Here is a 60,948-nt window from a genome sequence, read left to right on the forward strand (position 1 = left end):
ATGGGCCTACCCCTTTCTATGCGGACCATTTCGCCGTTCACAGTCAGCTTGAAGTGCCGGGAGATGTACATACCTCTCGTCAAAGTGCAGCTTGCACACAGCCACGTTTTTTTGAAGTGGCTTGTCAGCGCCCGGGATCACTCTCCGCCACTGCGCAGAGCTTTGTTCTTACTAATGCCGAATAACCTGACTTGTAGCCTGTAGTGCACCCCGGGACGAAGCAATGACTTTATTTTCGCGCCATGAGAGTGCATACAGAAGCATTGGTGTGAGAGTGCCACGAAATAAAAAAAAAACGAGGACGAATACGCCCGACCAACCTGTCGGAAACGTGCGAACAACGCATAAACGACTGCACGCGCCCCCACGCGGCTCCTCCTCAGAGGCTTCAGATCGCTCCGTAGGCGCTGCTTGCCGCTCATCACACTTCCCTATTCTAGCCACTGTACCACAAGTTTCGTTACGTTTCTGTTCCGGATTTGGTGTATTCCCGTGCGCTCCTAAAGCAAGCCTACCTATTCCACGTTGCTTAATTTCTAATCTTGCTTGAACTTCTGATCTCATGCACAAGACCGCATTGCCGAACGTCAGCCCAGGAACCATGACCCCTTTCCATATTCCTCTCACAACATCATACCCATTGTAATTCCACAGTGCCCTATTTTTCATCACTGCTGCATTCCTGTTACTTTTAGTCGTCACGTATATTTCGTGTTCCCTCATGTACTCGGTCCCATTGCTCATCCATACGCCCAGATATTAGTATTTATCTGTTATCTCTAGCGTGACCTCCTGTATTCTAAGCTCACTACCTTCGTTGTCATTGAAAATCACGACTGCTGATTTTTCCTTACTGAATCTAAAATCTAACCTATCTCCCTCATTACCGCAGATGTCTGTCAATCTCTCCAAATCTTCCTTGTTGTTGGCCATTAGCACTATATCATCTGCGTACATTAATGCTGGTAGTACCTGATCAATAAGTTTTCCTTGTTTGAATAAAGAGAGGTTGAATCCCAGTACACTTCCCTCTAATTTTGCCTCTAATCCTTGTACGTACATCATGAATAATAAGGATGACAGGGGGCACCCCTGCCTAAGCCCCCGTTTTACATCTGCAGGCTTGGATACCTGTTTTTCCCACTTTATAACTACCTTGTTACCTTTATAGATACCCTTTAAAAGATTAGTGAATACATGTTCTACGCCTAGTGTGTCCAGTATTCCCCACAATTCCTCTTGAACCACGCTATCGTACGCTCCCTTCATATCAAAAAATGCTAGCCACAGGGGCCTGTGTTCCTTTTCTGCTATTTCGATGCACTGCGTCAGTGAGAACAGATTGTCTTCCAACCTCCTCTGTTTCCGAAACCCATTCTGCTGTTCCCCCAGCACCCCCTCATCCTCTATCCATGCCTGCAGTCTTTCCTTTACAATCTGCATCGCCAGCCTGTAGACCACTGATGTCACTGTTATAGGACGGTAGTTGTTTATGTCAGCTTTGTCCCCCTTATTTTTATAGATCATGCTCATCCTGCTAAGTTTCCATCCATCGGGAACTTCACCATCGATTATTATTTTGCTCACTGCCTCTCTCAAAGCCTGCTTAGACTTCGGACCTAATGTCTTTATCAGCCTAATTGGAATGCCATCTGGGCCTGTTGATGTACTGCTAGGAACCCTTTTCTCAGCCCTTCCTGCTATTCCTGGCCTGAGGAATGGCTCGCGTTCTCAGCAGAGTTGGCCTGCCTTTAGTTTTAAACAAGCTCCGCGCAGTGGCGCTCACGACCGACACTATTATCACGGCGACGGGTGGTTTTTTATCTGCGGCCCATAGGGGTGCGTCAGTCGAGAGTTGTTCGAGACCTGCAACTGCATCACTGTTTCGGAGGCTATGCAAAGTGTTGCGTTGTTGCACCGTCCGCCACAGGTGACGCGAGCGACCGAGAACAATTTCAAATTAAAGGAGGGAAAGGGTTTGGCAGCTGTTTTTTTTTCTCATGCGGCAGGCATCTTCCTAGAGGAGAGGCGTTGTATCTGTCTGTCTGTCTGTCTGTCTGTCTGTCTGTCTGTCTCTCTCTCTCTCTAGACGCCTACGACTACTAGCTCAGGTCCAAAACTTCGATCATCTGAACGGAGCTTCCGGCCGCCACCGGACAGCGGCGCCACAGTACCTAAAATTTGCGAATAGTGCAGCGGCCGTGTTAGTGTGTGTTGATTTGAATCTGTAAACCGATACGTGGAACTACATAGCCGATAGCTAAAAAAACAAGTTGGATGTGCACGAACGTGTCTTGACATGTTACTTTATGAAGGCGCACTGAAGGACAAGCCTGTGTTTGCATGTATGAGTCAGCGAAGTGCCTACGAGTGCACCCGGCGGCTGTCGGCGGTGCCCCGTGTGCGCTGCACCGCAGGCTGAAAGCTCAAGATAACTGATGGCAAGGGTCTACTGTACAGTCATTGTTACTCCTCGGCATGACATATTATTGTCACGGGGTCGTGACGTGGCCGAAGACAGGAGACTTCGTGTTGGGATTTAACTGTTTATTTGGGTGAACCTGTGCCCGGTAAACGGAAAGTCCGATTACAGCAGCAGTCTCGCACAGATAGCAGTCTCGGACTGATAGCGGCGAACGGAGCGTCGGCCTTCGATCAACAACTGACAAGCGGCGAAGCGCGTCGGCATTTATACTCTTGCCGTCGAATGTTCTAGCGTTATCGCTGGCGGTGACGTAGGTTCCAGAACAATCTGTACTGTTCGCACAGTGGGCGTGATCTTATCGCAATGATCTACTACAGTCCGGAACCTTCTCGAAAACTGCAGGCGCGGTTTGCGCTGAGAAACATGTGGTGTTTTGGGACGATAACAAAAACTTGGGAAATGGAACGTGGCATTATTAAACCAAAAAGCGCGGATGGCATGTATGACGGACTCGGCCGGTAAGCTAGGCCTATATCCGGTGGGAGTTGTACTCGTACGGGTCATGTTTACTTGGACCGATCTCGGCGCAGGTGGATCGCGACGGGTGACGCTTGCGCAATCCGCAAACCTCTAATTGTTGTATTAAATTGTAGACGAGGTATGCGAAACTATAAAAATTTCCAGAGATGCATTTGAGTTGTGGTTTTGCCGACCAGCGTTGTTTTTCTGGCGTACAAGTACACACCGCGGTATCGCAAGTCGGATCAGACGCCGGATCGTAAAGTTCGTAGATTGTTTTTCGGGCAGCACTGCAGGCAGATCGTCCCGATTGTGTTTTTAAGCGCCAAATCTCTCAGTATTCGGCACTAGTGGCTTCACCGCATTGAGCCGAGGACATACCGTGGCGCCAGCATACGGAGGAGTGCCTGTGACGTACGTGGTTGGGTTGCTCCGCCGCCCTCTCGCGCGCAGCCCATAACCGATTTCGCGTCTCCTCTTTTTATTATTTTGTAGACGATAGTCTTTCATGGGGACCTTCGACGCAAAAATGTTGGTCTGTATGTCTGTCTGTACATTTGTCTGTTTGTTCATACTTAACGGTTCCGGGTACTCGAAGCCGCACCAGCAGATACCCCAAACAACCAACCCCATCCGCAGCTCCCACCAATGTTTCTCAAGCTTCAGCTTTCATATTTGTGCGATTTTCAATTAAAAAGTAATAATTGCACATATCTGAAGCACCATAATAACACGTATGTATTATGTATGTGCGTCTTTTACTAGAAAAGGCATGCTTAGGTTTTTATAAGGACCATAGCGTTTATCACACTGCGCTGACCATGCATCGCTTGCACGAAAAGGCGAGTGATTCCAACGCTTTGCTAAAAGGACACGGTGTTGGCACCTACCCGTTACCTTGCGTTCTACACCTTATCACCTCTGAGACGGGCGCGCAAGCCCGTCTCAGAGCTGCGAGTTTTGTTTTCCAAGAAAACTGCCAGATAGCGCTCATGTCTCGCGTGTGACATGACATGATGCGCTCGTTCGCCTCCACTGCACGCTCGAGGCACTCTAACGCAGCGCCTCCAGAATACCATTTACCAATTTTCTTGCGCAGAACATCAAATAAATGTTTCGCTCACTCTCTCCACACGCAAGAATATCGTCTTTCGACGACATTTGCAGGTTTACATGCAGATACGGGGCCAATTTCTTTTGTTGCACTTCATTCAAATAAATCAGTAAAATACTGCTGCAGCTTCTTCCCTGACTGTACGAAAAGCTAAATAACTGCCGTAGAAACTTTTCATAATTTATGACTGCCGGCATCGTCTTGTGTGGCCACCTGAATGGAAACCACGGGGGCCGAGCCCGCCGCCTCTGTAAAAGGTGGCAACTTATTCCTTGTCGAATTGAAGTATAAATAGCTATAAAAGGTAAAAGAACTTATCTTTGCTGCAAAAAATGCGTGCAACCATGCTACTTCATTTATTTTAGGTTTGCGTCTAAAGAGAGTCCACAGTTAACATGTTAATCATGCGCAAATTACACGTTGGTTTAGCGCATATAGCCCTGCGGAGCACAGCGCAAGCAAATTCAGTGCTTTGTGGGAAGCAACACAACATGGCTACTGCCGCATGCAGCCGCGATCTTTCTGTTATCATTGTGGGTAAATGTGAGAATCACGTACGCGCGTGCCTCATTCATAATAGTAACTTTTCTCTGTGGCACAATCCTTATATTTATAGCGCAAAATGTCTATGGTGGTCACACGTTGCACGTTCGATCGCGATCGAGCCACGCAGTGGTAAAATTTACGAATGATTAGTTCAGCTTCAGAGCTTCTATGAAAACGTAGATCATAATAAAAATTGCGATCAGCCAGCCGTATCATTCGGCAACCTTGATTGATTGATATGCGGGGTTGAACGCCCCAAAACCACCATATGATTATGAGACACGCCTAAGTGGAGGGTTTCGGAAATTTCAACCACCTAGGGTTGTTTAACGTCCACCCCAAATGTGAGCACACGGGCATACAGCATTTCCGCCTCCATCGGAAATGCAGCCACCGCAGCCGGGATACGAACCCGCGACCTGCGGGTCTGCAGTCGAGTACATTAGCCACTAGACCACCATGGTGGAGCCATTTTGCACCCTTGAATGTGCATGCTACGAGGTCTTGCGTACCGTGATATAAACGGCAATTTCATGTTTCAGTAAGATTGCCAATGTCCAATGTTTTTTTTATTCTTACAGCTGAACATTCATAAGCTGTGAAATATTTCACGACAGCTCTTAGAAGATGAAGTGGTTTTTAAAGCTGACCACTATTTTTTTTTTGCGGCAGGGGGGGAGGGCACGGGTTTGGTGTGCTAGCCCCTGACTACGCTACCAATGGCAGATGGAAACCCGTGAGGTGGGGTACACAGATGGAGGCGCACGACAGAGGAGAAAGATGGTGGTGGCGCAGACTGCGGTAAAGGCTACCTTGATGAGAGAAGTACGCTTTAGCAAACACTGGAGGAGCACATGTATGACGTCAGAAAGATGGTTTTGTCGAACGCGTTCGCCGAACACGCCGAAGCAACTGGCCCCGGAATAGACTGAAATAGGGTGAAAATAGCGAAAATAAAGAAAAAGGAATGGGCCTTGTGGGCTATCTTGGCTCTCTGACGATTCAGACAACGGCGCATATTTTTAATGTAATAACGGTTTCTTCTCGCACATGTACGCTTCAACGTTTTATTTTAAATTAAACGTAATAGGACCCCTTGCACATTTATTTTTTGTTGTCAATGAGGCTTCCGTGCGGAAATTGAAACGATCTGCTTTTATGTGAACTTTCATGGTCTGTGTTCATTTCAACCCCTTGAGTTGGAAATAACCACAGCAAAGAAAGAGAGGTAACAGTGGCTTTGCCAGAGGCCCTGACAGTGGCATCACATACGCAGGGAACTGTAGCACGCCGCTTGTAGCTTTTACTGCGACTTCTTGCATTGTGTACACTGCAGAAGTCTACGCACCATAAGTAAGAGCAATACAACGATGTTCAAAATTGAAAACAACACCGTGAAGTCGCAGCTAAAAACAACGCATCCAACCGCCAGCTTTCTTTCGGCAGAGCGAAGAGAGATCACGTGATCCAACCCTGCACGTCACGGTGATTGCAGCTATCGCGCCTCCGGTGGTGGGCCTTGCGCCCAATACGAGCTGATAATTGGAATCTGAATGTGCTAATATTTATCTTACTCGCGTAGCGATTTGTTTGTGTTGTAAACTAACTTCTGGCGACGCATTAAATGTGGCCGCTGTTTTATGCATTGAAGGTGTTGGTAGTGGCACTTTGGGAACTGAACGTTCATGATCACACAAGCATGCTTTAGTTATCACTGAAAGTTATCCTTTTACTTGACGAATTAAACTTACATTTGGGGCGTCTACGCTCAGAGGCGTATGGCTACGAGACAGTTTTATTGCTTTGAGGTGTCAGGGGTAACATGCAAACGCTAGGTCAGTAAGGACGGAGTGCCAGATCCCATTCACGCCTCATCGGCACGAGAGTTGCACAGATTGGGAATTCCACTCGAGTAGCAGAGAGTTCGTAGGCTCTTTTACTCTGCATTCAACGAAAGAGTATGTTCCGTGGCCAACTCTGCCCTACTCCCCCACGGTCTGGGGATAGTAACACGGTCTCTCTGCTCTTGTAGTGCCCCCTCAAATTCTGTGAGCCGAGTTCACGATGCAATTAGGAGGCCCATCGTAGAGAAATCTGAAAATTTGGACCCCTAGGTGTTTTAAGGTACATTGACATCGCACAGTTCACGGTCCTCTACCCTTTTTCCTCCATCGAAATGCGACCGCTGCGGCCGGTACCGAACGTACACCTTTCGTGTCACCGGCCACCCATCTCAATAGCCGCTTTACCATCACGGTGGTCAATCTACGGTGTCTCTGCAGCCCCATAGTCCTTCATAAAACAAACGCAGTAAAATTTTATTAGGGAATAATGTAAGGACGGGAGCTATACACATACGATCTCTCTAATATTATGGCGAATTCCACTCGTCGAGCGGGAGCAAGTTTTCTTGCTTCAAAGCTGAATCAAGAAAGCTGAATCCGCGTTTCGCTGGTAGATTCAGAGCAAGTTCGCATTTTCCACTGGTAGATTCGGAGCAATCCACTCCGCGAAGGAGCGGCCGCGTGCTCCGTCTTGCAGAGACGGATTTCGCCAGAACTCCGAGAATGCGTTGCCGTCATTTCCGGTACAGTCGGGCAAGTGGGTTGCCCCCATCGTTTTTGACGCAGTCTAGTAGCTCTGTGCTCTTGTTTACACTCCTAAAATGGAAATCGGTAGCCCTGCTTTCCGCGAGACTGCGTGGTCGAAAGGCGTGGCTTGCAGTGGCGACACAGTTGTCATTGAAACGTCGAGGCAGAAAAGAAAATCGTTTCCGGTACCAGTTAAGTGACGTATGCGTAAAAACTTCCGGAGAGACATCAAGTGGGGCATTGACGTGCTCCACTGGCAGATCACGTTTGCCACACTCCGAGTGCTCGCTCTGAGATTTCAGCGGCCACTCCGGATCTACCAGTGGAATTCGTCATTAGTCAGCGCATTTTACAGGAGGTATTCAGAGGGTTAGTTCTGGAACAGATTGATTGATTTGTGGGGTTTAACGTCCCAAAACCACCATATGATTATGAGAGACGCCGTAGTGGAGGGCTCCGGAAATTTCGACCACCTGGGGTTCTTTAACGTGCGTCTAAATCTGAGCACACGGGCCTACAACATTTCCGCCTGCATCGGAAATGCAGCCGCCGCAGCCGGGAATCGAATAGTCCTGGAACAGCATGCAACAACAGTTAATGGAGAGTAGCTTAGTTAACTAATATCAAATGACATTTGCCATGTTGAGTAACTCGGGGAAACAATTGCAAATCATAATTACTGAATTACAAAGGAAAAGCAGGGCCATGGGTCCTAAATTTAATATGCAGAAAACTAAAGGACTGCTTAACAGCTTTGGAAGAAAACCGTGATTTGCCATACCCATGGAGACACTAGTACTACAAGAGTGCGCTTATTTAGGAAGGATTATGGTCGCGAACGCGAACCATGAGATTGAATTAACCAGACGAATAAGAATGTTAATTATTCCTAAGTAAGGAATGGCAGTTTAACACCATAATTCGAGAGAAAAGATTATAAAAAACTGCAGTTTACCGGTACTTAGTTACACGGGAAGAAACATGAAGGTTTTCGAAAAGGCGACGAGCGTTTAACTTAAACTGAGTACTACGCCACGTGCCATGAAAATATATAAGACAGGTGTAACCTTATCATGGGTAAGAAGACAGCAGAGTGGGTGAGTGAACCGATGCGTGTTAAGGATATCTTAGTCAAAATTATCAATGCTGCGAAAACGCCAGACAACCGAAGGGAAACGCGAAAACGGGAGGCCGAAAGTTAAATGGGCAGATAAGATTCAAAAGTTTCCGGGGTTAACGTGGGCTCAGTGTGCACAAGACCGGGCTGATTGGAGAAATATGGAAGTGGCTTGTACCCTACAATCAGCATGGTCACGTTTCTTAGGATGGTTATGAAAACAACAACCCGCTTGTGAAACAAGAATGCGCAAGTTTGAATACATTATTGGTACGCAGTTGCATATCTTTTTATATATCAACCGTATCGTTACCATGACAAATAACTTGTCAAAAGGCCAATCATGTTTTAGCCCTAGCTTTTTCGGCAAGTGTAACATATGCTAAGCATTCATTCATTCATTCATTCATTCATTCAATCATTCATTAATTCATGTGAAATGCACTCGAGCGGCTTGGCATTTTAGAGAGGAGTGGAGTACATGTGTGAAAAAAATTAAAAAAAAACTAATGTTAGAGCGAACACTTTAAGTAATATTTAAATGTGCTGCCAGATATTGTGCGATTTCAGCTCGCGAGGTGGTCTTTGTGAAGTGGTAGAAGGGGACCGAAGAAAAAAGAGAAAAAAAAAAGGAGTCGGGAAGTATTTTTCGAAGTGTGAATAAACATGACACATACATTCCAAGTAGTCGGGTTTGTCAAACTCTGCTGTCTGGCCGGCTCCGATAATCAAAGAACATTATATTTGCAATTATATTCTTGTTTTTTTCTCACTTTGTGAATTTTTGTATATATATATATATATATATATATATATATATATATATATATATATATATATATATCCTTCCACATCTTTTTTCTTTTTTGTAAGCTATAGCTAAGCGATCGTCCACAGGATACTATGTTTTCTTGACCAATCTCCCAGAGTGGGTAAGAAACAGACAGGAATCCCTGCATTGCTTCCCTTGTGGACTTATTGCGTGAAGCAACGTTAACTACCAATCCATTTGTGTATAGTGCAAATGAGAATACATGCGTGTCCACTGTCTCGGTTCACAATGAAAGGCAAAAACGAGGCCTCCGAGATAGTTCAGGCCATTGCGGAGACCAACGGCAAAAAAAAAAAAAAAAAACTGACAGTGGTCACGACCAACATTTTGCGATTTACCTATCTAATGTACGTGATCGCATTCGCTAGTTAAAGCCGGAACTTAGAAACTACGAAGCTTACGAGTGCAATGCTGTGTGTAGTCGTGACTATACCTCGGATTATCGGCGGCCGTGGTGTGTGCAATGTTTATCGCGCGCGCCAACAGTCTACTGTTGCATAGTGCGCACTGCTGTGAGATGCTCTATTGAGCTTCATAATGAAAGATACCACTGTTCTTCGTCAAGGTTATCTAAAGAATAACAGGAGACTTACACTATCACACTTTCTCAAGCAACAGGCTGTGGAGAACGCGAGATACTCGCTTGCCTAACACGTTCGCAATGGCTCCTATCTAGTGCTCTCACCGTTCTTCTTGGAGGCAGCTATGGAACTCGGTAAAACTGAAATCCTTTACGCCCGTGGCAATTTACAACGCAACCGTAGCATGGAAGCGTCGACTGAGGTCTTTTTTTTTTTTTTTTGTAGAGAGCGGAGCTGTTGCGTCTCCTCTTGTTTTCCCCGCCGTTCTAGTGAATGAACCAGAAAGCCCATAATGGTGGTTCCTGAACGGTCCGACTAGGCGAGAGAAATTTTCGGCACTTTTTCTGAGTGTTTTATGCACAAGCGTTATTCAGTTAATCGTTGTATCACCCGCGCTAGTTGCACCTGCTTACGCAGCAAACTGTGCAAACAAGTCACCCTTTGCCCTACCCAAAACCGCGCCGATAGGTGGCGCTACGTGTTTGCAAAACTTAAGAGTCTAACGTCATTAGAAGTTTACGCCGAAACATATTATGAAAAGTTATTTTTATAGACACCATTATTAGAGGTCATACAACGTGCATCTCCCTCGTGTAGTAGAATAAAAGCTATAACCTTACCGGTTTGACTACTCACGAGGAGTTAATCTTATACGTGCTCGGCACTGTATTCCAACTGCTCTCTGTCGCACCTGTATCAGCACTTCTTATACTACTGTTAGCCTATCTCGTGCCTCCTATAACATCTATTGTGCTATATATGGTGACCTACACGCTTCAACTGCATACCCTCCCCCCTTCCACATACACATCCTTTTACGCCTGACCACGCTTACGCTTTCCATACCCTCAGCGCGTGTTTTTTGATGCGGCGTTGCACCTTCTCCTTATGGCGAGCACGCGGCTGCGCGAAGCTGCGTTCATGTCACGGTGTAAGATACAAACAATTGTTGGTATCTTACGCAACGTGTCAGGATTTACCGCACTCCCGCTCCGCTCACTCGCTCATCTCTCCCCTTCTGTGGCGCCCCGCCGTGGTGGTCTAGTGGCTAAGGTACTCGGCTGCTGACCCGCAGGTCGCGGGTTCAAATCCCGGCTGTGGCGGCTGCATTTCCGATGGAGGCGGAAATGTCGAGGGCCGTGTGCTCAGATTTGGGTGCACGTTAAAGAACCCCAGGTGGTCAAAATTTCCGGAGCCCTCCACTACGGCGTCTCTCATAATCATATGGTGGTTTTGGGACGTTAAACTCCACAAATCAATCAATCAATCAATCCCCTTCTGTGGCGTCCACCCTACACGACGATTCTCGCTCGATGCTCGGTCGATTCAGCCGGAATTACACTTCTCAAGAACAACCAGCCAGCCGCTTCAACTGCCATTTTTTAAAGATATATGCCAACGATATAGCGAAAGTTAACACAGATAAAGCGTAAGAGATAAAGCGAAAGTAAACACAGATCGCAAAATATGACAAGCACCACGTTCGTTAGTTGCACCAAGCATACGCATCTACGCGAATTTCGACTTAACATAAACGGGTGGAACCAATATTCAGCTCAAACAGAGCCTAACTTCGGCCTGCGCCTCCCTAAATAGTTCACTGTGGTCCAACTAAGGTTGCCAGATATCTAGCTATACGTACAACCACAATTGCAGCTGGTTCTCGAGTCTCTTAAGCTCAAAAAAACAGAGGAAGACAGTAGCATTATTCTGGTAACGTCTTCTTGGCCAGCAACAATTATCGTCATCCATCTTGCGTGCCTCTCTTCGTGTTATCTATGTGCGCCAAGCAGCGAGCCACGGAGATAACACGAAGACAAGCGTGCTATCAGCGTGACGCAATTTACTTATGACTTTGGACGGAGAATTGGCAAGAACAAGCACGACCAAGCCACTGATCATTTGTCGTTGTGGCACAAGAAAGAACTCTGCAATTAACTGTTGAGATTTTCCGTCCCAAAGCCACGATAGAGGCGATGGGGCGGGATAGAGGCGATGAGAGGTGCCGTAGTGGAGGGCTGTGAAAAATGTTGCCATTGGTGACTGACATCGCACAGCACACGGGCGGCCAGAATTATTAAAATGCCACTTGGATCAAAATGCGGATTCAATCCCACGATCTTTGGCCGAGCAGTTCAACGCAATAATCAGTGAACTGCCGTGGCGGGGAGAACTCCCCGAATGGTACGACGTGTTTGTGGCGTGTCCTAAATGTGGCATTCAAGTCTGGCTCCACAGAAACAGTTTCCTCTGGATAAAAACTGCTGACAAAAACCATACTTCTGCTTCTAATGGGTAACGGCAGAATAAACTCTGACAATTACTTTCAGAAACACACCGGTCGAGCCTCACGGCACAAGCACAGCCATTCCATCAAACCTGTATTCGCAAGAAAAAAGTATATAAATATTCATACGAATCCCGGCTGTGGCAGCTGCATTTGCGATGGAGGCGTAAATGTTGTAGGCCCGTGGGCTCAGATTTGGGTGCATGCTAAAAAACCCAGGTAAAAATTTCCGGAGCCCTCCACTACGGCGTCTCTCATGATCATATGGTGGTTTTTGGACGTTATGCGCCACATATTCATTCTTCCTCACGTTAGGAATTCATTTCCATTTTCTTTTCCTTTGCTTCGCAGAAAATTTTGATATTTTTGTTTTTTTATGTCTGCTTATGTGGATCCTCTCCTGCTTGGAATACTGTCTGCAGTATTGTGCAAAAAAAATCAGAAGCCGATATTTAAGGCCATAAAGTCTGCTGAATGGTAATTGGAAATGTGGGGTTTAACGTCCCAAAACCACCACTTGATTATGAGAGACGCCGTAGTGGAGGGCTCCGGAAATTTCGACCACCTGGGGTTCTTTAACGTGCACCCAAATCTGAGCACACGGGCCTACAACATTTTCGCCTCCATCGGAAATGCAGCCGCCGCCGCCGGGATGCGAACCCGTGACCTGCGGGTCAGCAGCCGAGTACCATAGCCACTAGACCACCGCGGCGGGGCTCTGCTGAATGCAGTGTGCCATTCTTGCAAAATGAATGTTCATGCTGCGACAAGCAGTTAATGTTGAAAAGGAGGAGTCGACAACACATGCCTATGTTTAAGCAGAGTACATGCGCACTCCCCCTGATTACTCCAGGGTCTCACTTGTCCGGTTGTCCGGTGGGATCCTTGGTGGCTGGAACAAAGGACTTCATACACAAGTAGGCAACTCCCGCTTACTCTCTGGAAAGAGAGTTAGACAGGAAGACGGACAGACAATCGATATGTGGGGTTTAACGTCCCAAAACCACCATATGATTATGAGAGGCGCCGTAGTGGAGGGCTCCGGAAATTTTGACCACCTGGGGTTCTTTAACGTGCACCCAAATCTGAGCACACGGGCCTACAACATTTCCGCCTCCATCGGAAATGCAGCCGCCGCAGCCGGGATTCGAACCCGCGACCTGCGGGTCAGTAGCCGTTTACCTTAGCCACTAGACCACCACGGCGGGGCAAAAAAGACAGACAGACAGACAGACAGACAGACAGACAGACAGACTTAGATAGATAAGATAGATAGATAATTATATATATATATATATATATATATATATATATATATATATATATATATATATATATATATATATATATATATATATATATATATATATATATATATATATATATATGAATGGATAGATAGATAGATAGATAGATGGAGAGTAAAGTTGCAGCATAGCACTAAAAAGCAAGGGGTTTCACAGGACAATTGAACATTGCCCATTAGAAACACATAGGGGCACTTGTGTTCTTCATTGAAGGTCCAGTCAACAGGCTCCGACTCGTTCCACGTACAGTGACGTCAACTCGGCGATCGGCAACGTGACCAAGTACGCAGCTAGTCCATTGGTCTAAACCAGACCTCAACAAACAGTATTGAAATCAACGTCACCGATCGCCAAGTTGACGTCACTGAGCGTGTAAGGGGGTTGGTCAGGTGTAGGAAAAACTCGCGAGCTTTTTTGGCAGGTGTAAAAAATGCCGGTGCCTGTTGACTGGTCCTTTAAACTTCTCTACTAAGCCACATGGTTTGTTGTGCGAAGCTAATTTCACCAACATATTCCAGTGGGTCTATGCCGTGTGTAACCAGCAGCCATTTCTGGTAAAACGTTTTGTCAGACACCATTTTTTCTCCCATTTCCCATAGTTACGCCAGGCCACAGCTTTCGCTGACGAAGAATTGCTCTACAGTCGCATGCTCCCGGATCCTTGTCATGGCAAGCGCGTACGGCCACTGTCATGCCGCTAAGGGCATGACCTCAACTAGACGCGATGGCGCACTGGGCCATTGACCCCCCGAGACCAACAGAATAACATTCCTAGCTCTAAGGGTTCAACGACCTTCCTAGCCAGTATTGTTCAAGTAAAATCCTTAATTTTTTCCCCTTACCGGCCACTGCCTCCGTTCCTGCCCCTCTCCCCCTCACGCACAGCAGGTTTTTACCGCCATTTTTGTCTTAACTTAGATTTGCAAAGTCACGTAAGCACATTGGCCACGCATCATTCAGTCGTTGTGAAAAGTCATTCTCCTCCGTTCAGTACCTCCGTCATTGGTGAGCGAATGACTTGTTTCACGAGGTGTTGGCAAAGCGTCAGGAAAAATACGGATGCTGAAAACGAGCGCTAGCCAATGTCATTCGTTGATCGTTCTTCAGTAGTATGGACCATACAGTACGTTTGATTTGCGACACAAAAAAATTGCCCGCAGCTTCCCTCGGGGGAACACTGAGGAGGATGCGGAGCATATAATTGGTTAACGGGGTGTTAAAGTGCGACTTACTTGGGTCGATGGCTAAATTGGTTAACGTGGTTGTGAAATGGGGTGTTAAATTGCGACTTACTTGGGTCGATGGCTAAATTGGTTAACGTGGTTGTAGGAGGGGGTGTTAAATGAGTGAACACGTGCACACGTATGCGAAAGGGCGGCGCTGGTCGAAGGGACGTCGATCATTGTGTTTGTGGATTCGTTGGAATTCATTTCACCGCGACCTTGGACGTCGACGCGCCGTACAAACCAACCGACGAGCGGCAACTGAGCGAGCGAGCGCCGACCTTGAGTATATATACAGCTCGACGGCGCATGCACTGTCAGCGGTTGAATGTTCTCGAAGCGCGACGCCACATGCGCGTCCACTGGAGAATCAGGAGAATTGTAGATGTCGGACGCGGTGTGTAGAGGAGGAAGGGTGCACAGATGGTGGAGGAGTGAAGCGCGCGCGTTGTGTAGAGGAGGAAGGGATGCACAGATGGTGGAAGAGTGGGCGACGGCGCGACGGCGCATGCGCGCGCGTCAGCTGTCGAATGTTCGAGAAGCGGTGCGGACGGCGCGGACGGCGCGGACGGCGCACTACAAGGCGCGAGTATAAGATGCTTCCGCATCTAAAAGCAAAGACATACTGTCGTTTCCACTGTCTGCAGTACGGGTAGTATCGTCGAAGTTCTTACTGAACGCCAGGGGCGTAGCCAAGATTGGGGGTGGGGGGACACCTCTTTTATTTCAGTGGGGGCACCCCCTAAATACTTATTTTCGCTCTCTATGTCACGACGAAATTAAATTTCGGTGAGGGGGAGCGGGGTGCACCGACCCGGTGTGCGAACAACTGGCTGCGCCCCTGCTCGAACGCGTAGATCAGAGTCAGTGCTAATGACTGCATTCTCCGCAACATGGCGCCGCTGCCTATGGAGTTATTGGCAAGTGGAAGACGAGTACAGGCAGCAGTACAAATAAAGACGACAGCAGACACAGTAGTAATAAATGTATTGTACTGATCATACGAGGAATGAACAATATGAAAAGAAAACAGTGATTTATTTACAACACATAAACAAAACAAAAAACGCTTGTCCAAATAAAACAAAAACAAATGACACAAAAACGTTGTAGAAGGAAAAAAAACGGCTCCAGATGAAAGCTTTGGACGCAGAAGTTCTGAAAAAAATTCTGAAAGGAAGAAGAACATGAAATTAATATGTAATAAAATACCCTCTGGCGAAAATGGCTGGGAACAGTAATCTTAGCAGCTAAACGCAGCTGGTGAGCGACAAAGTGTTGATAACACTAAATGCTCAAAGGAAAATGTCTGGGTTCACCAGCTCCCATTGCGATTTTTCATTCACATTTTTTTTCGAAGTGCGTCGACACCCTGACTATAATTAGGCACACACTGCCGTACTACTGGCGATGTAACAGGCATCTGAGGGAAGCTCCGACTCTGTAGCTATCGCTTCATTGCGACCAAGTTCCGTCCCCGAATACAGAAATGCCGCTTCAACCATAGACGGATGACTGGATGGATGCTACGAGCGCCTTCTTTATGGCGGGGTGGTTATCTGTGTGCCACCAGGCTCTAAATCAAAAAAAAAAAAACAACAACAATAGAAAGCTGTTTATTTTAGCCTAATTTCTTGCTTACTTTGATTAAAACTATCCTAATATAACAAAAAATAAGAATTCACGGTCCATCCTAAGGCAGAATGACCTCATTTTCCCCCAGTGTTTCCGTCTTCTATCTATAATTTTCTCTCCTCAATATCTATCTGTACCTTAATTGATTCTATCGTTAACACGTCCAGCTTTTCCATGTTTGTCCCTAAAACCGAAGAAATCATGCAGGCTTCCAACCACACGTATACCTTGGTGAACATCACCACATTATATAAAATTTCGCGGCGGTGGCGCCATCCATGGGTATATCTGGGAACGGAAGCGCTAGATCTGGCCAGTTTCAGAAGAGGCGCTGTTTATTGTTAAGGATCATTTATTAATTGTTGAGGATCACATAATAAAAAGAATTGGGTAAAATAATTTACGTTTATTTTCAAATGTCGCGCCTAAATCTCTGCGAGTAACGTCAGAAATCATAAAGTTTTTTTTTCATACTTTGCGACATTGGCTCAATGGTATTTTCTGAAAATTCATATGTATGGTTCAAGTGATCACAATTGACGGTTTAATTCGAATTTTATCAAATAAAAGCTGCGTAAAACCCAGTACACGCCTTCCAAACTTATGACGTCACAGTGCAGGAAATTGCATGCGTTTCCAGGCGCATAGCCAGAGAGTTTTGTCGGGGGGCGGGGTGCACCACAGTGATTTCGAAAGGGGCGTCTCCTTGAAATACCCATTGCTTGCTCTCTATGTCGTGGCAAAAAAATTGCCCGCAGCTTCCCTCGGGGGAACACTGAGGAGGATGCGGAGATTTTAATTGGTTAACGGGGTGTTAAAGTGCGACTTACTTGGGTCGATGGCTAAATTGGTTAACGTGGTTGTGAAATGGGGTGTTAAATTGCGACTTACTTGGGTCGATGGCTAAATTGGTTAACGTGGTTGTAGGAGGGGGTGTTAAATGAGTGAACACGTACACACGTATGCGAAAGGGCGGCGCTGGTCGAAGGGACGTCGATCATTGTGTTTGTGGATTCGTTGGCATTCATTTCACCGCGACCTTGGACGTCGACGCGCCGTACAAACCAACCGACGAGCGGCAACTGAGCGAGCGAGCGCCGACCTTGAGTATGTATACAGCGCGACGGCGCATGCACTGTGAGCTGTTGAATGTTCTCGAAGCGCGACGGCGCATGCGCGTCCACTGGAGAATCAGGAGAATTGTAGAATGTTCTCGAAGGAGAGAAGCGCGCGCGGCACAGATGGTGGGTGACGGTGCATGCGCGCGTCAGCTGTCGAATGTTCGAGAAGGGGGAGAAGCGCAACGGCGCATGCGCGCGCGTCAGCTGCCGATGTTCTCGAAGCGCGACGGCGCATGCGCGCGCGTCAGCTGCCGATGTTCTCGAAGCGTGACGGCGCATGCGCGCTACATTATACACCTAGCGAATGTTCGTGAAGAGGAGAAGCGCACGCGGTGTGTAGAGGAGGAAGGGTGCACAGATGATGGAGGAGTGAAGCGCGCGCGGTGTGTAGAAGAGGAAGGGATGCACAGATGGTGGAAGGAGGAGGAGGAAGCTTGCGGACGGCGCCGCACTACAAGCCTCGAGTATTAGATGCTCCGCATCTAAAAACGTTGGGGGAGGGGGGGGTGGACACGTGTTCATGTGTACGACCTCCTGGCTAGACTCCTGAGTGTTTCCGCCAAGATTTTTTTTTGCGTTAATTTTTGTTTCGCTTAGCAAGCGTACTAGAGATAACAAATGAATAAAAATATCTGGGCGTATGGATAAGCAGTGGGACCGAGTGCCTAAGAGAACATAAAATATGCGTAGCGACTAAAGCAACCAGGAATGCAGTGGTGATGAAAAATAGGGCACTGTGGAATTACACGGTGAGCTGTTGTGAAAGGAATTTGGAAAGATGTCATGGTTCCTAGTCTGACTTTCGGCAATGCGGTGTTGTGCATAAGATCAGAAGTTCAAGCAAGATTAGAAATGAAGCACCGTAGAATATGTAGACTTGGTTTAGGAGCTCGCGGGAATACACGAAATCAGGGAGTACAAGGTGATATGGAATTGGCATCATTTGAGGGCAGAGAATCTACCAGCAAGATAAAATTTGAGAAGGAATTGAGAGAAATGGGGGAGAAGCGCTGGGCTAGGAAGCTTTTCAGCTATTTTTACACGAGGAATGTCGATGCAAAATGGAGGAAGTGAACCAGAAAATTGAAGGGTAAATACTTAGAAAACAGCAGGAGGCCAAACGAAAAAGAACTCTTGGTTAAGAAGAAGGTGAAGGAAACGGAGACCGACATGGGGAGAACAGCCACGATTGAGAATTCGGCACTAGAGATCTATCGAGCTTTCAAGCAGGAAATTGCCACAGAAAGGATCCAGGATAATTCTCGGAGTAGTCCTGTACTGTATGAGGCGAGGACGGGAGTATTGCGAACCAAGACTTATCGGCCAAATACGAAGGGGTAGACACCGTATGCAGTGCGTGTGGAGAGGAAGAAACTGCCGAACACTTGATAATGTTCTGTAAAGGGCTTCACCCTATAGGTATGAATGATGGCGCAGAGTTGCAGAGTTCTTCAAAGCCCCGGGTTTAAGGGACAGGGAGGGCAAAATAGACTTTAAGTAACTAGAAATAACTAGAAAAACGTTATCTGATTACTGTCTCTAATCAAGGCATCAGTGAAAATTAAATTCTTCGCTGCAAAGTGCCAGTGCTTAAGTTTACCATTTAAAGAAAAAAAAGAAAAATTTAGTTTTCGTCCACTAAGCTTTACAGCTATAGGCGACGTTTGCCGCCGCCCGATCTAAATGGTACAGCCACATCAATCTTTCCATTCATAATGTATGTAGCAGAGTTGCGCATACCTTTGCATTCCTGCCCCCGCCGCGGTGGTCTAGTGGCTAAAGTACTCAGCTGCTAACCCGTAGGTCACGGGTTCGAATCCCGGCAGCTGCTGCTGCGTTTCCGATGGAGGCGGAAATGTTGTAGGCCTGTGTGCTCAGATTTGGGTGCGCGTTGAAGAACCCCAGGAGGTCGAAATTTGCGGAGCCCTCCACTACGGCGTCTCTCATAATCATATGGTGCTTTTTGGACGTTGAATCCCACATATCAATAAATCCTTTTCATTTCGCCACTCGCGCCGCTATTCGGTGAGCGCTGTCACGTGGTGCAAAGTGACGTCAAATGTTCGATTTCACGCAGTGACGCCAACTTGACGTGAACAATGGCACGGAGTCCACGCGTTCTCTGCCTGCACTGACTTCAGTCTCATCGCGGCCACCATTGTTGGTTTTTAGCTTGTACCAATGCTATTTGCGTTAACGTGTTACCGGATAGAATCTGCGCACACACGGCTTTTTACAGAACGTAAACCTTTACGTAACGTAAACTACCCACCGGTTAGGCTTTATGTTTGCACCGCTATTTTACAAGTTCACAGAAACTCGCGATATCCGCATTGCGAAGACTCCAGACATCGTGTCAAAATAAGCCAAAGTGCGAGCGCCAACAGCGATTACATTTTTTTTCTGCCGGATAACCAACGCTAGAATGGCCAGGACATTGAAGCCACAAACTTGCGAGTCCCAGACGGACTGGATAGGTGGCACATCCACTGGAGTCACAACGAACCAGGCCATCACACTATTCTTAGTGCAGAAACATTGTGCATCATACGTGTGGTGAAAAAACACGCTGCGGCATTAATGCAAATGGGTTACCTTTTTTTATTCTTTTGGACCTAATTTATGTAGTTATTGAGTTTCGCGTTCGACAACCACAATATTATTAACAAGTTTTAGCTTCTACATACAATTATTTACGATAACGTGTTACCGGATACTGGTTTGCGTTTTCTGTCTTACCGTAACGGATATCTTTCAACGTTTTAGCTACTCATACGTGAACGTTTACGTAGGTATGTAAACACGTATACTTTCACGTTTTCACAAACAATAAATGGTCATGCTAACTGCATATTAACTGCATTTATTTACATAGGATTGAATCACTGTTGCGGCAAAATCACGAGACGTACTTTTTTTGACGTACAGTATCCTCGTATGCGCAAAAGGGTGAAAAATATAAGGCTACTGCAGCGTTGGTGTCGACATCTTGTCACATTTCGTGCAACCACAATCATGAACACGTTCACTTACGCGTAATGTTTTGATGTGAAAGTAATTAAAAAGGTAACTCATTTGTAATAACAACGCTGCGCGACTCTTGCATCGGACGTACAATGTGCGACGTTTCTGCATTAACAATACTGTGATTATCTGGTTCACTATTGCCCCACTGGATGGTGCCATTTATCCAGCTTGTCGGGAGTTCGCACCTTTACGGCGTCAATGTTCCAGGCCATTGTAGCTGTGGTAATCCGGCTGAAATAATGTAATGAAAATTTGCGCTCGCACTTCGTCTTATTTCAACTCGACGGCTCGAGTCCCCGTTATGCGGAAACTAGTTTCTACGAACGAAGGTGGATTCGCGAGATAGAGCGGGAAACGTAACGCCTATATGGCGGGAAACGTAAACTGTCAAACCTCATTCGGTAGAACCGTAAAGGTTTACGTTTAGTAAAAACCCATGCATGTGCAGATTCTATCCGGCATCCAGCCACATGGTAACGTAAAGAAGTACACGTACAAGCTAAAAAAAAAAAAACCCATTATGACAGACGCCGTAGTGGAGGGCTCCGAAAATTTCGACCACCTGGGGTTCCTTAACATGTACCTAAATATAAGCACACGGGCCTCAAGCATTCTCGCTAACTATAGGTTGTATTCACGTGACGTCAGCTACGCGGCTGTGGCTGCGAAAAGTGCGCCATCTGTGCTGGCAACCTCGTGGCCGCTATTTTGAAGTCCACCATACCAGCGGCTGGCGGCATATCGACAGTTGAGTCCGGTGGTACCAACAGGTGCACAAAAGTTACTGTGGTCACGTTGCTGTTGTTTTGTTTTATTTCGATTTAGAAGATACGAGTTTTAACATTTGTCATGCTGCCTAAGCCATGGACAATGCGTTTCGGCTAGCTTCAGCGTGTACGCGGAGAAATTGGACGCCGATGCTAAACAATGACAAAGTGGCTCTCCACAGTGTGCATTGACGCACTCATTCTGACGAGTGAGGCGGCCGCATTTGACACCAGACTTGTTTCAAAGGTATAACTCTCAGACCCAAAGGTCTGCTCGGCGCATACACGACCAGTTTTGTGATGAATGAACGACTCAAAGCCCAGAAATATTTGGATGCTTGACTAGAGGGTTTCTTCACAAACCTTCACTGAAAAGTAACGATAACAGCGTAACTTTGGGCGCAAAGGTAAGCTAGTCTTAAGGTATATTCCATCAATAGGCGCTAAAGTCGTGTTTACCCCATAATTTGATAACAGTGCGATGTTGAACGAATCTAGTTGAAGTGGTGGGCTTAACTGCACTTACAAACTTGCACGTGAAAACACTGTTTCATGGGGCAGATAAGATTGTGGTGAAGTGCTCAAGAGACTGAAATATCGACGTGGTTGGCTCACCCAAAGCTTCGATCAGTTGATTGAAAAGTATCAGGAGCATTAAATTATTCACTAGGTCAAAGTTACAAGCCACCTGTGCGTTGACGCAAGTGTACTGAGGCAGGTCACTTTAGCGAGAAAAACAAAAAGTGTGTGGTTCTCAATTAAGGTCGCAGTGTACCGCGCATGTATTATTAATGTTGCGTATTTTTATTGTTACGGGGTCAAAAAACGGCTGAACTTTAGTATCACGCAGAGGTACACTCATGTGTACTCGGCCCTATTCATGGCGGCTGGAAGTTGTGCTGTCCCCGCATTGCGCGCATGCTGTGCGAATAGCCGAAGCATAGGTAGCGGGAGTAAAGGGTTGCTCGAAGGTGAATATTACCTATAGCAATATACCGCCTCACTGAAACACTGCAATCGTGCTCAGCGCGCCCGAGTAAGTCTACGGTACGTCACCCACGCCAGAACATCCTACCGCATTTTTCTCCTGCGCGCGCGACGACTGACTTCAATGCACAGCCGTTGAACATAATGGTGGACCTGTGCGCAACTCTGCTCCTAAAGGGTGCACATACAGTAACTCTATACATAGATGAATGGATGGACGGATATGACTGCACCCTTTAGATCGGGCGGTGGCTAGCGCCACCAAACCGTAATTCTTAATCGGCCAAAAACTAGATTTATTTTTTTCTCTTTAAATAGTGAGGTGGAAGATTCGTACTTTACAGTGAACGATTTAATTTTCACTCGTGCCTTGACTTTAGCCACGAATCAGATAACCTCCTTTAACTAATTCTACCCGCTTAAAGTCTATTTTTCCTTCCCTGTCCCTCAACCGCAGTGCATTGAAAAACTCTGCGCCATCACCCTGAACTATAGGGTTCAGGATGATGGCGCAGCCCTTTACAGAACATTATCAAGTGTTCGGCAGTTTCTTCTTCTTCTCCACACGCACTGCATACCGTGTCTACCCCTTCGTATTTGGCTCGACATGTCTTGGTTCTCAGTACTCCCGTCTTGGCCTCATACAGTAGAGAACTACCCCGAGTATTATTATAGATATTTTCCTTGGCAATTTCCTGCTTAAAAGTTCGGTAGGTCTCTAGTGCAGACTTCTTAATCACGCCAATTCTCCACATATCGGTCTCAGCTTCCTTCACCTTCTTCTTAACCGATAATTTTTTTTGGTTTGACACTCTGCTGTTTTCCACGTATCTACCAGTCAATTTTCTTGTTCACTTCCTCCGTTTTGTATCGACATTCTTCATGTACAAAGATCAGAATACCTTCCTATCCTAACGCTTCTCCCCCATTTCTCTCAATCGCTTCTCAAATTTTCTCTTGCTGTTAGCTTCCCTGCCCTCAAATGATGTCCATTCCATATCAACTTGTACTCCCTGATTTGGTGTATTCCCGTGAGCTCCTAAGGCAAGCCTACCTATTCCACAATGCTTAATTTCTAATTTTGCTTGAACTTCTGATCTCATCCACAAGACCACATTGCCAGACCACATTGTCAGATCAGGAACCATGACTACTTTCCATATTCCTCTCACAGCATCATACCTATTGTAATTCCACAGTGCCCTGTTTTTCATTACCGCTGCGTTCCCGTTACCTTTAGTCGTCACGTATATTTCGTGTTGCCTTAGGTACTCAGTCCCATTGCTTATCCGTACGCCCAGATATTTGTGTTTATTTGTTATCTCTAGCGTGACCTCCTGTATTCTAAACTCACTACCCTCGTGCTCAATCGAACGTGTTCGAAATGGCGCCGACTATCAAGGATTAGCAAAGCCAACAAATGCGTAATGTATGAGGTTCGAGATCTGGGAAGCACCCATCGCCGTACGCTGAGCCTACAAAATTGGTTGAGTGTGACTCTCAAAGATGGCGTCGAATCAGCACGCACTCTGTGTTTGTTGAAGCTTAAATAAAAGCAAACAGAAGTTTCAGTTCGGAGCTTACAAGCTCTACAGAGCGCACTGCAGCAGCAGCTGCTTTATAAATATGATGTAGGAGACAACTCCTTGCGACAGTGCAGCCATATTTTTTGCAATATGTGATCGTTTCTCATCGGTGCTGTGGAGCCTTTGTATTTTAGAAATCAAAACATAATTCATACGAGGCGCAACGGCATTATTTCTTCCGCCATTTGCACTTTACTCTTCGCAGAAGGGAGGACTCTTTCTTCATTATCAATGACCCGCAAAATATCTTCAATATAAAAATGGGCCAAAATCACAGGCAGATTACAGTTCTAAAACGCAAGAGAGCCCTCAAGTAAAATTATTTTGACAAGAGCACTTCTAAAGCTCATAAAGACACGCCACGGGTTTAGAACGTATGTACTTTATCTCAGTTCGCAAAGAACCTGTGCTCGACGATCGCCTAGCGTTGGCTCTCCTGCACGGAACTCATAAAACACAGCGTAGCTTCCCGCACTTTCATTGGGACGACAGATGAGAGAATGTGATTGCAGCGTGCGACAAAGCCCTGCTGGTACTGTAATGATTCTCATAAAATTATTATGGTGGTGAATTCGCAAGGCAATAACCTCTTTTAAAGAGTCCATTTTACGGCTTCTTAGAAAAGTGTTGCGGGACCCCTTCAAAAGAGCTCATTGCCTGGCGAGTTTATCACTACAAAAACTTTTATAATCCGTTAAATGCGTTACCGAGGTTTGTTTTACGCTGAAATTGCTTTCTCTTAGTTCATCCCGACTAAGGTCTCTAGATTTTTAACTGTTCAGTTATAACTACTGAAATCTGTTGAACAGCCATCGACGAACTTTGTTGGCTAACTCTTGTTTTCGGCAGTGTTCTTCCTAACGCTTTGTTAGCACCTGGTTTACGAGTGCCCCGCTCAATAACGATGAGCGTGCCGACCAGATGAGGAAGGCGCATTGCATCTGCTGAAAGATGCGTAGCTGATGTACTTAGACGTACGTGGCTTTCTAAATCTTCCAAGTTAGGAAGAAAATGGTGGCACACACCGGCTGCGCGATCAACGGACATTAGGCTCATTGATCGCGCTGGAAGCAAAATGCTGCCGGTAGGAAGCTAAACAGGAAGAGATATAGCGCGGGGCAAGTAAGGTACGCTACGTCCACGCGTTCTCTAATGTAGTGCTAAGTGCGTCGGCAGGGGCGGGGGTCAGTGCAAAAGGGAAACCTGTACCCCCTCAAGCACTTGTCTTCACTGAACCTCCCTCTTCAGCAGCCGCGATGCAAACTGGCTCGCAACACCCTCGAGAAAATCCTCTCGCCCACCATGTGTACTGAGCGCATTTTTGCAAAATAATCATATGCGTGCCAGTCACTACAAACTGCTGTCGCTCCCGTCCTCTGACAATCAAGGAAGACGTGCAAAGAACTCTACCATCCTGATTCCCGCGTCGACCCTCTCAGGGAAAGCTCGGACGCCCCATCCAGCTGATGGCCAACCGCTTTTCCGTCGAGCTCTCTGCGGGCAACTTGTACCACTATGACGTGGAAATCTTCTCCGAGAACAACCAGGAGGCAAAGATACCCGAGAAGCGCAAGTACCGCTGCATAAGCACAAAGGTCAGCCAGCTTGTCATTGAACGACTGGTGAAGAAGTACCGCCTGGACTTCGACAAATGCGTGCCAGCATTCGATGGCCGAAAGAACTTGTACACGCGTTGGGAGCTCAAGTTCCGCGAGCGGACCTTCGTGGTGGACCTCGAGGAAAACCAGATGGTGCAGAAGTTCGTCGTCAAGATCCAGTACGCGGCCACTGTAAATCTGGTCGCCCTGCACGCCGTCTTTGAGAACCGGGTCAACACCGTTCCACAGGAGGTCCTGCAAGCCATCGACATTGTCCTGCGTCACGGACCTTCCATCAGGTTGACTCCAATCGGCCGGTCCTTCTTCAAGCCGCCGCTTTCGAACCAGGCGGATTCTCTGGGGGGGGGGGGGGGGTGGTCTCGAAGTGTGGTTCGGCTACTACACAAGTGTCCGACCGGCCCAGTGTGGCCAATGCTGAACGTGGACATGTCAGCCAGCGCGTTTTACGAGCCGCTAACCGTGATATCTTTCATGTGCAAGAGCTTGAGCTGCGGATGCCGCAAAATGACCACGGCTGACTACCGGGACCTCCGGGATTTCCAGAAAGTTCGCCTCAACAAGTAACTCAAAGGTCTGCGTATCAAGGCAAATATACCGCTTTATTAATGGGGCTGGAGGGGGGTCAAGGAGGTTTTGACCCCGCTTATTTTTAATCAATCGTCTCCCTCCTTTCGAGGTATATATCGAGGTATATATGTCAATAACATACGCATAATGACAATTGGATATTGATGAATGGGTATAGACGGATATCCAAAGCCTCAGGGCAACCGGGATATCCTACGATTATGCTTCTAAAATATGTTGAAACAGTACCTACGAGCTGTGCGTCCTCCAGTTGTAGTATGCAGAATCTGCAACAATTGTTACAGGTCTTTAAGAAAAGGAAAACTAAGCTTGCATTGTAGGTAGATGCTGGAGAAACTGCTGTAAAGCAAGCTCTAGATATGTAATGGCAGCGTGACGCCACTATATTCCAGCGATTCAACCAGCATTCGTGACGTCGTCAGAGACTCTGCTTTATTTCTTTGAAAGCGTGATTTTCGCATGATTGTTTTCAAAGCCGTAACCAGAAAGGGCCAGCATGGCGACAAGGTAAGTCTCTTTTTGAGTTTCTCTCACTTAATTACTACTCATTAGGTGACCCACCTGCCATACCCTCGGAAGTACAAGGTCGTCCGGGTCACCAAAGAGTCCACCAAGAAGTTGTTCTTCGACATAGAGGACGGCTTCCGTTTCTCGGTGGCCGACTACTTCCAGAACCGCTACGGCCACCTGGTTCATCCGAACCTGCCCTGCATTCAGGTTGGCAGCCTCGCGAACCCCGTCTACCTGCTCTCGAGGTATGCGAAATTGTTAAAGATCAGCACTGCCGGAAAAAAACTGGGCAAGAATGAGACCTCAGAGATGTTCAAGCGAACCGCACAGACTCCGGCCAAGCGCTTCAACGAGATCCGCCAGTCCGTCCGGGACCTGACCGGCAGTGGCGACTAATGCCGGCGCAACTTCAACATCAAGATCAGCACCAAGCCGACTGAACTGAAGGGCGGGTGCTCGAGCCACCATCCCTGGTGTTTGAGAACAACGCGGTGACCAAGCCTCGCGAGGACACCTGGGAGCTGCGCGGCAAACACGTCTACAGGGCGGCCTCGCTGACGCGCTCGACGCTGCTCCACTTGAGCCGCTTCGCTTAGCGAGCCAGGTAGGTTCCGCATTGCAAAGAGCAGCGTCCCCAGCGTGATGCCAGTATGTTTTTTGGCACATGGTACACGCTAGAGACACTGGAACACGCTTGTGTTCACTGGCACTGGGCGCACTGGGAAAAAGGCTGTGTCACACTGGTATGGGCACTGGCCTAATCGCTGTGATGCTGGTGCACACTGCGACGCACTGGAAGCGCTAGAATTTTCACTGGAAAGCTCTGGTGAATACTGAAGCATGCACTGTTTCTACCAGCGCAGCGTGCACATTATTGTAGCGTGTGCCGTGGTATGTTTTGGTGTCGTTGAACAGAAAACGCTTGACTAGACGGCACGGAGAGATGCTACTGTAACAGATACCGAGCATACGTAACTTTTGTGGTGCACGTACGTATCGCAGCAATTATAATGCACCTTTTTCGCATATGCGCCCGCGTATACCGGCCATATTCGCATCTGCCATGTATTGCCGTAACGATTCCAAGTTGCAGTGTTTGTAAACTTGGAGTGTCACGCCACTCCTAACAGAAACAGGAAATTGTTTTTGCCGCAAAGTTGACGAAACGTAAATGAGCTCTCTCGATCGCTTCGCAATGTTCCCCAGCGGAGGCCAGAAACAAACGGTCGTTCCATTCCGCCACACCGCATAAATGGATGCCTGGCTATGCTTATCCTTCTACTTACTTCACGTAACAGTTAGAAATGTTCCCAAGCTCAAATGCAGAATCTTCAACCATCCCAACTCACCGCGTCGAGAGTGGTCTTACCCAGAGCCCGGCCCAGCGAACATTAAGCTTGTCGTGCCGGCCGCGTTGGTGTATATGTTACCGGCACTTTTTGTTTCGTGCACACATAATTTTAAAGTGTGAGAATAACTGTACAGTATAGTTTAGACATCCACGAACATAAATCAACAATTTTGCCTTGTGTTTATGTTCGCACAAGGTGCGCTGGCGATCGATGCGTCGCGCTTTCAGCTGCGCAGGCTGTCACCGAAAGCTACCGGCCGCCCTTAGCGGGTACCTCTCCGACTGATATGTAACAACTTGCAATGTCTAGTTGGTAATTTGGTACGCCTACGTGAACTCACTCCCTCGCACACATTTTCAGCGGATTGAAATAATATTTCTATGGGTGTCTTTTCTATTTGGTGATATTGATATAACTGCATATATCTGTACAATGGCGCGCCCGCTAGTATACTGGCAGCGGAGGCCAGAAAAACGGCAGTCGCTCGGTATCGCCACTCCGTAAATGAATTTATGGCGATGATTGACCTTCCACTTACTTCAGGTGCAGTTTAGGTAACACTTAAAAATGTTGCAAAGCTCAAATGCAGAAACTTCAAGCAACGCAACTCAGCTGCTTCGAAAGCGGCCTTACCAAGTATACTCCGTCCCAGCGAGGCTATATCGTGCCGGCTGCGTCGGTGTACATGCTGCCGGCGCTTTTTACTTTAAGTGGGCCCAATCCTAAAGTGTCAGAATGACTGTAAAGTACAGTTTAGACATCCCTGAACCTAATTAAAACATTTTTTTGTGTGTGCGGTTCTCACACAAGGAGCGGCGACGATCGATGTGTCGTGCTTTCTGCAACGCAGGCTGTCACCAAAAGCTTCCTTCTGAGCGCAGGAGCCGGTACTTCTTTGACTCGTATGAAAAGAACACGCAATTTTCAGTTGGTAACTTGGTACGCCTTATTGAATTAACACACTGGCATACTTTTTCAGCGGATTGCATAAGTAATTTTTCCTGCGGTTTCTTAGTTGCAGGTATCAATATAACAGCAAATATGTAATCAGGCACGCCGGATGTGTGCAGTTACATCGTCGCTTGCGCGAAAAAAAATACGCAATATTCACTCATGTGCGTGTATATCTACCGAATAAGACATTTTAAATCATCTGTACATGTTGACCAGTAACAAGTGCGAGAACCAATTATCAAAGGAAAAAACTATTGGCAGCAACATTCGACAATCTGTGGCTGCTCCTCCAGTCAATTTGAGATTTTTAAGAGTTATGTTGTGGATGCTTCGAAATACTTCGCGCTCTTGCTAATATCCGCACGTCATTCGGTGCCCGGAAGCCGTTCGTCACTGTGGGATTAAGACGCAATGGCTATTGGGAAAAGAATATCGCGTCAATCTTGACTGTGCGAATTGTAAAGATGAAGTCTAATGACGCGATTTTCGGATAAATAGTCATTTTACAACCCACAATGCATGTTCTAGCGTGGCGTTGTGGTTAGTGTATTCAGTTCGTAATAAGAAAGTGGCGGGTCGAAATCCCGTTGGGTGGCGTTTTAATATTTTTCATTTTTTAATTTTTATGTGAATGCGCTTTATTTTGCCTATATATTTATTGATTTATGGCGAATGGGCACTTCCGCTTCAAACCTGTGAAGCCCTTTTTCGCAGAGTACTGGGACGCTGCCGCTCCAGCGTCCCAGTACCTGCGCTGGGAGGCGCTTGTATCAGCGCCATACTGGGCCCATAATTAGGCATATAGCGCTGAACGCTGGTACTAAGTGGCGCTGGTTTTTGCAATAGGGTTTTATTTCTTATCTTTAAGAGCTCACGGGCATATGCGAACATACGAAGGTGGTTCACGTTGTGCCCCATACTTTACTTAGCCTGTCTCGTCTTGGTGACATTGGCTCATCGAAGTTTCCAATTTTTTCAAAGGCAATTCTCTCTTACGTAACACACATATGCAAAATAAGTTCTGGCGAGAACGGTTACTTACAGACGTCTGCAAGTCAAATTAGGTAATGTTAATTAGAAATATGTACTAGCAGGGCTGGGAAGTACCACAATGGAAGTTTGTTAGAGGATGGCATGTTGGAGACACACTGGTCCGTAACTCTGCGATGGCGGCGAAGGGCTCCCCAAATGGACAAAATGGCCGATATATGTAGTAAATGTGCTCGGTGCTCTTGACGTAAAAAGTGCGGATACGATGTGTTCGGGCCCTGCCGATTGCACGCTGCCACTCGGGGCCGGTGTCGCCTTTCTCAAAATTTGCGGTACCCAGTTCACCTGAAAGAGGTGTTGCAGGACTCTCTCTTTGAAGACGGTACTGCTCCTCGCCAACAAGGGACATTTTCTTTCGCGAATTTTGTGTTGAAATGCAACCACTGCGGTCTGGGAAGCCAATTGAGATGAATAAAACAAAGGTGGCGACTTCGACAAATTCGCTGATTATTCTAGTAGCCGAAATCATGGCGTGAAACTTCCATTAGCTAAGGGGGGGGGGGGGCGTGAGCCACTGCCCAACCATTGGATACATCCCTATTTATCCGTGCAGTCTGGACAACTTCATGAAGTTGCTGGTGCGCACGGGCAACGAGCTCGGCATGCGCATCGAGCAGCCGGTGGACATCAGCTCGGCCGACACCAACCACAAGCCGATTCGCGCCACGCTGCTCGAGAAGCAGGGCAAGGTTACCTATATCGAGATGATCATTATCGTCCTTGCCATGAACACTAACTACGCCGAGATCAAGCAGGTGGCCGAGATCGAAATCAGCCTACGCACCCAGTGCGTCATGGACAACAACGTCGTCAAGAAATGCAACCTGGTGTTGGTCACCAACCAATGCCAGAAAATTAATACCAAGCTGGGTGGGATGAAAAACAGCCTCCTGTCCCAGGAGAACAGGAGAAGCCGGCCATCTTCCAGAAGCCCGTCATCGTTATCGGCGCGGACGTCACTCACTCGGCGCCCGAGGACAAGCACCGACCCTCTATCGCCGCCTGCGTCGGCAGCCTGGACTCGATACCTTCCAGGTTCCACACTTCCAATCGGGTCCAGATGGAGGACTCGATGGCAACGTCTCGCGTGGAGATCATCAGCGACCTGAAGGACATGATGAAGGACCTGCTCAAGGCCTTCTACCGGGCCACCAAACACAAGCCTGAGCGCATCATCTTCTACCGGGACGGAGTGAGCGAGGGCCAGTTCATGAAGTTTCGAAACTTGGAGGTGAGCACACACGGCTGTGGCCAGCTGAAACGATAATCATTGGTACTTTTCACATTGGAATCAAAATGGCTGCCACCGGCCCCAATATAATTTACTATGCCACGTTATTTGGTTTTACGCTAAGCTTTTTGGAATACCGGGTAAAATATGGCACTCTTAATAGACTGCTGGACTGATTCTTGGAATGACTCTGACCACAACCGAACGTATAGCGCGAAAAATGCCAAGCAAAAAGCAAGTAGGTTGAAGCGTTCCGCAGCACTCGAAGACGACGCGAAAATTAGCTGAAAGCCGACTACGCGGCTCTCCGATGTAGCTGTGACCCAAGACACTGTTTCGTGGCGGCAGAAGCCGTGAACAAAAAACATGCTGAACTGGGTGTGTTGTACAGAGTTGCACACAAGTGCTGGTAAACAAAAGAAATTTCCATAGTGCGCAATCTCACCGCTGTAGAATCGCATATAGCTTGCAGACTACAGAGCGCGTAAGGATACATATAAATGCCCTCGCCCCCTTGAATGCTCGATAAAGACTGCAGCTTCTACAGTGCTGAACGGAACTACTGAAACAGAGCTCAAGCAAGAAGGAACGGCACAAGGAAAGCGAAAGTGTGGCGCACACCTCATGACGTTGAGCACTTCTTAAATGCGAAGCAGTTCTTCACATACTGCAATTACTTTTGGCGTCTATCTGTCTATCTATCTATGTATCCACCTACGTCTGGTATCTCTATTGATCCCCCCCTTAACTTGGAGTAAACCAAAATTAGTACAGGAGGGTAAGATGGCCTGACAAATACGACACGCTGGTCATGGCATCAATAAGGTCAATACCAACGGCACAAACCCGTGAGCGAGTATGTGCCACTGGTATGCGGGTATGTTCCATATTTGATGGACAGTTCTATCCAGGAACGTCTAGAACACATAGGGTTAACTAACGAGCGAGCGTGAAGAAAAAGTTGACATCGGCAGCATTGACCCGACGGAGGCAAAAAAGAAACCTCGGGGTCCCAGCAGGAAACGAACCTCAGTACAAACTACAAAGGCAACACAGCACCGTGGAGGAACAATCATTGATAAAGTATTCGACCACGAAACCACGCCAGGTCTGGGAACTACTTTTCAAACAGACCGAATGTATACGTGAAACGTCTATTCTGGTTGCAGTGGTGGCTATTCAACTTCATAAACATTACACATGCTTCTATAATACAGCCGTCATGTCGGGTTAACGTTAATTGTAGTTAGGTGCCACCCACTCAAGTTATAGGGCTGCCATCCTCGCGAGCACCAGCGCTTCGTATCAGCTTTATTACTTCTAGTGGGGATAGATCCACGTTGCTGATGGAATGGTCACGCAACTGTAAACAACTGGTTATATAAAATATACGTGGTTGTTCAACATATGTGTGTACGTGCATTTGTACATAGCTTTAGCGCCACTTCATACCGGTTCGTTCAATAAAAAAAGAATACAGCACAGTCACCGCATTACTTTGATTTCCAAGAAACGGACGAGGACCTCGAGAAAGGCGTGGTCGCCATCCCCAATGATACAACACTTCCGGTGTTGGCGGCCGCTAGAAAGAGGCGGTATCGAGCCGTGGTCACAGTGTGAAATGAAGTCGCCAATGACGAAGATTGCCGCTTTGCTACTCTTATGAAAAAAGTACTGGCCTATGTATTCATGCCCCACCGCAGTGGTCTAGTGGCTAATGTACATAGCTGCTGACCCACAGGTCGTGGGATCGAATCCCGACTTCGGCGACTGCATTTCTGATGAAGGCGGAAACGTTGTGGGCCCGTGTGCTCAGATTCGGGGGCACGTTGTAAACTCCAGGTGGTCGAAATTTATGGAGCCCTACACTACGCCGTCTCTCATAATCATATTGTGGTTTTGGGACCTGAAACCTCACAAATCAATCAATCATTCATCAATCTATTCATCGATAAAACGAGAAGAAAACGTTTCTGGTTAGTTTCAGTGCTTAGGCATCAGGGTGGTTCGGACTTTTTTCCCGTCCCGTTCAATCACGCCGCACCAATTAGAATTGAAGTGGAGAGCTTTAGAATACCATACTCAATGCTTGCGGGCATATTGTTAGCGTTTGCCACTGAATGGAAGCCCGCACGGGGTGATCCTATACGGCAAAACGCAAGCACAAGGCTTTGCGTTGCATTGTTGTTAAAACTATCTAATAATATTACAGTTTCAGTAGCACCAGACTCCTCGCTACGATACTATTGCGAAACTATGCTCACCTGTAGCTTACGACGTGACGCGAACACAAAGCTTTGCGTCGCACTGTTCTAAAACAGCAATACAATGCAGTATCACAAGCGGGAGACTTCTCTCAGGTCGTAGCTATGCTCACCTGAAGGTGGAGGTCGTCACTGGACCTCTGCCTGGGTCCGCATATGCCGTTTGGGTGGACGACACCAGGGTCCTGGTACAGTGGCGAGGATGCAGGTATGGACTCCTCTTCTGTGGGAGCCATGCAGCGGGGCCCATTGGCTGTGGCGCCTACGACGATGCCGTGGCTCACGCCGTTCATGGTCAGTGTAGCAGCTGCAATGGTGTCAGGCTGGAGCTTCGCGGAGCAAGGCGGCACAGCCGCCGCGACGCCAGCAGATGCCTGACCGGGGGCGCCATTGGCGTAGGTAGCCTGTCCATTGGCGTGGGGGACCTCTTTGTTTGCGTAGGGGACCTGGCCGTTGGCGTAAGGGACCTGGCCATCGGCGGCTCCTCTCACTGAGACGACCGCCGGCCGCCCCACGGTGCCAAGGCCAGAATCGCTGCTTCCCGCAGCAACTGCAGGAAAGCCATACCAATTGTCTCCGCCTAAGAAGTCATCGCACCTGAAGTCAGAAGGGCATTGGACACTGAAATCTTGCAAGGCTGTACTTTCACAAGCGCAGCTGTGAACGGCGAGTTATGTGTTTCTTAGCCTTAATATATGTGAGACATAACGATTTGATTGATTTGTGGGGTTTAACCTCCAAAAACCATCATATGATGAGAAACGCCGTAGTGAAGGTTTTTGAAAATTGACCAGCTGCGGTTTTCAACTTGCACCAAAATCTGGCAGGCATAACGATTTCGCGTGGCGTGTGAGTGGTCAAATGTTTGAGAATAAAGTTGGCACTTACGCGCCCTGCAGCACTACGCCCTCTCCCCCAGCCGTAGGCGGAAAGTAAAGGGGTGGGCTTAGGGGCTCGGGCACCCACCGAGCTGCTTCATGGGCAGCAGACCCTTCTCCCCACCCGTGGCATGCAGCCTGGATATAATATTAGAGCTGGGCTTAGGCTGTTATTCTAAGCAAACGCATTGTTGTCTACCCTGTCTTGAAGCTATTTCAGAGGTGATTCTTCATCCCCGTGCATTTTCCTTTCATGATAATAAAATTCGAATTCGAGGGTAGTGATAAAAAGGCAGTCTGGCTCTGTGGTCGCATTGAGGACGAAGTCGCAGGATCACGTAAATTGCGATATTTGCATGACAGTTGTACAAATAGGTATGGCATTTACGCGTACGCATCAAGAAAATTAGTTTTTTATGTAATTGATATTTTATAAGCTATTTATAATTTTATAAAGTTTTTCGCTCTTTTGATCTACCTACCTACCTACCTACCTGCCTACCTACCTACCTACCTACCTACCTACCTACCTACCTACCTACCTACCTACCTACCTACCTACCTACCTACCTACCTGCCTGCCTGCGTGCCTGCCTGCCTGCCTGCCTGCCTGCCTACCTCCCTGCCTCCCTGCCTACCTACCTACCTACCTACCTACCTACCTACCTACCTACCTACCTACCTACCTACCTACCTACCTACCTACCTACCTACCTACCTATCTATCTATCTATCTATCTATCTATCTATCTATCTATCTATCTATCTATCTATCTATCTATCTATCTATCTATCTATCTATCTATCTATCTATCTATCTATCTATCTGTAGAGGTGGAGGTGTGGAAAAGCAAGTTCTCCGATGTTCCTCAATGGAGCCCGATCCTGAGCGGGTTAATCCCAGCTGCGGCAAGGATGTACCCCAAATCTTCTCATCCGCTCCACTGGTTTTCGGCATAACTGCCCTGGCACGCATGTTTACTTTTCGGAATATAAACAAGGCTCGACAATTTTAAAAATTTTGTTTTAATGAGTGGACATAGGGCGCAGGAGAGAAAGAAAAGATGAGGGGTGCGCGTGAGGCGGGGTGGTTCTTGGATCTACGCCGCAATAAACAGACGTCGAGACGCTCTGTTCTTCATCTCCAGGCGTATTAGTCCTTTGAACCCGCACTCTAAGGCGACATTACCCCCCAAAAAAGGAGTAACGGAGCCCAATAGGCACGCGCGATGAACGGATAGACCGTTAAGGATGAACCACAGAGGGAAGCGTGCCGCGTGCAAACCACTTCATCTCCAAACACGCTCCAAAGGGATGAACCACCCGGGAAAATCAGGCAGCGCGCAAGGCGTTGCCAAGGTCACTAGCCGTCCTCCTCCTCTCCTGGCTCAATCTTTCCTCGTATTTTGCTGGCGAAGGTTCGCTTTGCGTCGTGCTCGGAGTGCTCGAGCACGGCCACCTGAATTCGATGATTTAGGAATTATGACGTGGTGATTTTGTGTACGCTTGGATCAGAGTGAGCTGCTGCTTTTACGTTTCGTTGCATTCACGAAGTCTGCAGCAAGTCTCGACACGTCACCACGCCACGCTGTATATCTCTGGCTTCAAGATAGTCACGACCAACACATGACAGCAACAGTTGGGAAGGCCAACATGGCAACCGAGAAGACAGCAGGCCTATCGGATATATACTTCAGTCCGGCTCAGGGCAGAAATTAGCGCTGAATTCTTTCGCAAGTAAGTTATCATGCTTTATTCTACTCTACATTTCGCGTCTGCGATACGGATCGCAATTGCCGGCAACGCGCTTGGTCGTGTTGTATATCGCACGCATGTAATGCACCGCGAAGGTCAGCTTGGGCGTCTGCAGTTCGCCTGTGCTTTGCGACCGCCTGGAAATTGGCCGCCATTGCCGTCGGCCTCCCGTACGCTCGTCATCCAGTGCTCAACTGTCTTCGCCACCGCGATGAGCTCCGCGCTGACAACATTGGGTTGAGATCTTGTCGCTGTGTTGGGAGTCGTCGAAAACATGTTGAGGATTCTCGTAACGACCTTAGTTGTAGTATGCCGCGCGCTGTAAGTGCACCAGCACGGGTTGGCGGGGCTTTCGCTAGCCTGGGAAGTCAGTGAAAATAGGTCGTAATTACAGTTGGCTTTCCCGTCAGTCAGTCGCAAGCAGCTCGGCGTCGTCCGTTGGCCGTGGTGGCGGACTCACTCGCGTTATCGCGCAGCACTCGCTGGAGTTTGTAAAAAAGGGCCGCATTACCGTCGATTTCATCGGAGCTAGCTCTAAACCAGCTCGACGCTGTTCGTGGCGGCGGCCAAGCGTACGTTCGTTCTCCTGTTCGAAGTTCGCTGGCAGTAGACACTCCGCGAGCAGCACCGTGTTTGGCCTCGCAATCGCTTGCTCGAGCTGAACGACGTCGCTCGCTTAGGACTCACCGACTTCTTGGCGGGACGGTAGTTCGCGGAGTTGTGGCTGCGGCTGCCGCTTTGAGCTGTGGCGCTACGTGGATTTGAAATGAGTCTGACGATGTGTGACATCACGGTGAAATATTAGCATGTCATATCTCACGTATGTTTTTATTCCACCTTGCACGTATTGCTCATATGCATTCGTATTGATCCTCTGTCACGTATGACTCACTATTTTATATACTTATTGTGCAGCCGTGGGCACACACCATGCTGAAGGCTGTGTGCGCTGGCGTCTGCAATGCCTGTCATCTATCGCTTCCGTCGGAGGAGATCCACAAGGAGTGAACACAATGTGACAAGGAGACTAGACTTGTACACTTAACCATGAACTCACTTAAAAATGTAGAAACGTCATGTGTATGTAAAAAAATAAAAGATTTCGATGTCTCACTTTTGTATTTCGTTTTTGTGGTGACTGCGAAAGCAGCTAGACATAGGTGGCTAACTACTTTTTTGCGTATTCTTTTCTGCACTGTTTGTTGCTCACTGCGCAGGAAAACAGGTGAAAGAAGTATTAGGCCTGGCAGAAAATAAACAAAAAAACATTGTTTGAACTGGCGATAAAAAGTTAATCTGATTGAAGTATTTGAGTGGATCAACAGTTCGTCGAGCGAGGAGCGACTATGAGGACTAACGGTTGACGGTAAGGTCTAATTGTGGGGATTAACAGTTGCCTTATAATATGCTAGTGTGAGGACTAAATTTTAGTCCTTTGAGGTGAATTGTGGGGCTAACGGTCACTAAGGTGTAAATGTGAGGACTAAATGTTAGTCCTTTGGATTCGTCTGTGGGGAATAACTGTTAGACCCGATGCCATTAGTCTTTAAAGGGATGATAGAAGCCCTATTAGTACCCAAAAAGACAAACCACACACCCTTTTAACACCCTTTTGCCTTCAAGTTCGGTTTCCCACAAAAGAAGTCTTCGCAATTTACATTGGTGCCGAAACGCGGGAACGAACCAGGGACGTTTAGATGATGCGGATTCAATGTAAAATCCGAAGACTTATTTCGTGGAAAACCAGGTTCAAATACTAATAGGCCTGGAGATGAAAAGCAGAGCGTCTCGACGTCCGTTCATTGTGGCGTCATTCCAAGAACCACCCCGTCTCATGCGCATCTCTCGTCTTTCTTTTCCTCTCCTGCGCCCTATGTCCACGATTTTTAACACTCCCGGCTCACGAATTGCTGCGGACGCATTTCTACGAAACAAAAATGTTCAATAGGCCGTGTTACAGTTTTGCCGTCTGCTAGCTTTAGGCGACATGCATGAACAATGCCGTCGTGTTCATAATGTTCTTCAGAACGCATGCGAGTTTCGAACACAACTTGGGCAGGACATCATCGCGTACTATCGCTATACTGTCTTACGTAATACTAGTAATTTCCATCACTAGCCTATTAGGAGCGCTTCTAAGGAGTAATATATATTCTTTATGCCAGCGGTTCCAGAAGTCTTCCTGCAGATTTTGTCGCTGTATCCATGTTTCAAGAAGTTCCGTATGGGAGCTGGGCATCACTATTGCAGTTTGAAAGCCGTGGCGGACCGTCAATCGCTTGCCATGTAAGAAATGGGCAGGTGTTAAGACTTGTTGTTATTCTAGTGCCGAATACAAGTACGTCAGTGGTCTACTATTTATGATTTATTCAATTTCTGCTAGGGCTGTGCTCATTTGACCATAATCTAGAAAAGACCTTGCTAGAGTTTTTCTCAAGTTGTCTTTCACTGAACTCATCATACGCTTCCCAAATACGCCCCACCAAGCAGCAAGGTAAGCAGAGAATTTCCGTGCGATTCTATGAGAAGACAGATAATCGGCGACCTCACTTTCCCTAATAGTGTCATACGCAGCACAAAGTTCACGAGAAGCGTGCTTTAAACGTGCACGTTTAAAACACAAAGCATTGTCAGAGTAAATCACTGAAGAAAATCTTATACGTGCAGTGAAACGCGGAAAGGCTTCCAAGAAACTGTCTGTTGTTGAGCGTAAAACAAGCTCTAGATGAACAGCGCGTACTACCCTGCAAGTGAATAACACAATGTATGATTTCGTCACACACAAGCACTCTCGATATTCCGCGATGGTTGTTGGGACACTTGGGAGGAGAAACTTTTGGTGTAAGCCGGTGACGATGCGTTCAATGGCGATGTGGTCGCCTGGAAGCAGAATCAGGTGTTTCATGCCCTCGTGGTACTCGACATTCTGAAGCTTTGTATGAATTCTCAGCAATCCATCCTCTTCCGCAAGAAATGGGTGCGAATCCCGTATTGTCGACGCCTTGGGTAGATCTCGCCCAACAAGGAAGACTGCCAATTCAAGGCCGAATTGTTTTTTTCGGGTAACGGTGTCTACTTTTGCAGTTTCTTTCCCATCGTCTTCAACATCAGTAGGATTGGGGGTCAAAAGTTTGAACTATTTTTCGTTTTTTGCCAACCAAACTAATCTTTGCCACCAGTTCTTCCTGTCTGCAAGTGACTTTATTGACGTGTCTCGGGAAACTATGCCCGTGGCGTTTTGCTTCCAAGCGTATAGCCGTTTGAACGCGTCAATACGATAATTGTGCAGGTATGTTGGTAGAACCCTCAAAGGTGTGTACACTTTGCCTCTTTGATAGCGCAACTCAATGGTTCAGTTGAAAGCATTGCGGACCGTTTCATCGTGAGAGAATTGTACATTTGCATTAGCGGTCTCTAAGCTTTCTAGCTGCCAAAACTTTCTCAGATTAGAGCCTGCACAATCCTGCATCTGTTCATCGTTCATACAGAAATCCGTGTGAAGTACACTAAAGTTTGCACTCGTGCGTGGATCAATGGTTTAATTACTAATGGTCCTTGGAATGTCCAACCCATGGCTGTGTCCCTGGAAAGGAGAACTTTGGGGTCATCATGCAAACTGACGTCTCTTCCAAGGACTTTCCACAATTTGTCTGAGCCAATCAATAGGTTGATGCCTTGTTCATGAGCATTGTGGAAAAAGCCGCTCGTTGACCACGATTATGAAACCCTTTGATGAATTCATGACTTTGGAGTACCTCAACAATGGCTTCACAGATGTCTCCTATTTAAATGGCTTCAATGACAAGCTGAACATCATCGTACGGGCTTTGCAAAGTTACTTGAACTAGTTTTTGACGCGTACATCAACCACCATGTTTGGTTCCAAACACGTCGACGGTAATGCCAATTTCTCCCAGCACCTTTATGTTCAATTTTTTGGAAACGTCTTCTTTGATAAAAGAGCGCTGGCTACCGTTACTTACAATGCCTGTTGTACAGCAGGAAGCATTTGCGCCATTCATCCATTCTCTGGATATTTGCAATTGTACTGTATCAAGGCTCCTATTGCTATCTGGCCCACCGTACATTGAAGTACTGCTCGTAGCGTGTTGTGGTGGCATCATTATTTGAAGAGCTTTGCTAGCCTGTCCAGAACACATCGAAGATGCGTGTCTTCCATCACAATGTGAGCAGCTTACCTTCCGTCGGCAGTCTCTTGCTCAATGTCTATTTGTGGTACTTCTGCAGCAGCACCCAGTCGTCGACAGAAGACGTTTTTTTTTCCGAGCGAGTCAGGAAGCGATGCGTCGCAGTCCAGCGTTGAGTGTGACTTCTGGCAGAAAAGGCAAGCCTCCTCCTTCGTAACGGAACTGTTATAAAGGCCTGCAGCTGATGCTGTCGGCTGATTCCCACAGCTGCCGGAAGTCTGCTGATCCCTGGTAGAAGGAACTCGTCGCTGGTAGATGGTGAGCTCTGCACTCGACCTCGATGCTTAGGTACTTGAGCAACTGTCGAAGTTCTTCTTCCAAGCTCGGCTGGTTGTTCACATTTGACGCTTCAAGTCGCCGTCGTCGCTGATATTCCACCATTATGTCCTGGGGAATCGCTTTCATTAGCACATCGCACAAGATGACAGAGTATAGCAGGATTCCGAGACGCCGAGTCCTTTGAGTCCTCTTATGCTGACTTGAAGGAAGCCGTAAAGGCTTCTCAGGGCACCAGCATTCGCCGACGTAGTGACGGGACGTAGAGTGCGCAGATTTTCGAGATGCTTCTGCTCAATCATGCGCACGCCTCCGAACAGCTCCTTAAGTATAGAAACAGCGTCCTCATAACTGTTGTCGGTTGTGAGTATGCCGACAATAGCCTTTGCCGCTGGGCCGCCGAGAATAGATCGGAGGTAGTGAAACTGATCGACGTTATTGAGACGCAAGTTCTCGTGAATGAAGTTTCGAAAGAGGTCCCAAAATAGTAGCCTTTGGGGGGGGGGGGGGAGCCGCCGAATCTCACTAGGTCTAGCAGGAAGTCTTGCTCCTGTGCCGACGGAAATATCTGACGGCGCTGCTTGACGCGGCAGAGATGAGTCGGTTGGCCATTCACCAAAAGACCTGGCTAGCTCTGATGTTCGGACAGCCAGCTCCTGGATTTGATGTTTAATGAGGCCGATGCTCCCTGCAGTTTGGTACTCGTACTGTAGCACAGAGTCCATGTGCGCCATCACCTCGTCATCCGTTATGTGGGCGTGCAGTGCTTCGTTAGCCTTGGTGAGCTCGTCAGTGCTTTTATCCAGGCACTGAAAAATGCTGCGAAGGCCCGCCAAGTCGAATTCATTGGAGGCTAGAAGCTCATCAACGTCATTGATGATTTTGGTGCTGTGTCGCCGCCTAGCTGCTTTCGTGTTTCGCAGGTGTTTTGTGGTCCTCCTTGAAACTGGGTCGGGTTTTGGCACCAATGTAAAATCCGAAGACTTCTTTCGTGGAAAACTGGGTTCAAAGGACTAATGCTCCTAGAGATGAATAATAATAATAATAATAATTTTTATTTCCATCAGCGATGGAGGAGACTGCGGGTAAAAGTTGCCTGAAGGCACAAGCAACTTGACAGAGGCCCGCAGCTACCCCTACAGTGCAGGCAGCGATGGCAAACATTCACATAAAGAGGAAAAAAAAAATCACAAGAAACACATATTCGGAATACAGATATGTCTAAAAAAAACACATCAGTAAGGAAGAATGAAAAAAAAAGCAATATTTTACACTATTTACTATGTTAGCATGAATTGATGAAATGCTCGCGCAGTGTTCGTGCAGAAGTTATTTTCAATTCAATGTGTAATTTATGAAATGAATTTAAAAGGGTTGGCAGCGTGTATGATAGCTTCTGCATAGAATAGCTTGTCCGCGCAGTGACCACCTTCCACTGTTCTATGTAACGAGTGCCGTATGAATGGGTGTTTTTGGCAAGATGAGATAACTCGTGGAAAAACTTTAGGTTTTCTTTTATCTCTCGTTTGAACGCTATACTTAACTTGTAATTGTATAGGGTAAACACGCGGATGACATTTCCCTTCAAGAATAAATCTGAAGTATGGGAATTGTAGGGTACATTGAAAAGCGCACGTAGAAATTTTTTCTGCAGTACATGAAGTCTTTCAAGATTTGTATATGTCGTCGTACCCCATACCAAAAAACAATAATACAAGGAAGAAAAAAAGAGCGCATTGTAAACAAGAAGCTTTATTTTAAAAGGTAATATCAATCTGTGACGCGCCATCATACCAACCACACGAGATAGCTTGCCTAAAACTGATTCGATGTGTAAATCCCAAAGCATATTTTGTGTGAAGGTAACTCCCAGTATTTTCACACTACTCACTATTTCTATTGCTTCATTTGTGTAAAGAAGGGTGATGTGATCGCAGGTTATCTGCTTAGATTTTGGTCTGAAAATCACGGCTTTTGTCTTTTTAGTATTAATTTGCAAAACGTTTGCTGCTGACCATTCTTGGAGCGCCCTTAGAGCAGTGTTGGTGTTATTCTGAAGGCTACCAAGTTCAGGTGACGAAAAAAATAGGCTAGCGTCGTCAGCGTACATAACGTATTTCGCATCACTGTAGATATTTACTAGGTCATTGATGTAAACTATAAAAAGAAATGGGCCGAGAATACTACCTTGAGGAACGCCTCTGCTGATGTGTTTTAAGTCTGAACGGTAATGCTCAATCTGGACGTACTGATGGCGATGATCTAGATACGACTTCACGAGGTTTAAGCAGTGCCCGCGAATACCATAGGTTTCAAGTTTTTTAAGTAGTATGGAATGATGGATACAATCAAATGCTTTACTGAAATCAATGTAAAGGCCGAGCACAAGATTCTTGCTTTCAAATTGTGTTAAAATGAATTCTTTTTGTTGTAGCAAGGCTAACTCAGTAGAAAGGTGTTTTCTAAATCCAAATTGGGCTGTAGATATAAGATTGTGCTTATCGAAAAATTAGACATTTGCACGTGTATAAGTTTCTCCAGCCCTTTGGATAATACTGGTAATATCGAAATAGGTCTATAATTTTTGATATCGTTTATGTCACCTTTCTTAAAAAGCACAGAAACTCTTGCGATCTGCATCCTCCTGGGAAAGATAGCGCTCGCCAAAGACAGATTAAAGATGTAGGTAAGATATGGACAAATTAAATCAAGCACATACTTGATTGGACGAACCTGCATGCCCTCAACGTCACAACTTGAGCTATTTTTAAGCGAAAGAAAAACTGACAGTACTTCAGACTCTGTAAATGGGCGAAGGAAAAAGGAAGATGGATTGCTATCAGGCATAAATTTTGTAATATCAGCAGATGCACAAGAATTAGAATTGCTCACAAAATAATCATTAAATGTATTCGCCAAATCATCGCCCCATATTTCGTGGCCACCAAGAAATAGCTTTTCTACACGTGGAGACGATTTACGGCGATTTAAGACAGTATTAAGCTTTTTCCATAACATATCGGGTTTTTTCGAGCAGCTATCAAACTCAGCTTGAAAATAGCATTTCCTGTGTGACCTTAGTTCTTTGTTTAGTTTGTTTCTAAGCGACTTGTATTCTTTCAATATGCTTGGTTCCTTACTTTTAATGAACTTGTGATAAAGCGCATTTTTACACTTAATTTTTTGTAACAATTCAGGGGTTATCCATGGTTTTCTTATTTTTTTACCCAATTTAAACTTTTTTTGTGGGAAGTGACGCTTATACACACGAGAAATTTCATCAATAAGTTTACTGTATGCAATGTCAACGTCGTCTATTTTCAGAATTTGCGGAATATTGCTAAGTAGCAATTCAGCTCTAAAATTATCCAAACCTGTTTGTGTAATATTTTGGAAAGAAATGTACTGATGCTTTTCATTTATCGTGAAATTTTGCTTTCTTAGTAGAGCAAATATTGGGAGGTGGTCACTAAGGTCCCACGTTATTACACCACTGTTGGCTTTTGTAGAATCGATATTAGTAATAAATAAATCTAACAGTGTTTCGCTTTCAGTAGTTACCCTTGTCGGTACATAGATTAAATTTTCGCATCCGTTAGAAGTCAGCATGGTTAACATGGCCTTTTGTGGTGCAGAAATGGTCAACAGGTCGATATTAAAATCACCAGCAGACACCAAATAATCGCCAGTTTCTGAAACAAATGATAACAGCTGTTCATAGAAACAAAAGAAACTAGGAAGATTTCCACTTGGTGGTCTATAGCAAACGGAAAACATACAGTCATTCACACGAGCTGTTATTATTTCAAAATCATCACAACAGATACAAAAGTTGGAAAGCAGCTCGCAGTTTACGTGCTCTCTTAGCAACAGCATAACGCCACCGCCTCGGCGATTAGTTCTGTTTACACAATACGATTGATAAGACGGAAATTTGAACAAATCACGATCATCCCTGCACCAAGTTTCACTAAGCATTACTGCATCAAACAGAAAATGAAAACCATTGATGAAGTCATTTATATCTTCTTCCTTGTTATAGAGTGAACGAACGTTTAGATGAAGGCACTTCAAGGAATGTGCGTGATGACTTGTCACAAAAGCGTCTAGCTCGTGTGGAAGAAAGGGACTTTGACTAGCCATTTTGAGGAATGAAATAATCTAGATACAGTCAGCAACTAGCAGGCTTAGACGGGAAAGTCGGTCCTGTGACGCACTACTAACACGGAATCGCCGTCAGATTTGCGCAGCAGGATTTTCCCGTTCTTGTGCCAGGCGTATTTGTACCGATTTTCCCTCGCCCATTCCTTAGCCTCTCGAAGCAGTTGCCGACTTTGGCTGGTCAAGTTCTCTTGGATGAACAGGCTTGATTTCTTTTCTCTCAGTTTTGACCGGTTATGCAGCCATTCGTCTCTAACAGATTGTCTGACATACCGAACGATTATACCTGGTGTTTTGCCAAATTTGCATGGGAGGCGGTGAATGGCAGCGACGTCTGCTGCGTCCAGTGCACAAACGTCAATCATGCTGGCAACAGAATTTACCTTTGCAAGCAAATTTTCACCTTCAGAGACGCTTACACCATGTATTTCCAAGTTAAACTTGCGGCTTCTCCACTCGAGCTCATTTAAATCGGCCTCAAGTTTTTTTGAAGCATCATCACTAGCGCAGGTGTCCTGTTCAAGGCGTTCAAGTCTTTTCCGTATTTCTTTCGTATCTTTTTCTTGTGCGGCAAGCCTTGTCAACATCTCATCGTACTTGTCCGACATGAGCTGTATCGACCGCTCGATGTTTGGCACTGTTTCCCTGAGCGGCAACAACTCGTCTAACTTCTGACTTATGCCACTGAGAATAGATCTGATGTCAACTTCAGCTTCCGGCCTCCCTTCAGTGATCTCGACACTTTTTCCACTATCTTTGCACGTAGAGCAAACCCACTTTTGCCTAGCCGATTCGGACTTCTTTTTATACTGTTTTTCTGATATGCCTGCACATGTTCCAATGTGAAAACAGTGGCTACACTCGCCACATGCCACCGACAATTCATCGGATTTAATGGCATCGTTACATGTAGGGCATGCATTTAGTGTCGACATAGTACCAGGAAATGTAGCACACAGAACAAATACAATTCACTTGGCAGCAGCGGCAGCACAGAAAACTCGCTAAGAACAACAAAGCAAATTTAAACCGGGCGTGAACTAACCTGCGCAAACAGACGAAAATCAGTAGATCTGCCGGTTCTGCCACCGCTGCTGCCAAAGAGCCGCTGTCCTCAGGGTCGGTGACTTTTATAGTGAAGCTCGGTGATGGTGGTGGCCCCCAGCGGTAAGATCGTCGGTAGCTTCAGTTGGAGATATCAGTTGATCCGAAGAAATCGCGGCGTGAAAATGGCACACGATGCGATGAAACTTGATAGCAGGGAGATGGTTTCCACACAGGCCACCGACATGAAGAGCAGAGCGTCTCGACGTCTGTGTATTGCTGCGTAGATCCAAAAACCACCCAGTACCATCCGCATCCCTCGTCTTTCTCTTCTTTTCCAGCGCCCAATGTCCACTGATTTAACATTATTTAAGTGGGCTATGGTGTCGCTAGTACGCAATTGTGTTCTTCCCGCAGCTTCGAAGCACCGTAATAGCCGCCATCCTCATAGATGGGGATGGCAGTTTGCCCTTTTCTCCACAAGCACCTATTGTATATGCCGGCTCACTGGTCACGATCGTGGCTGATGGCAATTGAATTTAACTATCGCGAGTGGCTTTCTTATGCAAGCTGCAGACAGGAGCCAATGAGTGTTGAGAAATTTTTCTTGATTGAGTTCTATCGTTACTAGCACTGCGCAGTCGGCATTATTTTCTCTTCCGTGCTCCGTAAGTAAAACGACACGATGACTATGGTAATAACGACAAAGATAGGCGACAGGTGCAGCTCCAGGATTTTTTGGTTGGGAGGGTACCATTCAATTCAGGGGTTAAGAGGTTTGCTTGCTCTAGGGGAGGGGGAGAGGCTTGCAAAACTTTGGTGAGGCAGTCCTTTCCCACCTCCCACTCCACAATCGCCGCTGGCACCACCTTTGATAGAGGAACGTAATCGACGAACAACCGGTCATCAGTGCAGTCAGTGCCCTCAGCTTCAGGTAGGGGAAAAAGGCGTGGAATAAACTAAAGGCTTTTGTTGAAGGGAGATCTCCCTTGTCTCTTTGCTCGAGCAAAGAGACAAATCATAGTAGATGAAGAATTCGGAACAGCAGCCTCCAATTCATTACGCTACGCATGGGGCAAGAGAAAGGTTGAGGAAATATAGCTAGCGTTCGCGATTCTGCAAGAGCCCCATGTTACGATCAACGAATTCACGCTTCAGAGATTGTTTTAAGGGACTATCTAAACACTATCTATGCAGCCGCTGCCGTGCACTTGCCAGGACACCTACCATACGCAAGCAGGGCGAGTGAGCGTCACCGGTACATTGTTCCGCCCACCGCTTGCGTGCCCCAGGTGTCCCGCCACGCGCGGACAAAGCTAGGCCGCTCAAGGAGCAGCCAGATTTGGATGGCCTAAATCTTACAAAAAACAGTAAATAGGCAAAAACAACAAGATGTGATCAGAAATGCCTCTGGGAAACTAACATCTATCGTGTGGCTCATCAAAGCACCAGCGAAGTCTCGGCTGTAGTGACTGACGACACTAAAGATCCAAGTCGGTTTCTTTGGAGCATATGCATGACCTGCAGTGCTCTTGCGAACCGTCTCGGCAGCGAGAACGACCTGTGAATGCAGACACGACATTGTCCATCTACGGGTGTTTTATTCTGCGATTTGCAAGTCAGCCGCGATAAAAACTAGAATAATGTATGCAAGGCTAGCGACGAACTCGAGCAACAGATTCTGGCATATCTGGATCTGGCGAACTAGCTCCTTCTGGACAGAGTTGGGCGGCTCGAGCCACGCGCTTAGCCTCGCACCCCAGAGGCGATCGCACAATAAGAAAATGTCCCGGAAATGGGTGCGTTCTAATGGCGCACGCTACGGCCTATGGGGAAGCACCTCCAGTGTCGAATAGCACCTGCGAGGCGGAGCCACGCACCGTGCGCCCGATCACGCAACGTGCCGCGCAGAGACCGGCGATGCGAGGATTTGTGGCCGCTGCGGGGAGCGAAGCTGCCTTCGTGCAACCAGAGGTGAAAACGTAGCACGCGGAACGGTATACCGAGCCATCTGTTGATCCCTGTCAAGATAGAGTGCGCGCGACCCCTCCGGGCTGATCAAAGCACTCACTGTCCGGACCACACCCCTCCAAAACCTATCACGAGTCTCTCGGGAGACAAAACACAACAGGCGCGTTTTTCCTACGCTTGATGTATTTCTATTCGGTGTCCTCACCCGCCTTGACTCGCACTCAAACGTACGAACCTCGGGAGCGATGTCAGAATGTCACGGTGACGGCGAAAAATGCGCTTAAGCGTGGTAATTTAAGCCGCCTTTTTCACAAAGCCATGGTGCATACACCGTCTTTCCCTAGCCGAAATACTGAGAAATGTTTGATCACGGAGACAGTGCATAATATTAGTAATGCTGGCTGTCCCAGCCCTGACTAACACACGCGGATCGCCATCGAAACATGAAGAGTTTTAGTGCTGGGTACGCACGCTCTTGGGGCGTTGCGGGCTTTGGGGCGCGTGGCGTTGCGTGCCCAACCCATACCCAACTGGAATGCCTTATAGAGGCGCGCACGCAAACGCAAGCCACTCGGAGGTCACACGCGTTTGCAGCGCCATAGCGTCTTAATTGTCGCGTAAGTATTATTTAATGATGTTTACGATTTAAAGTGTTAAATTAAACTTCCATAGTGACATGAAGTAAACTAATTTCAATAAAACATTTTTACATAATATGACACTTATCAACACGGACCAAAAGTATATTTTTCGTGTTCGCCACACTTGCGACTGAAGCCGGCACCGTCGATGCCAAGCAATCCAGACGGCCGGTCGTAGTCCGACAAGCGCGACGACAAAGCAACGGTGTAACATGTAACTCTGTGTAACTTTTAGCTTTTGCGTATTTTTCTTTACATTAACGTGTTACCGGATAATAGTTTCCGTTTACCGGCCGATCGTAACGCGCCTCTACCAATGTTTCGAGCTCATCATACGTAAATATGTGTGCCTTTACGTTTTCGCAAAGCATAAATGATGATGCTAACTTCATTTAAACTGCACTTAACTTGCAAAGGAATGAATCGCCGTTGCGGCAAAATCACGAGACTTTTTTATCGCAAAAAAGTGAAAAATACAAGGTTGCTGTAACGATAGGGTCGAAATCTTGTGACACTACGTGCAACCACAGTCATGAACATGTTGGCTTACGCGTAATGTTTTTGAGGTGAAAATGAATAAAAAGGTTACTAATTTGTAATAACGCCACGGCGCGGTTTTCGCAGCAGACCTACAATGCACAATGTTTCTGCAATAATAATGTTGTGATTGTCTGGTTCACTATTGCCGCGCTAGATGGCGCCAACTATTCAGCTGGTCAGAGTGCTGGCATATTTTTAGTTTTTATGTTCCAGGCCATTCATTGTAGCTTTGGTAATCGGGCTGAAACAATGTAATCACTATTGGTGCTCGCACCTTGGCTTATTTCAACTCGACGGCTAGAGTATCCGCGGTGCGGATACCGTGAGTTTCTGCGAAAGTGGACCTTACAAGGCAGCCTATCCATGCTGTACGAGAGTTGGTGCCTTTGCGCCATGATATTTGTATAGTGGATATCTACTATAATATTTGTGCTTAAAACTTATAAGTGAAAGTGGCGGCACTGGCCAGCCTGAGCTTTGCTCGCCATGAAGGTGAGTGTCATCACGGGTAACATGATGCGCCAGGGCAGCTTATCTCCGCTAGGAGGCCAGTGGTGGCAGCATTGTTTGTGGCCGTGCGGACGATTCGCCCCAGCGATCTTGCGACGCATCTGTTTGGGGTTTCGCGCATGCGCAATACCGTCGCCCCAACGTCCTGGGTACGCAAGCTGCTTGGGTACAAAGCACTAAAACTCCCTAAAGCTTCCTTTACCACGTTTACGGGGCTGTCTCGGTAGCAGAACGGCCGTCATCGGGGACAAAGGGCGTATTCGAGACGCCAGATCTACGACGGAACGGAGGGAGGGCCAACTGTTTTCGGGACAGATCGGTGGGTGGGGTCGGCAGGCGGTGGAGTGTAGCGTGCCAGCGAGGAACCTGCTGCGCCGGTTGCGAACAAGCTCCTTCTGAACCGGGCTGCACCGCTCAAGCTGCGCACTTATGGCAAATTCCATTGAGATAACAGAAGTAGAGGGGCAGGCCAGGGGGAAGTGGGAGACAGAGCACTGAGAACAGGGCCACTGCACCTACCACTGGAATGCGGCATGCTCCCGGAGGGCAGGTGAAGGGGGGTTGAGTCGGGAGACCATGTGACGGAACATTCCAAGCTCGGCATATTCTCTGTGGGGCAGCAAAGAACGCTTGAAATCGGTCAGTCACTTATTTATTAGACTAATGCATTGCTTATTTGTGCAACGATGCATTCAGCAGACGTCCAGCTGTGATCTGCGCCACCCGTACACAACAGCGGAACAGTGGTTTAAAACTACACATGGTTGCTACCGTTGCCGCTGCACTCGCTTGCTGAAGAAAAAATGGGAGACAGTGATGTTCAGAGGCCACGTGACTCGTCGTACTGCGCCTATTCTGGTTTTCAGGCGGGAGCACTACAAACTGCTCCTGGCTGTTTTCGGCGCAGCAAAAGCGCTCTCCCAGTACCAAGTGCTTCTGTATCTATTCGACCACTGAAGCACGCCGACTACGAAGAGAGCACTTCCAGCGTGCTCTTGAGTGCACCTGCTCTTAGAGTGCAATTCTTTATTAGCCTCAACCCCCGGAGGCAATCGGCCAATGGAAAAGCGCACGGGAATGTACGCACTCTAGGGGCACATGCTACAGCCAATGTTGCCGCGTTTTATTGTCAAGTGGCACCCGGGAGGCATGTAGCCACGCACCGCGCACTCGATCGCACAAGGCACCACGCGGACGATCGCGAGAACAGGGATGGTCGCGCGGATGTGGGACGAGGGGTTCTTTGTTGTCATCATAGCCTGCATTTAGTTAGGTAAAGCTACAGCCTTTACTTTTCGTATAGAATTCAAAGGGAAAAATTGGGGACCCTTAATCTTCACAATGACAAGTAGAACGCGGCAGTGAAATCCGGCCCTTCAACCGCTAAGGGCATACTTTTATATATGTTTGGTTACATACCCACGCGCACGCGCACACACACACGCACACACACACACACGCACACAGTAAATCGTGTCAGCGTGCGCGCGCGAATGCTATATACAGGTTTTTGATCTGAAGCAAGAGTCGCATGAGCTTCATAATACACGCCTTGCGCTCGCCATCTCGGAGGCCATAAAGAGTCTCACGATGCCTCACAGATAGCAACACATTATCTAGCGTTTGCTGTTTGCTTGATCAACGCCTCTGGAAAGGCATGATATGTTTTCCGCTAGACGGACATAGTTGCCCTGTTTTAGAGCTGTTTGAAAGTTCCTGTGCGTTTTAGCGACGATGTCTGCACTATCCCTGTCTTTTTTGACGTAGTTTGAGGCCTCCAAAATGCGCCTAGAAATCGCAGAATGGGCTCGTTTTCGTCGGGACACCTGTCGAAGAAAATGCGTTAAAGTGTCTCTGAAACAATTTTTCAAGTAACCGTGTAATGAATTCACTTGAAGAGCTTATTGCCTCACGAATTCAACGCGCAGCAAAAATTGTAAGAATCCGCCAAGTGCGATTGGGGTTACAAAGGTTTGCCGCATGCTGCAATTGCATCATCTCTTCTATCCTTCCGACAAAAGTGCTGGAAGCTAATTAGGGAGGGGTGGCAGGGTCAACAAAACTACGTCACCCGCACCTCGCGACCTTGAGCACATTCTTGTCTTCAAATGCGCGCCTTTTACAGTGTGATCGCGCGCAGACGCGTGGACAAGTAGCGGCCTTCCGCGGCGATCTCTTTATTTTGATGTTCCGCTCACGGACGATTTTTGGCTCACACCCAACGGCATCGACGCCAACGTCGTGGTTTCGGCGCTGCGAGCTCTCTAACGCTATCACGTTCAACTCCCCTTGCTACAAGGCTTATTCCCTTCACTGGGTATGAGCCATGGTCACAAGACCACCTTGAACAAGGATCGCGCATCACGTGGTGGTGGTTTAATGATCCTTGTATCAAGTAAATTATACCATAGGGCGAAAATTTCTTTCAGAATGTTAGACTTGGATTGTGAAATAATATCTTTAGACTTGTGTCGCCTCGGATACAACCCATTTTCAATTGTAAATTGTTACTTCCCTTCCGGTGTGCAAAGTACGCGTTATCTTGACAGCGTTTTGGTAGCATGTAGAAAGGAAATTGTACTCTCAGGAGGCTTTAATTCACATGATTTGTCTTGGGGTATAAGTACAGATTCTTGTGGTAGGCGACTGTGGGAATGGACTATTGATCGCAACCTCTCCTGTCTGAACAAAGGTCATGTAACATTTGTCCGAGGTCAAACTAGCTCAGTATTGGATTTAACGTTTTGCTCCAATGCAATAAAGGTTTTTTCATGGGCTTTTCTAGATTCGGCAACTAACAGCGACCATCTTCCTGTAGTTTTTGACATTTCTTGTCTAACAATAACTTTAGATCAGCCAAAACGCGCATACATCAACCATAGCAAATTTCAAATCTGCCTCCGCTCTGCCGTTTCCAAACTTGTAAATGCCAGTACTAAGGAGATTGCATCTACGATTGCTTCAATGCTGGAGGGATCTCGAAAAAATTCCGAATTTTCTATTCCATCCAATAAACAATCCTCCTCTCGTTGGTGGAATGATGAGTGTACGCGCGATTATAGAAGACGAAAAGCCGCTTGGAAAAATATTCTTCTTAATCAGAGCCCAACAAACTGGAAGGACCATCAATTCCTTGCTACCGTATTTAAGCGTACAGTGAACCGCGCGAAAGAACAATACGACAGTAAGCATTTTGATTATCTTTCTAAATCTGAAAATAAGCGTGCTTTGTTGGCTTATCTTCGGACAATAAAAGTACTGCCAGTACCTTTAACATTGCAGTCATGTGTCTTGACGCTGGAAAAAGTGAACACCTCTCTAGAAGACATAGCACAAGGGTTTAGAACGCAGCTTCACTGCTAAATTTTTGGCTATTCTGTCCATTCTGGTAAACTTGCATGAATTTCAAGAAGTTTCTTTAGCTGAATTGAGTCAGACACTATTATGCTCACCGAGGATGGCTCCCGGACCAGATGGGATTACAAACTCTATGTTGAAATGTTTACTCCAGGAATCGCCTAATCTTTTGCTAGAACTAGTGACTTATTCGTTAGGGAACGCATGGATACCTCCAGAATGGAAACTTTTCAAAATTGTATTGTTGATAAAAATTGAAAATGATGCATACACGTTGGATAACATAAGGCCGATCGCACTGACATCAAACTTAGTGAAATTGGTTGAGAGAATCATCAATATACGAAATATTGAACTTATTACCATGTAGTCAATTCTAAGTCTCTGTCAACTTGGGTTCAGGGCTGGTTGTTCAATTTGAGATGCCCACGTTGATTTAGAGAGTCGGCTTCAATCAGCTCGGCTACGTGAAAACTATGCAGCTTTAGTTACCTTAGACATCGCTAAAGCATATGATACCGTGGAGCATTGTGTTTTGATAGATCGATTAGAATACCTTGATTTTCGATCATACATAGTAGCGTGGGTTCACAATTTTCTTGCAGACAGAAAATTTTATTGTTTTAAAGATGGGTTTTCATCATCTACTCATACCCAAACGAGAGGAGTACCGCAAGGCTCGGTGCTTTCCCCGGTGCTATTTTTTTACTAATGAGCACCATTCTACGTAAACAGGGTATAACAACTTATGTTTATGCAGACGATGTCGCATTTTTTGCAATGGGAGATAACATTGAGACCTCATATGAATGGCTGCAGACTTACCTTAATATATTGGAGAGCTGGCTCAATGGCACCAGCTTTTTACTTAATCCGAGTAAATGTGCCCTCCTTGTTTTCCCGCCGCAGTACCCTGTGAACACCTCTCTGTCTTACCATCATGAGGATATACCACAGGTGGAATCGGTTAAATACCTTGGAGCAATTTATCACGCATCGCTTAACTGGCGACTTCATGTCGAATATATTGCCGGAAAAGGAGTGCGGGCCATTGGCATAATACGTAGGCTAAGCAACTACCGCATAGGTATGAGATGCGACACATTGGTAATGATATATCGCATGTACGTTCGTCCCATTTTGGAATTTCGTTGTGTACTTTTTTCTGGAGTTCCAGCTTACAAGTTGCGGCCTCTAATTCTTCAGGAAAAAGAGGCTTTGCGCTTATGCCTTGGCCTTCCCAAAACAGTTGCCAACAATGTTTTGTATCTCGAATCGAGGGTCCCTCCGCTTTCTTGTAGAATTCGCTTTCTGACTGTTCAGACATGCTTAAGAATTTACGAATCACCATTACGACATTCAGAAACAGCCTTTATTTCCACCCCGGAATCATTTTTTGCTGCTAGATGGCCGCGATTTCACACGCCACAAATTATATTTGTGGAAAATTGACTGGAGCCTCTGAACGTACGTATATGCGACATCATGCCGAGTCGTGATAATTTAGCCCCGGTGGAAATTCAATTCGACGACATTTTTCCTAATGATGCCAAATTACTTCCCCATAATATTTGGGATGGTTTACTACAAGATCACCTGCGCCGTATTGCAACGAATGTTATTATTGCTACAGACGAATCGCAATACGACGAAAAGTCAGGGGTTGGTATTTTCAGCCCGATTTTAAATTGGATTTATTCCCTTCGACTACCCGATTTCATACCCGTTTTTGTGTCTGAGTTTCTAGCAGTGGTGCTCGCCTTACGCAAGTTAGATACAGCAATTACATCAGCTGTCATAATTACAGATTCTCCATCTCTCTGTGCGGCACTTTCTGTTAGTGCTGATAATCAAGTAACAAAAGCGTTCGGTGCTCTAGTACCTGCGCATTTGAGAAAAGTACGATTAGTTTGGGTGCCTGGACATAAAGGTTTGTTTCTAAATGAAATAGCCGATTCCTTAGCTAAGTCGTCAATGAGCGAACCAATTCTACCACTCTGTCCATCATCCGCTTATGTGACTGCTGCTCGATTCCGCAGACGTACGCTTATGCAAGTCTTTAAAAGTTCAGCACTAACAAACTCTACAGAATATCGCCATTTATTATATGCCTGGCGAAGAGACGTCTGCGCACTCGAAAACAAGAAATAGCTATCACAAGGCGGTGTTGCCGGGTACCAAATCTAAATTTCTATAAATACAGGTCTGCTCAGGCACCTTCGCCACTGTGTGCATTCTGTGATGAACTGGAAACAATAGACCATTTCTTTTTGACCTGCAGGCGGTTTAACACATTACAAAAAACCCTATTAGAAATACCTTTACGTGGTACTGGTATGAACTTATCTCTGCCTGTCATTTCGTCTTTTGGAGTTTCCATTCCTGGTTTCTCTAATGCGACAATATGCGCGGCCGTACGGGACTATATTGATGAAACTAATAGGTTGACTAATTAACCAGTTTCATTATCCTAACAAGTCCACATAATTATATACGTATAAAATGAGTTTATTTCTCTATTGTAGGAATAAATTCGTTTATGCATATATTTGTATGCATTGCATTAAGCACCACACTTTCCTAGGGTATCGGTAATCTTTCTGTTCAACATCCATCATTCCAATTCTGAACAGTAAATTTTGAAACCACTCGATTTTTGGCCAATCCCCCACAGTGGGTATGCGCCACTAACAATAGGAGAACAACAACAACAACTCGGTGTTCTCCAGACAGACAGACAGACAGACAGACAGACAGACAGACAGACAGACAGACAGACAGACAGACAGAGAGACAGACAGACAGACAGACAGACAGACAGACAGACAGACAGACATCGAGTCACGCAACAACTGGTTGCGTGACTTAAACCGCGTAACACCACGCGCAAGAACTAGTCCCGTGACGAATATCGCCAACTCTTCAGGCTCCAGTAAGGTAAGCAACTAACCCAACAGCAGTTCTGGCAACACGTACTAACTAGCAGGATGTGAAACTGGCGGAACTATACTAATGACGGTTCGATGTCCTTCAAGTCCACTCTAAAATGGCAAAACTCGAAACACGTTTGCTTGGGACGCTTGTGCAAAAAGCGTGAAACTAAATGAAGCAAATAACGCGAAATCTTGAAGCTGATGTTGAACAATTTTAGTAGTAGTAGTAGTAGTAGTAGTAGTAGTAGTAGTATTTTTATTTACAGTAAGCCGGATACAGAGCTCACTGCAGGGGCAAAGGGCTAAAGGCGAACAGCCTGACAAAGGCCCTTGTCCCTCCGCAGTCCGTGACAGTGCAAAGCTTAAACAATATATTTATTCAATACATTGGTTTCAAGCAACCTGAAATTGTAAACACAAAATTCAAACATAAATAGCATAAGAAGTTTACATAACACATTTTAAGAATTAGAGGTCACTCTCATTATAATTCACAACTAAACAATATCAAGGAAACAACTCAAAAACAGACACAAAATGCATGCGGATACAATGAATTCCTCTGTATACACTCGTATAATTGACACAGAAGTTTATGAACAATTTAAGCATTTGCAGAGGCATGAGACTCCATTACGTAGTTTCGATAGTGTAGACCGGTGGTTATGAATAAGTTCTTTATTTGTTTCTTGAAAGTCGCACTACTAGCCCTAAAGTTCAATTGATCTGCAAGGGTATTTAAAACCTGAGGTACCTGGTAAGCAATACTTTGTTTTCCATACTTGGTTCTTCTTCTAGGAGCTCGTTTCTTTTGTTCTCGCATACTGTAGTGTGGTCTTTCGGCGCAACTTTCTTCATATAGCTTAGTCTTTTGTATTAACTGAAGTAATTTAAAATGATATAATCGATCAATTCTGAGTATGGAATGTTTAATGAATAGTGGAGCAGTGCGCAAGTCTTGTAGATTCCCCCTGTAATTTTCAAAGCAGCGCAATATTTTCTTTTGTATAGTTATTAACTTATGGTAATTCCCTTGTGATGTCGTTCCCCAGACTAACATCCCATAACTTACTTTAGAATGGAAGAGTGCATAGTACATACTTATTTTTAACCTCAATGGGATTAAGTGCATTGTTCTAAAAAAACAACCAGCTATTCGCGCTAATGTGGTGATCAGATGATTTACATGTGTATTCCAGTTTAATTCCTCCTGAAACCATACACCAAGAAACTTTTGTTCCCTAACATGTGCGATGCAATTTCCTTCGAATTTTACAGCTATGTTACTAATAGGTTTGTTTATAGGTCGGAATATCATATAGGTTGTTTTTTTTTTGCATTCAAGCGCAGTCCAATTTGCCTTAACCAATTTGAAAGATTGCTTAGATAAGTATTTACACTGACCTCAAGTGATATTAGATTGTCTGATGAAAAGAAAACATTCGTATCGTCAGCGTACATTATAAGTTCAGGAGAATGAGGTATATCGACAATATCATTTATTTAGACAAGGAACAATAATGGCCCCAGTATAGACCTTTGGGGGACTCCTTGGTTCAAATTCATCTTTGCAGAAATAGTGTTATTCAGTTTTACATATTGATAACGATCTTCTAGGTAACTTTAAAAAAATTTAACGTAAATGGTAGCACATCCGACGAGATAACCTTGCTTAGTCGTATTATTGCCTGATGAAATCAACGAAGAACTGACTCTATAACAGGGAAGCACCGCTTGGTTCGAATACTTATATAAATGACACGCCTTCACATCGGAAACAAGCAAGACTCAGCAAGCATAAGAAGAAACCGCAAAAAAGGATTGGTTATATGGTGGATCGAAATGTAAAACCTGAACATATATGGGCGATTAGCATAGATCGCGAAGACAACGTGCTGCGATAGCCAGCGCGAAATCGAACGGCTAAAGCCACGAGTATGTGGCCAAAGTGGTGGAAGAAAAAGAAGACGCCGTACGTGTTCCATTCCTAAAAAAGAAACACCTGGACCACCCTCATCTTTCTTGCGGAGTGTGGGTCACGTATGATAATCGAATCGGGACTTCGGAAATGTTCCGGAAAGAAATAAACTCGGTGGAATTCTGAACGGAACACGAAGCAAAATCAAAAGCGGACGTCTCTCCCCAGGAAACCTTCAAAGAGGCAAGAAGTTTCAAGGGGCGCCACGCTTTCTAAAATTTTTGCGCAGGATTTCAGGCATAAATTTGAAAAGACAGGACGTTCAAATATAGACAATAGTTGTCGATACATCGCAAGAGCATTTTAGGCCTCTCGATTTCTCTCTCGTGTTTGCGCGCCCCACCTAGAACATGAAGTCCCACCAAGTAGACCAACTCTTCTTCGAATGAAAATTGGAACTCGCGAATGAGATTGCCTGGGGAACTCGTATCTGAATTTGGGAAAGAGAGCGGTGGACAAGAGAACTGTACGACACTCACTGCGGGGTCGCATCCTAGCATCTTTGCTTGTCATTCTTGCTTGCGTACTTTCTTGTTCCTATGTGCTTTGGCTCGTACCCACTATACCGGTGGTTATTGTAATGGAGAAAACAAATTGTTAAATGATGAAGAAAAAAATAATTTATGATTCATTAGGGAATATGAGAGTTAATTATTATACGGTGACTTACGAGTGAAGGAGGGTAATATATAAAATTGAAATGAATAAATTGATAGTGTTTTATAAAACTAGAATTTCATTAGGTAAAAAAAGAAAAAAAAACTCAACAACCATACCTTTTTGTGTCTCTTGGAAATTCACAAACTGCCACGCAGACGATGCTGTTGCTGTGGCCTAGAGAAGAAGCCCCAAGAGAAAGTATATTTTCAAAATTGTGGGTGATGTTTTATTTTCTGAATATAGTTTCTAAACGTTTCTTCCTGTGGCTTGTGAAACGTCAGAAAATAAGAAAAAAATGAACTATGTTTTCTGGCTCTCGACAGTAAGAACAAAGGGCAGATGGCGCCTGAGCTGAGTGTATATGTAAAAATTAAGAGGTGGTTTGCGGCATCAATGTTTTGTGACGCATACTTCCAATTTATGAGAGGGGCATCATTTATTATTCCAAACAAAAGAAAGATGACCGTATTTTTGAAATGGATTTCCAACTTTTATGGAATCCTGGAGTAACGAATATTTACGAAATTGATAATTAGTGTAAAAACTGGTATCAGGTGCAATGAACATTACAGGACCATCTAGAGACCACTGCATGAGAGTGTCATTCATTTCATTTATATATAAGCCTCGGTGACCAGACATCCACACCAATTGCAAAGTACTGAAGTGCTTTCGGAGAAAAGGAGCGAAAGCATTCCAAGGGGAATACTCCAATGAAGAAGCTGAGGTCACGGATCCAAATACTGTAAGTGAATCAGTAACAATAACAACTGCCGAATCATTGATTGAACGCTTTCTAAAAGCCAAACTAATTGCGAAAATCTCTGCTTCAAATGTAGGAGTGTAATGTGGGAGACGTATTGAGAATGACCAAGACAGTGTCTCTGAGAAGATGCCTAGCCCTGCTTTCTCTTCACACATGAATGCATTCGTAGCAATAACATTACCGATTCCCAATTGAAGTAGATAGTCTTCTAATACACCTTTTAGACAGTTATTAGGTAGAATTTTGGCATTAGAAGGCAATATATTGTCAAATTCAATTTTGATTTTTGCCAATGAGTCTTTTGAATCAATGCTGCATATGTCAAGGTTTAAAGGTTGTAGCTGCTCTTTAACAAACAAAGTTTGATTTCTATGAGCACTGGACTATGGCTCATTCAAAAATCTTCTTGGTTCGGAAATGAATACGTGGAAGTCTAATTGAAGAAGCGTAAATTTTTAAATATGCTTTAATGGTAAGCATTCGGAATCGACAAGCTAGGATGGGGATTCAGGCTTCTTGTTATAACCCAGTGTTCACAGTGAATTTCGGACCCCCAAACCATTTTGAAGGGCCTTTCGTTCTAAGATAACGAGGGGATTTTCTTATATGATGGGTCACCAAAATATAAAACTAACGATATTCTAGAATAAGGGGGAACATACATAGGGTAAATTACAACTAGACTGCCCTTGCCTGTGCCAATAAGGTGTCGACCACATTTCCGCATTGTTCCATTGGCATGAGTTGCCTAAGATTTATTATATTCAATGTGGTTTTGCCAAGTCAGTTTTTCATCATAGATTACTCCTAAATATTTACCACAGTCATTTTGTAGCATCACCTCTTGGCGATATGGAAGGGAAATGCTAAATTAAGAAATAAAAGGAAAAACAATCACTGAACTTTCCTAAATTTAAAGTAATTTGAATCTGTGGAAACCAAACTTCTAGTGTTGCTATATGTGATTGTAATGTAGAGTGCAAAGAATGTATATCACACGCAGCAGCGAAGAACGCAATGTCATCTGCATATACAAAGACTTGAACGTTATTGTGGAGCAGAGTTGAACTGAATAAGATATAAAATAAAACGGGAGAGAGGGCAGAAACTTGAGGAACCCCTCTGTACTTACTATATTTTGGAGAAGACAAATCTCGTTGTGAACATTTTAATTTCCTATGATTTAGAAATTCGTACACCTAATCAATCTTATACCCCGGGGAGTTCAATCTTTCTAATGTGTTGAGCAGGGTGGCATGTTTTAAGCTGTCATATGCCTTAGCCAAATCTAGAAATACTAATGCTGAAAAAAGACGCCTGTGGCGAGCAAACATAACGAGTCCCTCTAAATTTATATGTGCATCCCAAATGGACCGTCTTGGTCTGACTCCTATGTGACAAGAACTTAATATTCAGTTAACTAACATAAATTTAATGATTCTCTCTCTCAATTAGTTTTATTGCATTCGAAGTCAATGCGATAGGTCCTATTTTCTCAATATGTGGACCTGCATCTTATTTTTTAAGCAAGGGGATTAGTTTTAGAGTTTTGCAATCTAAATGAATCCAGCCATTCCTAAGTGAATGGTTAACGAGATCGAAGAGATCCCCAGGAGACTCCTCAAATAGGGTTTTTAGCATACATGTCGTAATGCCGTCTGGACCTGGAGATGAATATGCGAGAAACCGGCCAACATGGTAAAGTTCTACTACAGATACTCTTACGAAATTATCCACACAGGAAGGTTTGCGAAAGAATACTTGTGTTTGACAAGTAAAGCGGTTTTTTAAACCTACTGTAATGCCATTTAATAAATCAGCCAACTCTTCAGAGGTCAGGACAATGTACTCTATGTCAATGAATAAAAGAATAATTTTAATAGATCTAAAAAACCTATCGAGAGATTTTTTGTTTACACTTTCAGAAAGAAATGCATACCGCTTTCCTTCGAGTTGAGATTTCATCATAGAAACAATTCTTTTAAACATTGCTTTGGCGTACTTATATTTGCTCCAATTAGTAGGGCACTGGTTAAT

General features: G+C 45.9%; 1 protein-coding gene and 1 pseudogene across 1 annotated transcript; one reads left to right on the forward strand and one right to left on the reverse strand.

The window, feature by feature from the left end:
• Nucleotides 1-15,561: 15,561 nt before the first annotated feature.
• On the reverse strand, nt 15,562-58,039 carry LOC142776801 (uncharacterized). Its single transcript, XM_075881156.1, has 3 exons — nt 57,965-58,039; nt 33,347-33,783; nt 15,562-15,712 (listed from the first exon to the last, which is right to left on the reverse strand). Exons 1-3 carry the CDS (start codon nt 57,996-57,998, stop codon nt 15,584-15,586), a joined length of 600 nt encoding a protein of 199 aa, XP_075737271.1. The 5' UTR covers nt 57,999-58,039; the 3' UTR covers nt 15,562-15,583.
• LOC119175597 (protein argonaute-4-like) lies at nt 25,132-31,005 on the forward strand (annotated as a pseudogene).
• Nucleotides 58,040-60,948: the final 2,909 nt, after the last annotated feature.

Source organism: Rhipicephalus microplus, chromosome X, assembly GCF_043290135.1.
Source record: "Rhipicephalus microplus isolate Deutch F79 chromosome X, USDA_Rmic, whole genome shotgun sequence".
Lineage (NCBI taxonomy): Eukaryota > Metazoa > Arthropoda > Arachnida > Ixodida > Ixodidae > Rhipicephalus > Rhipicephalus microplus.

Bases quoted from the DNA above. Each gene is read 5' to 3' on its own strand.
- LOC142776801 (XM_075881156.1), bottom strand. From the start codon at position 57,998: ATGACAAGCAAAGATGCTAGGATGCGACCCCGCA. The intron at 33,784-57,964 runs GTGAGTGTCGTA...GCTTTCCTGCAG, and splicing joins TGCTAGGATGCGACCCCGCA to TTGCTGCGGGAAGCAGCGAT. The intron at 15,713-33,346 runs GTGAGCATAGCT...TCTTCCTTTCAG, and splicing joins GTGACGACCTCCACCTTCAG to AATTTTTTTCAGAACTTCTG.